The 72,089-nt window shown below is 38.9% G+C and overlaps 2 protein-coding genes across 6 annotated transcripts in view; both read left to right on the forward strand.

Moving 5' to 3' along the window:
• LOC114039028 (alpha-1-antiproteinase 2-like) overlaps positions 1-12,508 on the forward strand; it is a 17,212-nt gene extending 4,704 nt beyond the window's left edge. The window contains exons 2-5 of the mRNA XM_027856617.1: positions 1,900-2,532; positions 5,719-5,989; positions 9,961-10,108; positions 12,224-12,508. Coding sequence (XP_027712418.1) covers positions 1,902-2,532; positions 5,719-5,989; positions 9,961-10,108; positions 12,224-12,424 — 1,251 coding nt within the window. The 5' untranslated portion in view covers positions 1,900-1,901 and the 3' untranslated portion in view covers positions 12,425-12,508. The remainder of the gene's footprint in view (positions 1-1,899; positions 2,533-5,718; positions 5,990-9,960; positions 10,109-12,223) is intronic.
• Positions 12,509-21,742: 9,234 nt separating this feature from the next.
• Positions 21,743-53,113, forward strand: LOC114039026 (serpin A11-like). Of its 5 annotated transcripts, none has more exons than XM_027856614.1 (6): positions 21,743-21,799; positions 27,129-27,788; positions 36,920-37,190; positions 39,832-39,979; positions 42,644-42,852; positions 52,911-53,113. In XM_027856614.1, exons 2-5 carry the CDS (start codon positions 27,146-27,148, stop codon positions 42,845-42,847), a joined length of 1,266 nt encoding a protein of 421 aa, XP_027712415.1. In that variant the 5' UTR covers positions 21,743-21,799; positions 27,129-27,145; the 3' UTR covers positions 42,848-42,852; positions 52,911-53,113. The 5 variants fall into 5 exon arrangements, with proteins under 5 accessions (XP_027712415.1, XP_027712410.1, XP_027712411.1 ...); XM_027856610.1 differs by lacking the exon at positions 52,911-53,113 and adding an exon at positions 24,746-24,860 and having other exon boundaries at positions 21,753-21,799; positions 42,644-43,391; XM_027856612.1 differs by lacking the exons at positions 21,743-21,799; positions 52,911-53,113 and adding exons at positions 21,809-21,899; positions 24,746-24,860 and having other exon boundaries at positions 42,644-43,391.
• The last annotated feature ends 18,976 nt before the right edge of the window (positions 53,114-72,089 follow it).

Here is a 72,089-nt window from a genome sequence, read left to right on the forward strand (position 1 = left end):
GAGGATCAAATGAGACATTTGTCACACTTAACACTGTGCCTGGCATCTAGCAGGCACTATATAAATGTTTATTCCTTTCCCTTCCATCCCCATTCCAGTCCAGTCCTCTCTCTACCAGGGGCAGCTAGATGATATAGTGGATAAAGCACTGGGCCTGGAGTCAGGAAGATCTGAGTTCAAATTTGGCTTCAGGCCAAATGTGACCCTGGGCACGTCATTTAACCCCTATTTGATTCAGTTTCTTATCTGTAAAATGGGGACACACTAAAGAAGGCAATGGCAAACCAGGTTTCCCAAGAAAACCCCATGGGCAAGTCCATGGGGTCACAAAGAGTCAGACATAACTAAATGACTAAACAGCAGCCTCTGTCTGCCACAGGTTCTAGCCTACAGGAAAGTCTGAGAAGTTTGATAGCACAAAACTCTGAAGGAAATGAAGGTCCCTAGCATAAGTGAGGCAGAGGCTTCCAAAGAAAGATATGGCCTGAGACAGTGTCTCCCTTTCCCAGGCTTGCCTTCTTCTTGAATTGTTTCCCCTTTCCCCATATCCTCTCATGCTTCAAGGTGGCCCCTCCCCCTGCCTCCATAGGCTAATTGGATGAGGAGAGGGTTCTCCAGTTCAGTGTGGGTCCTTGAGCTGGTATGGATGTCAACAGTCCCTGGATTTGGAGTCCAAGGATGTAGTTTCAAATCCCAGCTTTATCACTTACTACTTACTGCCTATATGACCTTAGATAAGTTACTTCACTTGTGGCAGCCTCAGTTTTCTGAACTATATAATGAAGTGGTTGAACCCAATGACTGCTGAGATCCCTTCCTATGATCTCACTGAGCCATCATATCCTGCCTAGGCCTCTGTTTGGGGGCAGATAGGTGGCTCATTGGATAGAGTACCGAGCCTGGAGTTCAGGATAAGAACTGAGTTCAAATCTTATCTCAGATATTTAATAGCTATGTGACCCTGGGCAAATCACTTATCCCTGCTTGCCTCAGTTTCCTCATCTGTAAAATGAGCTGGAAAAGGAAATGGCAAACCATTCCAATATCTTCTCCAAGAAAACCCCAAAAAGGGGTCATAAAGAGTCCAACATGAGTGAAAATGACTGAACAACAAAAACAAAAGGCCTCTGTTTGTGCAGAGCTTGATTAAGAAATGTATTTCTATTGCACATGTATAGCCTATATCAGATTGCATACCATCTTGGGGAGGGGGGAGAGGAGGGAGAGAGGGAGAAAAAAGAACACAGAAGTGTCCTCCATATCTGCCTCCATTCTTCCCTGCCCCAACATTCACTATGGGTGATTCCGGTTCCCCGGGATTTGCTGGAGCTATCCCATATAGGCTTTCAATATGAGCATTTAATCCTTGGAAATTAGTAAATGCTACAAATCAGGAGTTGATTTATTATTTTGTTGACTGTCCAGACTTAAGAAATTGGTGGAGAAGATATTAACAACGCCATTTAAAATGTCATTTTTAAAGTGTGTCCTGCATACTTTTTTTTTCCTCACAGAGCTGGTTGTTAAATATTTACCAATACACACTCTCAAACCCCTCCTGAAGCCACTCCACCTCAATTCCCTGGGGGCATGAGATGGTAAGACATGACTCCAGACCATATCAGGAAGGAAGGACTGCCCCCTCAGAAACTGGTGCTGAGACAAAGCCCCAACCACTCCACCCTAAACACATCTCTGCCTCCATCTCTTCTCTTAAGAATTAACTATCCACTATTTCAGATGCAATTTCTCCTTTCTTTAGCACTCAGTCTTAGCCAGTAAATCCACAAAATGCAAAGCATTTACATTGCACAGAGTTTGGTCACAGACCTCCATGTTACATAAGCCAGACATTTTAACCAACACCATAATGTTATTATCTTTTTTAACTTATTTTAGAAATGTTTCTAAGGAAAATGCAGCTGCCCATCTACTTGCTCCTGCTAGTGGCTTGGATTCCAAAAGCTATTTTCTGCCAATCTGACACTACAGAGCAGAGTCCTCAGGCCAATCCCGGACTGGCCTATGACAAAATAAGGTCTGCAAATTCAGAATTCACTGGAAGATTGTTAAAGCTGTTGGTTTCTGAAAATCCTCACAAGAATGTCTTCTTCTCTCCTGTGAGCATTGCCACTGCCTTTGCCATGCTCTCCCTGGGGGCCAAAACGGCCACCCTAACTAACCTTTTGGAGGGGTTGGGTTTTAATCTCACAGAGCTTCAGGAAAGGGAGATCCACGAAGGTTTCCAAGATCTTGTCCATCTACTGAACAACACAGAAGGCAAAGTTCAGCTGGAAAGTGGCAATGGCCTCTTTATTAATGATCAGCTGGAACCACTCCAAAAATTCTTAGATGATGTCAAGAACTTATATGGAGCCGAAGTGTTTGCTGCAAACTTCAAAGATTCTGAAGGTGCTAAGAAGCAGATTAATGATTATGTAAATGAGAAAACACACGGAAAAATTCCAGAATTAATCAAGGATCTAGACCCCAGAACCTTAATGGTTCTCATAAACCACATTTTTTTTAAGGGTAAGACTTCTCATATGTATCTTGTATGCATCAGCATTTCCTTCATGTTCACAATTTCGAATATGCCTGTATCTCAATTTATTTAATGTAGCTCTGTTCTTGAAAACTGCATATAAATCAAATGATTATAAATGAAATTTTCCTGTTACTCTGTATTATCTTTGAGAGTTAATGTGTTTAATTTCAGATCAACTATTTGAATCATTTTTTAATTAAATTTTTTTCCAGATTGACTCTAATGGGCAAGGACACCTAATGCTTTAGCTTAAGTTTCTCTGTCTGTCTGATAACCTTTATTTTATTCAGGAACTACAGCATAATGTGGTTGAAATAGTCTGGAGTTTGGTTCAAATCCTGGCAATACCGCATACTTTCTGCAGTGACTATGGGCAAATCACTTTACTTTTATGGGACATAGTTTTCTCCTCTGGAAAATGAGGCCACATTTTCAAGGTCATTTACAGTTCTAAATCCTGTAATTCTACATTCTGGTGGATATATTCATGTTATATGGGTAAAGCTCACTGTTTAAAGGTAACTTAGAATGAATGCCTTTGTAAAGCTGAAAAAATCTCTTCCCAAAATGAATAATCACTAATCTTTGTGATTTGTTGGGGTTTGGGTGGGATTTTGTTTTTAACTATAACAAAGACTTGGCAGCCTACCTGTAACATGGATGTGTAGAGGTACATATAGAAATATCACATAACTCCAGGGAAACTGGAATTCTACCTTTGTAGGGTTTTGGAGGGTGACCATAGTTGAGTGATCACTCCCTCGATCTCCTATTGTCAAGAGGAACATTGGGTATAGATAGTTTTATCTATTTGTTATACATCAGCTATTTGAAGTAGAGAGGAAGGATTCTTTTGGAGGTTCAGGAGAAAAGCTACTTTCCCTGGTCAAACTAACATTTTTTTTTCTCTCATACATGCCTCTGCTACATGGGTAGGTACAAGAGGTGGCAGGAAAGAGAGAGACAAAGACAGAGAGAGACAGAGACACAGAGAGAGACAGAGATGGAGAGACAGAGATGGAGAGACAGAGACAGAGAAAGAGAGAGACAGAGAGAAGCTCCACTTCACACCTGGAGGGTAACTGTTAGTTTAATATCATCCAGCTGAGCCATACCACCATATAATTATTACACAAAAGACAATCCTGAGTACCAAGCAAACTTATTTATCAAAGCACATAAGTAAAATACTAATCAGGGAAGCCATATAGATGCATTTAGGCAGTAGAATACTCGAGTTAAGAGGCATTATGACCCATGAGTTAGATGAAACTGCAGCTGGGTAAGAACAATCTCACCCAGTGAGTCTATACTTACCAGTCTCTAGGGAGTGAAAGCTCTAGGAATCAAGAGAAATATTAAGGCACTGGCTTTTCCCCATATGAATGTGGCCTCTGAGGGTCTACTGTTCACCATTCAAAATCTGTACCTGACATCCTCTCCCTTTTCTCTTCTCTCTCAATAGTATCTCAGCCAACCAAGAGTCACATCTCTCTCCATGACTCCCTACAGTGTCATAAGATTATCCTTTATGGAGGCACCAAGCCTACATAGGATCTAGGCCCACATAAATACTTTATTTATCGAAGAAAAGCCTATTCTAATTTAATTTTATTTTCACAATCTTCAGTTCAATCCGGTGAACATGTATTAAGTATTACTACATGCAGGACACAGTATTAATTTCGAAAAACAGACCCTGTTCTCAAGGAGCTTATATTCTGATGGGGGGGGTATGACATGTAAACAAATATAAAATGAGCTATTTGAAGGAGAAAGCATTAAAGACTGAGGAAAAGTTCCAACAGGAGGTGGTACCTGAAGTGACCATTGGCAGAAGCTAAAATTCTAAGGAGTGAAGGTGACATGGGAATGAATTCTAGGCATGGGGCACGGAAGCAGACGTTGGAATATTGAGTTTGAGAAAAAGCTAGCAACTCACTTTGGTTAGAATGGAGCATATGAAGGGGAATAATATTAAATAATGCCTGAAAAGTGGGTAGGAAAAAGTTTACAGGGAGCATTATATTCCAAGGTAGAATACATTTTATACTAAAGGTTTCAGCACCAAGTGGCACTTAAAGCTATTCAGTGGGTCTCATACCCACCCTAGTGGTTTTGTGCATACCTAACAAGGAGGGAAGTACTAAGTCAATGCTGTGGGCTCTATGGTTATCAGAGAGTCATTGATTGACCTTGCCTCCCTCAGCTCTGCCTCTCTGTATAGGCAAGTACCACTTGTCACCTAGGAATATGTAGACTTGTATAGCTACCCAATAGAATAACCCACGTCCATTAGCTAAGCTCTTTTGAGACATAATATTTCATTATGTCACTGATCACATTACCTTAACATAGTAGCCTTGGTTCTTCCTCCAACCCCCTCCAAGCCACCATTCAAATGGTCATCCTCCTAGAATAAGGAACACTCCCTTAATTTGTCCCTACTTATAAACTTTAAATAAAATGTATTTCTTCAGGCCACCATGACTTACGGTAGGTTAATGAGATCTAAACTCAAAGTAATAGACACAGAGCAGACAAGCTACCACAACTGGTCAATCAGAAAGGGAAAAAGCCATTTGGCAAGAAAACACAAGTTGTCCCTAAGTCCTATTTCTTAAGGCAGCCCTTCCATTCTTGCTCCAGCCTGCCTTTATGACCTCATTTAGTTCTCTTCTCCTCTATCTCCTCTAAGCTCTAACCAAAATGAACCACTATACTTCATGCTTTTCTTTGCTCATTCCATCTTCTCAGTCTGGAAGGCCTCCTCCCACATGTCTATCCACAAAAATTCTATACCTCCTTTAAGATCCAGCTCAAATACTACCTCTTCCAGGGAGCTTTCTTCAATCCATACAGTATAAATTGACAGCCTCAGAGTATTTTAATGGCACTTTTTCTATGCTCTTATTGAGACATGTTTTACATGGAGCTACTTCTATGGTTAGGTAAGTCCTGTCTACTCTATTAGATTGTAATCTCCATGAGGTGTTTCATCTCCTCCAGGGCCTAACAAGGATTCTCTTTAGGCTGGTAGTCCAGTGAATGGTAGGCACTTAATAAAAATGTATTCTTTGAACTCAGTTGAATACTAACTATATACTCCAGCACTCAACATTCCCAATTTACAAGGGTATACAATGATTTGTTCTTTATTGTTTCTGCAGGAAACTGGGAGACCTCTTTTAATTCCACCCTTACTGAACTGCAGGACTTTTATGTGGATAAGAACACAACAGTACAAGTGCCAATGATGATGAAAAGTGAAAAATTGTACTACCACCGTGATGATGAGCTGTTCTCTTCAATGGTCGTCCTGCCCTATGAGGGGAATGCCTGCTTAATTTTAGCTCTACCAGATGAAGGCAAATTAGAGCAGGCACTGGATGCTATAATCACTAAGAAAGGAATATCACATTCTAGATTTCTGGAAAAAAGGTATGGTCATAGGACTGCTAATAGCTAACAGCTATGATCAAGCAAACAATTCACAAGCTAAATTGTTAAGTGTTTATTTCATGCCAAACACTATGATAAATACTAAATATACAAAAGAAGGCAAAAAAAACCACAGCCCCTGCCCTCACATTTTAATGGTAAAGACAACATAAAATCAACCATGTATATATGAGATATACACAGTATAAATGGGAGGTAAACCAAGAGAAAAAACACTAGCAGTTGGAAGCGAAGAGGGGACCAGGAAAGTGATCTTGCAGAAGATAAGATGTCAACTGAGTATTGGCAAAAGGGAAGCCAGGAGGTGGAGACAAGGAGGTAGAGCTTCCCAGACATGGGAGAGAGCCAGTGCAAAGGCAGTCAGGAGGACTGTCAAGAAGGTCAGTGTTTCTGGATTACAAAGTATATAAAGGGGAGTAAAGTGGAAGAAGACTGAAAAGGTAGGAAGGGGCTAGGTCGTGAAAGACTTTTAAAAGCAGAGAATTTTATATTTGATCCTGAAAGTAATAGGGAGCCATGGGAATTTATTGTGTGGCGAGCTAGGAATGGCATGATTCCTTCAGATTACATTGGCATTTGTGTGAAGAGTAAATTAGAGTAGTGAGAAACTTGAGGCAAGGAGACCAACCAACAGGCTACTGTAACAGTCCAGGTGTGAAGTGATATGAGCTTACACTAAGGTAGCAACTGTGTGAATGGAGATAAGGGGACAAGTAGAAGAGATGTGTTGAAGGAAAAGGGCAGCTAGGTGGCACAGTGGACAGAGCTCAGGACCTAGAGTCAGGAAGACCTGACTCAAATCCAGCCTCAGAAACTTACTACTTGTATGACCCTGGTCAAGTTACTTAATCCTTTTTACCTCAGTTTCCTCATCTGTAAAATGATCTCGAGGAGGAAATGGCAAACCACTCTAGTACCTTTGCCAAGAAAACCCCAAATGGAGTGACAAAGAGTTGGACGTGACTAAAATGAATGAACGACAACTTGAAGATAGAAACAATAAGACTTGGCAGCAGACTGATATGTGGAGTGAGTGTAAGAAAAGAATTAAGGATGACTCTGAGGTGATGAACCTGTATTACTGGAAGGATGGGGGTGCCCTTGACAGTAATAGAAAAGTTGGGAAAGGAGAGAGTACAAAGGGAAATATAATGAGTTTAGTTTAGGCATGTTGAGTGTGAAATGCATGTGGGACATCAAGTTCAAGATACGCAAGAACAGTTGGTAATGTAGAACCAGGAGAGACTGGCTATATAGATTTAATAATAGTCTACTTCGAGATGATAATTGAAGCCATGGGAGTGATGAGATCTCCAAATAAGATACTATAGAGGGGGAAAAGGAGAGGGTCTGTGACAAAGCCTTAGGGGACATTCACCCACCATTAGTGGGCATGCTCTGGATGAAGAACCAGGGAAGGACATTGACAAAGAATGACCAGACAGGTAGGAGGAGAACTAGGAGAGAGCAGTGTCACAAAAATCTAAAGAGAAGAGAGTATCCATAGGGAAAAGGTAATCATAGCGAAAGTTTTAGAAAGGCCAAAAAGGACGCTGAGAAAAGTTCGTTAGATTTGGCAATTAAGAAATCGTGGGTGACTTTGAAGAGAGCAGTTTCAGTTGAATGATGAAGTTGAAACCCAGACTGCAGAAAGTGAGAAGAGAGAATGTGTAGGCACAAATTGTGGAGGGCTTTCTCAGGGAGTTCAGTCTATAAGAGAAGGAGAACTATAGGGCAATAGCTAGCAGGAATGGTGGGGTTGAGTTATGTTTTTTTAAGTGAAGGAGACATGGGCATGCTTGGAGGCAGCAGGGAAGCAGCCAATAGATAGGAAGAGATTAGATTAGTGGAAAAGTGGAGATGATACAGGGAGTAATCTTCTGAAGAAGATGGAATGAAATCACTTCTGCAAATAAAAGGGTTTTCCTTGGCAAGCGGAAGGGCCACCTCTTCATGTGAAATAGAGGTGAAGGAGGAGATAACGGAAGAGGAGGGATGCAAGATGAGGAGGGGGAGGGAAAAAGAGGGAACCCTTGTCAAATGGCTTCAGTTTTCTTCAGTGAAGTATGAGATGAGGTCCTCACTTAGAGGGTTGGGGACAGGGTATTAGGGGAAGCTCAGAGGAAAGATGAAAAGGTTGGTATAGCCATGGTGGTGAAAAGAAGTATAAAAATATTGCCCTGCTGCAGCGAGGTCCCTGTTAAGATTATATAACATAAATGTGTAGTGGACCCAATCAGAAGGTAATTTTCTCTAATGTTATTCAACTCCTCAACACATGTTGAGGAATGAAAGTGGTAGACAGTGGGTGTAATCCAAAGTTAGGGTTTGGCAAGGTATGATCAATATAAGACAAGGATAAGGAATTAGAGTACAGAGGATAGTGTAGAGTGTAGTGAGGATTTCCAGCTTGTGATGTATTTTAGATACATTACCCACTTGATTCTCACAATAATCCTTTTAGATATGAAAGAGATAATGTCCCAGCAAAACTCTGAGAGGCGGGTTTGGGCTCAACTAGATATGTCCAAAAGGCTGCTCCAGGAGACAGTGCCCTCCTCCCCCACCACAGGAAATCTTCCAGGAGAAGCTATTAGGAGACCAAATAAATCCAGAATCTCAGAACTGGAAGGACCTCAAAGGCCATCTAGTTCAATTAAGCTTAGAATAGCAATTGGTACTACAATAACCCAGACAAGAGAACACCCTATAGAGCAGGGGTTCTTAACCCATTTGGGGGGGGGGAGTTTGTTTTTGTTTTGTTTTTTTGGGTTGGTTTTTTTTTGCAATTCCTGGACTCCTTTGGCCATCTGGTCAAGCCTATGGACCCTTTCTCAGAATAATGTTTTTAAATGCCTAAAATAAAGTACATTGGATTAGAAAGAAAACCAACTCTACTGAAATACAGTTTTCAAAATATATTTTAAACAAGGTTACCAATTTTACACACACACACACACACACACACACACACACACCAGTTAAGCCCTATAATAGTTCTAGCGCTTGTTGAGGATGACTTGTAAAGGGATTAGAGAGGATTTCAATCCAGGCACAGGTTGGATTAATATGACCTTAAGGTCCCTTTTAGTTCTGATATTCTGTAGTGCTTTGAGGGATGAGTAGAAAAGGCGGTCTCCATCTGCAAGGATCTTATAATCTTGAAGTTGTTGTTCAGTCATTTTTCAGTCACATCCAACTCTTTATGACCCCATTTGGGGTTTTCCTGGCAAAGATACTGGAGTGGTTTGCCATTTCCTTCTACAGCTCATTTTATGGATGGGGAAATTGAGGCAAACAGCATTAAGTGACTTGCCCAGGGTCACACAGCTAGAAAGTGTCTGAGACCAGATTTGAACTCAGATCTTCCTAATTCTAGTCCCAGTGCTTTATCCATTGTGTCACCTAGCTGCCCATAATCTTGGTACCCCAGGTTTATATGTTTCTTAGCTCTGCTCAGGTAGGCTTACAGATCTTTCCCTACCTTCCCTCAGGACTGAAGATAATATAGAATTTGACCATGATTGCTACAGGAAGGATTTTTGCTTTGTATGCCTTGTTTTCTGGGGCAGCAGTAGGCTATGGTTAAGCTGTTAGTAAAGTCATTGTATGGGCAGCTACGTGGCACAATGGCGAGATCACTGGGCTTGGAATCAGGAAGACTAATTTTGAGTTCAAATCCAGCCTCAGACACTTACTAGTTGTGTGACCCTGGGCAAGTCACTTAACACTGTTTGCTTCAGTTTCCTCAACTGTAAAATGATCTGGAAAAGGAAACGGCAAACACCTCCAGTATCTTTGCCAAGAAAACCCCAAATGGGGTCACAAAGAGTCAGTCAGAACAACAACCAAAAGGTCCATTGAGTCCATTGCTTTGGGAAGCTGAATCATTTAGCAATCAGCAAGTAAAGTGGCGCATTTCAGCTCCTCCTGGGTCTCTTTTCCAACAGGAAGGTGGACATTTATCTGCCCAGGATCTCAATCTCCACTAGTTATGAACTCGAAGACCTGCTTCCAAAAATTGGCATAACAGATGTATTCACTGGCAATGCAGACCTCACAGGCATCTCCACACAATTCAAACTACAAATTTCCAAGGTAAGGATGTCAACTCTGTGACTTTATTTCTGAGGGACACTCTAACCTTACTGAAATAAACCAACATTTTTAAAATAAAAAATGCATAAATAGAATTTATATGTATAATAGGACTGGGCAATGTGTTGGATGTGTGGCTATCACTCTGTCACAACGCCTTTAAATTCCTCTTTTGATGCCAGTTTGGGTTATATAGATAACTCTAAGTTCTTAAAGCTTATGTCAGGGGAACACAAACTCTGGCAGGTCCTACAAAGTTGGAAAATATCAAATATAGGTTTGGTAATGTCTGTCATTACCAAGACATACTTACATAAGTCTGTCATCTGAAAAGAACAGCTGGGTGACACAGCAGACAGAGTCAGGAAGACTCATCTTTGTGAGTTCAAATCTCACCTCACTTACTAGTTATGTGCCTTTGTATAAGTCACTTAACCCTGTTTGTCTCAGTTTCCTCATCTGTAAAATGAACTGGAGAAGGAAATGGTAAACCACTCCAGAATCTTGGCCAAGAAAAACCCAAAAGGGGGTCAGAAGAGTCAGATATGACTGAAATGACTACAAATAACAACAAAGGGAGTGTTAAATCAAGATGCGTGTGCAAGAGTAAAGGTTCAAATCTTCTAGATCAATAGCCACCTTTTTTGTATCATTTATATCTTGGTATCCCCTCTGGTGAAGCCTATGGACTCCTCAGAATAATGTTTTCAAATGCATAAAATAAAATGCATTGGATTGCAAAGGAAAGTAATTATATTGAAATAGAGTTAACAAAACATTTTTTAAAAACAAGTTTAAAGACTTTGGTTAGGAACCCCTGTAGAGACAGTTTCATAGCATGTGTGTATAGAGAGGGTTCAACTCTCAAACATAGCCTGAAGAAACCAAATGCTTGGGGCAGCTATATGGCACAGTGGATAGAGCTCTGGCCTTGGAGTCAGAAGGACTTGAGTTCAAATCCCCTCTCAGACCAGACACTTGACACTTACTAGCTATGTGACCCTGGGCAAGTCACTTAACCCCAATTAAGTTGCCCAAGAAAGAAAAAGAAAAGAAACCAAATGCTTTATACAGCCTCTACTTCTGGTTCATGGGGCAGGTTTTATCTCTCTGGCCCTAAGTATTCACACATGCAAAAGGAGAAAATTGAACTAGATGATCTCTAAACTTCATTATATTCTATCTTACTAAACTTCTACTCATTCTTTTCTATTCTATTTTAAAGTACAACCCCTTGCTTCTCTCTCTTTTTTTTTTTTACCACTTGTTTCTTGGAAATGATCTTTAGGACTAGACCTCCCCATACTATAAAATGAAAAAAAATGTTGTCTTTTGTGACCTTAGCTTTTCCATAACGGGCTTTTTTCCCTTCTCTGTGGTTCCTCCAGCATTCTTCAAATACTCAGGCCTCCAGTACTCTCTTTCCTCATCCCAATGCCTAGTAATTGCTTAAATCCACCTAGAATTAATTCCAAGAAGATTTACATTTTCAAACTGCATCTTCAATGGTGGAATGAATTTTGGTTGTTCAGTCGTTTCAGTTGTGTCTGACTCTTCATGATCCCATTATGGGTTTTTTTTGACAAAGATTTGGAGTGGTTTGCCATTTCCCTCTCCAGATCAATTTACAATGATAATGAAACTGAGGCAAACAGAGTTAAGTGACTTGCCCAGGGTCACAAAGCTAGTAAGTGTCTGAGGTCAGATTTGAATTCAGGAAGATGAGTCTTCCTGACTCCAGGCCCCACCCTCTATTCACTGCACCATCTAGCTGTTGAAAGAATGGTTTTATCCAAATACTGGCTCTGGTACTTCTTACCTGAGTGGCCTTATAAAAATGACATTTCCCTTCTGAGTTTCTGTGTCCACATTTGTACTGCCAGATGTGCTTTGGAGTCCCTTTGTGTCCCTTCTAGTTACACCTCCTATGAATTTCAAGTCTATGGGAACAAGTTGATGAGGAATTACCCCATGTTCTGGAAATCCCAAATAGACTTACTCCCTCCTATTCTGCCCTTGTGTAATGTTAACCCTGGTACTCTGTTAGAGGCTTGCTTTCAGCTATGTCAGGTTAATTGTTACCCAGAGTGACAATGTGTACCTTTCCTCTACTAGGTGTTACACAAGGCGGCACTTGAGGTGAGCGAAAATGGCACCGTGGCAGCTGCTGTCACAGACATTGAAATCCAGCGCAATATAGCGGCTCCCCCTGTCATCGTAAATTTCAACAGGCCCTTCTTTATGTCCCTTATGGATACAAACATTCACCAGGACTTATTTGTGGGAAAAATTGTAGACCCCACAGCCAAACATTGATGGACTGGGGTTATCTGCGACTCAGAAGCTACTATTGCAATAAATTTAAAAAAAAAATATATAAGCCAAGGTGAGTGTGCAGAGTTTAGCATTTGGAACAGTTTCCACAAAGGATCTTCAACCAATCAATCAAAAAGCATTTATTAAATATCTGTGTGTCAGGCACTGGAGAAGGAGGGGAGGAGAAATATTTTTTAACTCACATTCCTTTTTTTACTTTCAGTTTCAAATTCTCTCCCTCTCTCCACACCCTTTCTCTCCCATCCATTATGCACATGAAGTCATATAAAACACACTTCCACATTAGCCATGTTGCAAACAATTTTAAAAGCAAGAAAAATAAAGAAAGTAAAAAAAAATGCTTCAATCTATATTCAGAGTTCATCAGTTCTCTCTCTCAAGGTGGATAGCATTTTCCATCACGTGTCCTTTGAAATTGTCATGGATAATTGTATTAATCACAGGTAGCTAGGTGGCACAGGGGATAGAACTCTTCCTGAATTAAAATATGGCATCAGACACTTACTAGCTGTGAGACCCTGGCCAAGTCGCTTACCCCTGTTTGCCTCAGTTTCCTCCTCTGTAATAATCTAGAGAAGAAAATAGCAAAGCACTCCAGTATCTTTGCCAAGAAAGTCCCCAAATGGGGTCACAAAGAGTCAGACTGAAAAATGACTGAACAACAACACTGTTTTGATCAGAGTAGCTAAGTCTTTTACGGTTGATTATTATTATAATGAACAAACATTTATTAAGTGTGCACACATTGTGTCAAGAACTTTAGAAATATTTAATTTGTATCTGGAGATACAGACAAACATACACATACACACAAATAATCCTTTTCTCAAGGAACTTACATGCTACAGGAGATAGTATGTACACACTTAAATAGATGCAATATAAGTATATCAAAATATACAGAAAATAAACACAAGGCATTAGGGGATATACTAGTAGCTAAAAGGATCAAGAAAATCCAAGTGTAGGAGATGGCATTTAAGAAGCACCTTAAAGGAAATAAAGGCTCTTAAAGAGGCAAGGAGAGAGTACATTCTAGACATGGGGCGTAACATGGGGAAGTCAGGGACACAGGGGGAGAAGAGTCTACGTAGCAAAGACAAGAGATGGATATCTGTTAGATAGTGTTCCATAGGTATCCATTCAACGTCAAAAGGTCAAAAGGAATGCTGGATGCATGCCCCCGACCTAGTCTCCGAGGCAGATTTGTAGGACAGTATGGAAAAGAGTCAGACAGTAAAGACAAGCTGGTATGGATTGGTATCTGTACTACTGGGTTGGATATCCTTGTTACTGGGGTCAATGGTGTAGTATAAAAAGTCCTGGACTTAAAAAAACAGCAATGATAACGGGTTTAAGTCTGAGCTCTAACACATACTACTCATTTGCTATGAGGATAATAATATCTGTACTACCCATTTTGCAGAAAATCTATGGAAAAGATGTTACAGAAATGTGAACTATTTTTGTCATTGTTGGTTAAAAAAAAACCATTGGGCCTCTGAGCACCCATTGCAGGGAGATACAAACTCGAATGAATACCTCTACACATTTGAAATATGAGTTTGTATAAGGTTCTGGAAAACTGGTGAAGCAAAATGTTCTTACCCAATGCCAGCTCAGGAAGTGCCCCAAAGACCTTCTGAGAATTTGGAATAGACTGGGCCCCCATATGAAAAGATTAGAAATATTCCCGAGCAGGTAATAGAGAAAATATCCTTGCTCTCCAGACTTAAATGTGCCTTTTTTTCAAATCACTCATCTATACAAGAGAATTAAGGAGACTTAGGGCTTGAAAATAAGGGAATCTAAACCCCATAATTTTGGGGGAGGGGGGCTTGCAGTTTGGGACAAAGAACTATTATTTGGTTTATAGTTCAGGCTTTGGGAATTGAAAAGTGCAAGACATAAAGAATGCTCCCAGGAGTGGAGCCAAGATGGCAGAGAAAAGGCAGCGACCTGCCTGAGTTCTTCCCAAAACCCTTGAATAACTTTAAATAACAGTTCCTGGAGCAGTAGAATCCATAAAAGAACAGGGTGAAATAATTTCCAGCCAAAGACAACTTAGAAGGTCAGCAGGAAAGGTCTGTCACACCTGAGTGAGACTGGAACAGTTCAGTGCAGGCCACAGAAGCCCAGCCCCAGCCCCAGAAAATCAGGAGCAGGCCTTGGGAGTCAATGAATCAGCCAGCAGTGGGAGCAGCTGCTTCCAGGGTTCTCAGCTTACAGTCAGCTAGGGGGTTGAACACCGCATTAGAAGGAGACTACAGGGGTCTCTTTGCTAGCACTGAGGCAGGACTCTGCTGCTTTGCCCATACTTCGATCAGGGTCAGAGTCCTGGGTGTCAGTCCCAGGACGAGGAGGAGCACTAGCACAGCTTAGCTGGCGCCACGATGGAGCAGGGATCCTTCTCACAGTTCCAGGGCAGAAAAGAATGCTTGTGGTCGCTCACAGACCACAACACAGGTCAGAAGAGGAGTAAACACATCACTCCTTCGATCATACCACTTTGGAAGAACTGGAAAATGTATAGGTCCCTACAGTTTCTCTGAAAACAGCTGCACAAAACCCTTGAAGCTTGGGACAGTGTTCCCTCCACCATGGAAGCAGAGCCCTACTTTAATAAAGAGTTAAAAGTCAAGAAATAGGCTGGGAAAATGGACAAATAACAGAAAAAAAATTCTTACCATAGAAAGTTATTATAGTGACAAGGAAGAGCAAAAGACACACTCAAAGGAAGATAACAAAGTCAAAGCTCCTATATCCAAAACCTCCAAGAAAAATATGAATTGGTCTCAGGCCATTGAAGAATTCAAAAAGGATTATGAAAATCAAGTAAGAGAGGCAGAAGAAAAATTGGGAAGAGAAATGAGAATGATGCAAGAAAATCATGAAAAAAGAGTCAACAGCTTGATAAAGGAGATACACAAAAAAATAAATACTGAAAAAAATAACATCTTAAAAAACAGACTAGGCGAAATGGAAAAAGAGGAACAAAAAGCTAATGAGGAGAAGAATGCCTTAAAAAGCAGAATTGGCCAAATGGAAAAAAAGGCACAAAGATTTACTGAAGAAAAAACTCCTTAAAAAGTAAGAATTGGCTAAATGGAAAAGGAGGTACAAAAACTCACTGACAGAACAGGACAAGATGCGACAAGACAGCAGGATACTGTAGGTTGGGGGGCAGAAATTGGGGAAACTGTGCAGCACTCTACTAGGCCTGAGGGAAAGAATTCAGCATCCATCTGACACCATTCCTGTCCCCCTAAAAGTCACTTGGGGCAGAGACCTAAGCTGGTGAACTATTAATTACCCGGTGTGGGAGAAGGCTGAAGTGCTTTGACATTTAGCCACCAGGGAAACAACCATCAGAGAGAAGCAAATCAGAAAGTCAGAAAGTAAGGAAAAGGGTAAAGTAAGAGAGCTGGGGGGAGGGAACTAAAATTACCAAAGATCTCAGGAAGAAGAAAAAATCTCAAAGACCTTGAACATAAATAGATAAATCAACGGGGAAAATATTAACAGTAGATTATGGCCTCTAGATCTAGTAAAGTAGTTCAGGCATCTATGAATAAATATTGCAAAACAAAGGAAAACTATCTAATTGATTGAGAGGAGGGAAAGGAGGGAAACAGAGCACCCTGTGGAATTTGAGGAGAACATGCAACTGCAACATACTGTTCCTGAATGTTTTAAGAGAAAAATAAGAATCATGAAAGCAGAATTTATGATCTGAAAAGCAAAAATAATGTGCAGAATAGAGGAACCTGCAATAGAAAGTCTCACCAAAGAAACAAAAGAGAGAACAATAGACTGGGAATGCAAATATGCAGAAGTGAAGGACAATCTAGAAGAAAAGCAGAAAACAATAACATTGAAAGACAGTATGCTCATTATCCAAGTAAAACATTCTAATCTCAAAGACAGGGTGCATAGACAACTAAGGATTATAGATCTCCCAGAAGAAGACAAAAAACCCGGAATACAAAAAATGCAAAATAATAATAATTATAATAAAAGAGAACTATCCAGAACTTCTAAACACAGAATATGAATATCAATTGAAAGAATTCATAGACCACCAAAAGAAAAAAAATAAAATGAAATGAAACAAGGCTACAAAAAATGTAAAATGTCACAAATAGTTAATACATTCTTTATTGAACATAACACAGTAAAAACAGACATTAGTTCAAGGACTAAAAAAAAAAAAAGACACAAACTTAAATGGATACCTAACAGTGAAATCCTAAATAACAAATACGTTAAAGGACAAATCATAGACACAGTTAATTATTATGTGAGAGAAAAGAATAATTACAAAACAACCTACAAAAATTTCTGGGATTCAGGTAAAGCTGTCCTTGGGGGAAAAATCATATCCCTCTAAACATACATTAACAAAATAGAAAAGTAAAGGATAAATGAACTGAATATACATTTTAAAAATTAGAAGGTTAATAAATAAACCAAAAAGAAAAGCATAAAAGAGAATTTGTTTAAAAAGAGGAAAAATAAATGGAAAACAATAAAATCACAGAAATGATAAATAAAACTAAAAGCTAGTTCTTTGGAAAGACTAATAAAATCAGCAAACCTTTAGCTAATATGATTTAAAAGGAGAGAAAATCAAATCAAATATGGGAAGCAAACAAGACGAATTCACAACAAACCAGAACAAATGAAAATAATAATTAGAACACAATGTGTGCAGTTATATGCTAACAAAACTGAGAACACAAATGAAACAGAATACCTTCAAAAATATAAAATATCCAATCTATCAGAAAACCAGATACATTACCTGAAATAACCCAATCCAAAAAAAGGAAATTGACCTAGCTACAAAGAAATTACCATAGGAAAAAAATCTGATCTTGATGGATTCACAGGAGAATTCTATAAAATTCTAAAGAACAAATAGTATGCATACTTCACAAATTATTCAAAAATTTAAAAAGAGAGCACCCTCTCAGAATTCTTTTATCAAACAGATATAGTCCTAATATCTAAGCCAGGGAAAGATAAAATACAAGGGGAAAAACTACAGACCAATATGATTAATTAGTATTGACTCTTAAATTTTAAACAAAATCCTGTCAGACTACAGTGATTTATCCAAGACATTCATTATGACCAACTAGAATTTAAGCCAGGGATGCAAAGATGGTTCAACATTAGGAAAACAATCAACATAATAATATTAAAAGTCAAAATATCTAAAACCATATGATCATCTCAATAGATGCAGATAGGTCATGCAATAAACAAACTGGCAGAGAAGGGGGGATACTTTTCACAATTTGAGTTCTTTACCATACAAGAGACAGTAATGATCATAAAAGATAAAATGAACAATTTTAGTTGCATGAAGCTGAAAAGCTTTTCCACAAACAAAATAGATGCAGTCAGAATTAGAAAGAAAATAGTTAATAATAATATTAATAATAATGAAAAAATACTTGCATCAAATTCGTCTAATAAAAATCTGTTATCTAGAGTCTACTAATAAGAAGTGATCCAAATATGTAAGAACAAAAACTATTCCTTAATAGCTAACTGCTTAAAAAATATCAACAGGTATTTCTGAAAAGAAGATATACAACCCATCAAAAACTAGATTTTTTTAAAAATTATGCAAATCACTAATAAAAAGAGAAACACAAATTTCTCTGTAGTTCTGCCTAACACCCATGAGATTGACAAATTTTTTTTAAATAGTAATTATTGGAGGAGCTGTGGAAGGATTGTCACACTAATGTATTGGTGTAAGTATCATGCTTTTTTCCAACCATTCTGGAAAGAGTTTTGGAACTGTTTTAAACCAAAGAGATTAAAGACAGAGAGAAATTAGACCATGTGAACCAAGATATTTAAAATAACTTTTTGTCATAGCAAAGAACTAGAAACAGTTCATTATTAACTATTAATTGGGCAACATCTGAACAAATAGAGATATTTGAACATAATGAAGTATTATAGAGCAATATTAAATTATAGAAGGAACCAATTCAGAAAAATATAAGAATACATGTATGAATTTATGCAGAGTGAAGTTAGCAGAACATAGAGAATAATTTATATGACTATAATAATTTAAAGGAAAACAATTCTGAAAGACTTTAAAGCTCTGATAAAAGTGATGACCGATTATGACTTCAAAAGACTGACGCTAAAGCATATTTGCCACTTCTTGGCTTAGAAATGATAGACTAGAGGTACTGAATGATACCTACATTTTCCAGGCAAGATTAATGAGTGAATTTGTTTAGTTTGAATATTATTGTTATAAAGAAGAGCTTTTCGAAGGTGGAGGGATGTTATGGAGGTTAAAGTTTGTGATAGTGATATTGATACCCAAAAAGAGGGGGAAAAAAGATGAAAAGAAAGAAAAGCATCAATAAAACTATAGGAACAATAAATACAACAGACCATATTTAAAATCACATGATTATAACAATAGATACAGAAAAAGGTTACTTTCAGACACTCAGTCAAGTGCTTTATTAAGCACTTACTACGTTCAAGGCACTGTGCCAAGAAGGCAAAATACAGACCTTGCTCTCAAGAAACTCACAGTCCAATAGGAAATACAACATGAGAACAAGTATATACAAACAAGATATGGACAAGATAAATTAGTGAAAATAAGAGAAATAAGGCATTGGCATTAAAGGGGTTTGGAATAGGCTTCTTGTAGAAGGAGGGATTTTAGCTGGGTATTTAAGGAAGCCATTGTGTCAGGAGGGAGAGATGAGTCAAAAGAGAATTCCAGGTATGGGAAATGGCCAAAGAAAATGCCCAGAGTTGGGAAACGGAGTGTCTTATTTGAGGAACAGTCAGGAGGCCAATGTCACTTGACCACAGAGTTCATGGAAGTGTTGTTGTTGTTGTTGTTGTTGTTGTTTGTTTTTCATTCTCAAAGAGGACCGTGATATCATGGAGGTGATGCCATGACATGCAAGTGAACTGGATTTAAGTGAGGGAGGGCTGTAAGAGGTGAGTAAGGTGTTAAAAGACTTGAAAATATAAAGAAGTCAGGTTATGAAGTGTTTTGAATGCCTAATGGCATTATATTTGATTCTGGAGGTCATAGAGAGTCACTAGAATTTATTAAATAGGGAAACTTGCACTTTAAAAAGCTCAGTTTGACAGCTGAGTGAAGGATGGACTAGAGTGAGGAGAGAACTGGAACAGGGAGACCAGTCAGAAGGTCACTACAGTAGTCTAGGTATGAGGTGATGAAGGCCTATCCCAGGATGGAGGTAGAGATTGGTTTTGGGTGGGGGAGAAGGATGAGAAACAGTGACAAGTCAATAATTACACTTTGGTTGCAAGTCTGGCTAACTAGGAGAATGATGGTCTCAATAGAAATAAGGGAGTTTGGAATGGGGCCGGGGGGACTTGAGGGAAAACATAATGCATCTAGTTTTGGACATGTTTGGTTTAAGATGTCGTTGGAACTTCCAGTTCAAGATGTCCAATAAGTAGTTGCAGGTATTAGCTTGGAGATTAGAAAGAGGTTGAAGTTAGATAAGTAAATCTAAGAATCATCTGCATAGAGGTGGTAATTGAATCTATGGAAGCTGATGAGATCACTAAGCAAAACAGTACATTGGGAGAAGAGAAGAGGATCCAGGACAGAGCCTTAGGGAACACCCTCCATTAACGAGTATGACCAAAACAAAGTTCTAACAAAGGGAACTGAGAAGTTATGCTGAAAGAGAACCAAGATAAAGTGGTGTCACAAGAGTCTAGAAAGAAGAGAGTGTAAATGAGAAGAGAGTAAACAACAATGTCAAAGGCTGAAGAGAGGTCAGGAAGGATAAAGATTTTTAAAAGGCCATTAGAACTGGGAATTAAGAAATCATTAGTAATTTTGGTAAGACCAGTTTCAATTGAATGATGAGGTTAAAAGCCAAACTATAGAGAGTTAAGAAGAGAGTGATAGGAAAGGAAGTGTAGGCATTGATTAGAGACAGCCTTCTCAGGAAGTTTAGCCGCAAAAAGTAGGAGAGATAGTAGAGATTGAAGATAAGTGAGAGATTAAGGATAATTGAAAGGCAATATGCTAGAGAAGACAGGATGGAAAGGGATCAATTATTCATATAGAGGCATTTGTTTTGGCAAGAAGGACCACTCTTCATGCAAGATGGGGATGAAGGAGGAGATAGTGGGAGAAGGTATCTGAGTGATAAAAGATGAGGAGTAAGAGAGAAGATAAAGCTCTTATCTGAATGATTTCAATTTTTTCAGTGAAATATACGGCCAGATTCTCAACCACGAGGGTGGAGGAAGGGGAAGTCATTCAAGGTTTGAAGAAGAATGAAAAGTTTTGGAAAAGTCACTGTGGTGAATAGGATAGTGAGTCAATTTTTGTGGTTTGATTATTTTCAGTTGTATCTGACTCTTTGTGACTCTATTTGGGGTTTTCTTGACAAAGATAATAGAATGGTTCCCCATTTCCTTCTCCAGTTCATTTTACAGATGAGGAACCAAGGTAAACAGGGGTAAGTGACTTGCCCATGGTCACACAGCTAATAAGTGCCTGAGGCTGGATTTGAATTCAGGTCTTCCTGACTCCAGGCCTGGTGCTTTATCCACTTCGCCACCTACCCACTCCCACAAGTATAAACTCCACAGAAGTCAAAGACAAAGGGAAAGGGCCCAAATGAACAAAAATGTTAAAAACAGCACTTTTTGTTATGGCAAAGAACTACAATGTGAAGGCCTATCAATTGGGTTGTATGAGCAAATTATTGTATATGAATATTAAAAAATAGTATTGTGCCCTAAAAAAGGAACAGAATCAGAGAACCCTAGAAAGATTTAAATAAACTGATACAGAGTCTACAGAACCAGGAGAACAATTTATGCAATGACTAGAATCACGGAAGGAAAAAAAATTTTGAAATGTTTTCAGAACATTCTAGTGAACTAGTTCAAACTATAGCTGATCTGTTGAGCTTTCCAAAAGCACTGAACTAGAACAAACCTGGAATAACAATATTCTGTGAGCCAAATCTTAACAGGACCTATATTTCACTCCCTTGGAATGTTGCTGCCCATATGTTGCTACATAAAAGAATAGTAAAAAAAAAAAAAAGAGAAGAATTGTTCCTATTTTTTGTTCATTTGAATCTTTGTTTGCTTGGGGGTTGGAGGGAGGGGGTTGTTTTTTGGGTTTTTTTTTAAAGATTTCTCTGTTTGTTGTTAGCATTAGCTGAAAATTAGTTCCAGGAAATGACCTGGTAAATATTGACTGGGCTCACTCTGATTTCCAAATGCTGTTTTCTCAGTAAGTAGAAGAAAATGCAGACCTGAAGCCCTGGGTAGACTCCTTGGAATAGTCCTGTAAGTACAACTTTACCTTGGAAATCTTACATGAATATGTCTGGGTGATGTTATCTTGATTCCTCTTTCCCAGACAAGTTGAATTTGGAAGTCTCCTGAGGTAAGAATATAGTTTTTCCACATTCTGAAATGGGAAAATTTCTCACCATGGTCTATAGCTTTTAATACAGTATCTGAGAGGGTGGGAAGCAAAATTAACCCACTCCTTGCAGTTTAGGACTAAGGGCTGGAAAAGGGGGGGGGGGGAAGTGTGTTGTTCTGAAAAACAGTGTTGCATAAGGAATAGAAGGCTGGCCCCAATGCCACAAAAATCTGAGGTCAAGTCCTGCCTTAGCCACATAATGGTTGTGTGACCTTGGGCAAATCACTTAACCTCTCAGAGATCTAGAGGGCTCTCTAAGACTGTAAGTTGCAGAGAAAGTGCCAACTAGAATTAATAAGGAGACTTTCCCCATTTGGGAGTTCCCTATATCAGCGAAATCACAGATCCAGTTCTTATCACGCTCTTCTCAAGAAATTTGTCTTAAATATTTGGGCATGCCAAAGCATTCTTTAATGAATGGAGTTTTCCATTTTCTTTAGGTATTTTCCTAAGAAATTCCTTATCAATGAGCAGAAAATCAGATGAAATAAAACTTCAGCCCAAGAAAGATGAACCTTATGTTTACCACAGACTAGTTAGAAAAACCACTATTTTCTGAAGACATTTTGAGCCCTTTTCCAGCCTTTTTTTTCACTATTTTTCTTTTTTTTTCTGGACTGGTATTTTTGTCAACATTGACAGCTACTCAGCAAGGAAACTCTCTTTTCCCAATGCAGATCTGCAAACATTCTACAGCTTACTGTCTTAGATATTAAAAAGTTGAGCAACTCATTCAGGGTCACAAGACCAGTCTGTGCCAGAGGCATGACATAATCTCAAGTCATTCTGACTCTGAGATCAGCTTCTATCCACCACATTGTGCTGGCTCTCATTGCTCTTTATTATGATCTTTAAACCATGTGATCAAAAAACATGGACATCACAAGGTAGTGGCTTTAAGAATCTTCAAGCATGAGTCCAACTCCTTCGTTTTAGAAATAAAGAAATGGAGGACCAGACAAATGCAATGCCTTACCTAAAACCACACTGGTAGACAAGTAGCTGAGCCAGAAACAAAGAATCATAGATTCAGATTTTATAGGGACTTCAGATCCTATCCAATCCAACTCATATCTGACCAAGAATCCTCCTTCTGACCTTCCCAACAACTGGTAATCCAGTCTTCACTTGAAATCCCCAAAGGAGGACAACCAACTCCCTCCCAAGGCAGTGTATTCCAATTCATAACATCTATATCTCTTAGGAAAGTTCCCCTAACATTGAACCTAAATCTGCCCTCTCTGCAACTCCTCCCTATAACTCCTATTTCTGCCCTCTGGGACCAATAAACAAGTCTAATCTCCTGTCAATTTTGAAGTGCTTTGTAAACTTGAAGACAGCTATCACTTTTATCACTCCTCATTAATGCGTGCCAAAAATGAGTTTATTTTTGTTTGAACTGTCATTTTTAATTCAAACTAGCTAGTAGTCAAACATATAGAATCTATGTACACTTTCTTGGTAATATTTTCCTTGCAATCATATATTGCTTTTATTATTATTTGATATGTTTTACAAAAATATGAAAATAACTATGTACAAACAAGATATGTATAGGGTAAACTGAAGAAAATCTCAAAGAGAAGGCTTTGTGATTAAATAGGACTGGGAAAGGTAGAAGATGAGACTTTATTTGAGGCTTGAAGAAAGTCAGGAAAGCCAGGAGACAGAGCTGAGGAAGGAGACATTTCAAGGCATGAAGGACAGCCAGTAAAAATGCTTGGACTTGAGAGATGGAATGTGGTATGAGTACAGGGACACCGGAATGTAGAGTGTATGTGGAGGGAAGCAAAGTGATTGAAAAGGTAAGGAGGGGGCAGGTTATAAAGGACATTTAAAAGCCAAATGTAAAATTTTTTATGTAATCTTAGAGGAAATAAGGAGCCACTGGAGTTCAATAAATTGGAGGGGAGGGTGGGGAAGGTGGGTAGTGACATGGTCAGACTTGCACTTTAGGAAGATCAGTTTAACAGCTGAGTGGAGGACAGAGTAGAGTGGGGAGAGACTTGAGAAAGGAAAACCAACCAGAAGACTATTGCAATAGTAAAGGTGTGAAGTGATGAGGGCCTGTACTAGGGTGGTGGCATTATCAGAGGAGAAAAGAGGACATATATGAGAAATGCTGTAACAGTACAACCAACAATACTTGGCAATAGATTGGATATGGGGGGTAAAAGAGAGTAGGGGGTTGAGGATGGCATCTAGGTCAGAAGTGAGGTGACTGAAAGGAAGCAAGTCCCTTTGACAGTAATAGGAGAGTTTAGAAGAGGGGAGAGTTTGGGGGGAAAGATATTGAGTTTAGTTTTGTATGCAGGCATATCTCATTTTATTGGGCTTCACTTTATTGAGTTTTGCAGATATTACAGGGTTTTGGTTTTTTTTTTACAAATTGAAGATCTGTGGCAACCTTGCATCGAGCAAATCTATCTGCACTATGTTTGCAACAGCATGTGCTCACATCATGTCTCTATGTCACATTTTGGTAACTCATAATATTTCAAACTTTTTCATTATTATTATGTCTGTTATGGTAATCTGTGATTAGTGATCTTTGATGTTACTATTGTAATTGTTCAGGGTACCACAAACTGTGCCCATATAGGATGACAAACTTAATACATGTTGCATGTGTTCTGACTGCTTCACTGCTATTTCCATTTCTCCCTTTCCTTGGGTGTCTCTATTCTCTGAAATACAATAATACTAAAATTAGACCAATTAATAACCCTATAATAGCTTCTAAGTGTTCAAGTGAAAGGAAAAGTCAATCAATGTGGCAAACTTTATTGTTGTCTTATTTTAAGAAATTGCCAGTTACCCCAACTTTCAGCAAGCACCACCCTAATCAGTCAGCAGCCATCAACATTGAGGCAAGACCCTGCACCAGCAAAAAAAGATCATGACTCCCTAAAGACTCAGGTGATGATTAGCATTTTTTATCAATAAAGTATTTTTAAATTAAAGTACATACATCGTTCTTTTAAGATGTAATACTATTGCGTACTTAATAGGATATAATATAGTGTAAACATAACTTTTATATGCATTGGGAAACCAAAAACTTAGTGTGACTTACTTTATTGTAATGGCCTGGAATGAAGCCCGCAAAAAATCTGAGGTATGCCTATATGTTGAGTTTGAGGTATCTATAGAAAATCCAGTTTAAGATGTCCAATAAGCAGTTGGAAATGTGAGACTGAAGGTCAAGAGAAAAGTTAAGGCTAGATAAATGGATCTGAAAATCTTCTGCACAGAGATTGGATCATGATGATTGATGAAATCACCAAAAGACAGTATAGATGGAGAAAAAGGCCCAGGACAGACCTTAGCAGACACTCAAAGTTAGTGGGCATGGCCTGGACGAATATCCATCAAAGGAGACTGAGAAGGAGCAGTGTGCAGAGGAAGTTGTTTGTTACTTAATATAGGTTGGTCCTACAGGGTGATCTTAATGGAAACTGTGATTCTGGGCCTAGAGATTATGGAGGACTTTGAATGTCAGGCTAAACTCTACACAATAGGGAACCATTAAAGCTTTTTGAAAAGGCTATCTCAGGGCAGCGAGGTGGCACAGTGGACAGAGCACCAGCCCTGGATTCAGGAGGACCTGAGTTCAAATATGGTCTCAGACACATAACACACATCCAGCTGTGTGACCCTGGGCAAGTCACTTAACCCCAATTGCCCAACAAAACAAAAAAAAAAAAGAAAAGGGTATCTCTAACCAATAGTACCTGGATGGACACCTGTCTTCTTCACTTAATTTATTGACTATTGGTCATTTTTAAGAAATACTTCACAGTACATCAAATAGGCTGGAAAATTGATAAACTTTGCCATTGTTTATGCCTTTATTCTCAAGGCTGATGGTAATTTTGGACATATTTTGGTGACTTAAAACACACTTATTAAAATAGTTAAATATATCATTATGGTAAAAACAGAAGGATTATCACAAATAGTATCTTCTCATTAGTTTATTTAGTGGATATTAGAAGTTAGTGGATATTAGACATGATATGTATATTTATAGATTCTAACCCAATACTTGGGGACAGAGATAAACAAATGACAGGAATAAAAGTTTCACATGTCTGAATGAAACCTCTTGTATTACAATCTAAGAAGAAAACTCTGGAGGAAAGACTGATTAGCCAGAGCAGCTGGAAATGAAATTAAGTTTCAAACATGGCTGCAGAAACAACCACTGGGGCATCAAGGATGGGTACAGCACCAATAGGCTGGTTTTGCGACAGCTGCTAGGATGGTGGCTACATCACAATGGTTATGGGAAAGAGAGAGAGAAGCCTCTAAGCCTTTAATAGGCATTTCATGTTGTCAGTTCTGAGACTCGAGTCTGAGCAGCTCGGGTATAAGCTAACAGGCGAGCCTCCACTCTATAAAATAGGGAACTTGGTGGAAGGAAGGAGGAAAGTGGGGTCACAAAGAGTCAGACACAACTGAAATGACTGAACAGCAACAATAAAATCTCTACTTTCAAGGAGTTTGTATTCTAAGAGGAGAAGACAACACATAAAGGAAAGCTGAAAAGCACTAGTATGGGCTGGGGGAAGAAAGAGTATGCATTTATAGATGAGGAAACTGAAGCTGAACAAAGAGGTGACATGATTTGCCAAAGGTTACATGGACCCTGAAAGGTGCCGTGTCTTCATGCTCTCTCCTAATAGGAGAGATAACATGTATTTACACGGTTGCAATAGAAAGCAACATATGACAAGTAAGTACTATTTGAGCAGTATGAACAAAAGCTGTAAGAGTTCAGTTAGCTTTGGCTATAGTGAGAGAGCATTTCTGGATAGCGTGATCATAGAGGGCTTTGTGAGGCAAGTAGGACTAGAGATGGGCTTTGAAGGATAGGAAGGCTTTCTTTAGATAGAAGGAGGGAAGGCAGGAGAGCATTTCAGATAGGAAAAACAGTATGAGCAAAGCCTCAAGAATGGGGAAACATGCAAGGTATGTTGAGGGGAATGAATATATGAGTTTGGCAAGATCAAACTAAGATCACACTAAGGAAAATACAGAAAGTAAGGATGGAAAGTTGGGTGAGGCCTGACTGTGGAGGGCCTTATATATTAGAAGTTTGGATTTCATTGTATAGGCAAAGGGGAGTCACTGAAAGTTTTAGAAGGCGGTATTATTGACTTGAACACTCGCCATTGTTTTCAGAGCTACAACCCTTGGATATGGAGCCTACTTGTATGTGGATGCTGGTGGCTGGGATTCTGGCTGTTGTCCACTGTCAGCCTCTTCCTGACTGTAAGGGAAATAATAAGACAGAGATCTACTTACAGGATGAAACTCACTCAGAAACATCCCTACTATGCCATAAAATCTCCACTGGCAATACCATTTTTGCCCTACGCTTATACAAGGAACTAACTTCGGCAGCCCCCAGGGACAACATTTTCTTCTCCCCCGTGAGCATCTCCATGGCTCTGGCCATGTTGTCCCTTGGGACACAAGCTACAGTTCAAACTCAGATCCTAGAGGCATTGGGCTTCAACCTCACAGAGACACCTGAGTCTGAGATCTACAAGAGTTTCCAGCATCTCATCCATAAGCTAAACCTGAGTAGCAAAAAACATGAACTGAAGATAGGAAGTTTCATGACCCTGGATAAGCAGTTAAAACCACTTCATGAATGGCATAGCATCAAGGAGTTGTATGAAGCCAAAACACTTTCCATCAACTTCACTAATTTTTTCTCGACTAGGAGACAGATTAACAAATACATAGAGAACCAAACCTATGGGAAAATTAGAGAATTTCTTCAAGATTTCAATCAGGACACTGTAATGGTGCTTGTGAATTCTATATTTTTTAAAGGTGTGTATTTTTATTTAAATAGATCCCTGATCCATAGAGTCACAGGATCTCAGCTTTGGAAAGATCTAAGAGAACATCCAGTGAAACCTCTGCTTGATGGGTGAATCTGTTTCTATCTCCTTCCAGGTGATGCCCATCTTGGTCTTGTTTCCCATGAACCCCATTGCCATCAGAGGAGAGAGGGGAAATAGCTTATATAAGTAGGCAGCTGTGATAATGGAATGGAAAGAGTGCTAGATTTGGAGTTGGAAAAACTGGGTTTGAATCCTATTTCCAACACTTCCTCATGTGTTAGTTATTCATGTTCTCTAAAGGAAGCAAAGATGTTCCTTTGGGCCAAAATGAACCCAATTACTTGATGGGAACTTGGAGCCACATCTAAGGTTTTGAGACCTTTATTCATTGACTTAAAGACAATGTCTCTTTCAAAACTTGCAAATGTCTTGGGCTCACTTCAGTTCACATAGAATAATAAAGTTCCAGAGTTGTTTAGGACCTCAGAGATTCATCTCAACAAGATCAACCACAACTGAACAAATATGAAGAAGAGACCTTTCCCCCTCACCTTTTGTGGTGACCTTTTGCTGTAGTTCCAGCATTGCTTGAGTGGGATTTATGCAAATAGGCAGAAATCTTAGTCATTTCCCCTATTTAAAAAACCACAGTTATGGAATGTTTTAAATAGTATGGTTTAAAGCTAGAAGAGACTTTAGAAATCATCAAGTACAAGCTTCTCATTGTACAGATGGGGAAGCTGGGACGTGGAGCATGGCATGGTGGAAAGGACCTTGGATTTTGAGCCAGAGAGGCCTGGGTTCAAATTCATTCTTTGCTAATTACTAGCTGAGTGACTATGGCCAAGTCATTTAACTTCTCTGGACTATAATTTCCTTATCAATAAAATGAGGATATTGGATGAGTTTATCACTAAAGTTTCTAAAGTTAATCATCATTATGATGTTTTTCTAATTAGCTCCTGAAATTAAGATGGCCAACAATTTATGAAAGGGAGTAAATTCATTTCCTGAGAATACTGGGAAGATAGAAAGGGGACAAGTTGCAAAGGGTTTTGAAAGCCAAATAAGATTTTATGTTTGATACTAGAGGTAATAGGAAACCACTGAACTTTACTTAGGAGAGGAGTCCCTTTCTGGTCAGGTGGGAACTTTTGGAAAATCACTTTGGTAGCTGAGTGGAGGCTGGATTGGAGTAGGGAGAGACTTGAGGTAAGGCAACCAACCAGAAGCTTTTGCAATAGACCAGGTGTGAGGTGATGAGGACCTATAGAAGTGTGGCCACTGTGTGAATTGTGATAAAGGGACATATGGAGAGATGTTGTGAAGATAGGGGGTTGAAGAGAAGCCATTCCACCCAACAAAGGTCTCCTGACCTGCCCTCTTCCCTCTTGCAGGGGTCAGAGGGACTCCATTCCATTGGGTACCAGTCTCTTCCCACTTGCAAGGGAACCCAGTTTCTTTTTAATCATCCCTTCCTGCAAACACAGGACAAAGAGACACCATTCTTTCCTGATTCCTCCAGCTATCTCCAGGCTTGGCCTGCCTGCAAGTATAGGAGACAAACACTATTCCATCAGCTCTCACCACTGGTCTCACCTGAGCTGCCTAACATCTTGAGAGGACACCGTCCTGAGGCCAAACCCCTAGTGATGCTGATAATCCTCCTGAACGTATTTCTCAATGATTAACAGATTTCCACCTTGTCATGCATTGCCCGCTCCAGTGATCCTAATCCTTCAGCTGTCATTATACAAACTCCATTCTCCATCTTCCACTGCTTGCCCTCTTATTTCTATCTTCCTCATCCCAAACCCCACAATGTCCCCCTATAAATCTACCCACTCCTTCCACTGTGCTCTCTGAAATACACACCCAGTAGCTAATATACTTGTTTCAATCTTAAATCTTTTCCTTTCCCAATCCCTTAATCTTCTGGCTGTCCCTGAGACCTAACTTCCTCTTGATGACACAGCTTCCCCGGCCACCCTTTCCAACACTGGTTGCATTTTCACTCATTTCCTTATCTCATTGGTCAAGCATGGTAAGGTCACCTTACTCACCCCTAGGCACTCCTTGCTCACCATTGCAATTTCCAGGCTCTCTACCTCCTTTACTCAGTAATCTCTCCTCTTTTGAAGTTGACTCAATCCATGTCTTCCATTCAATCAAAATTCTAGTAGCTGTTGTCTACCAACCTCCAAAACACATTGCTTCTTTCCTAAGTGAGTTCAGTATCTAACTCACAGTCTTTCTCTCCTTCTGAAATCCTGCCCTCATGCTAGGGGATTTCAATATAATTACATATTGATACTCCTTCAAGTGTCATAACCTCCCAGTTCCTCAACTTGCTCATTTCTCATGACATACTCTTATATGCCATCACAACTACACACGAAGATGGTCAGAGCTTTGATCTTGCCATCACTCATAAATATTCCACCTCCATGTTGATAAACTCTGAAATTCCTTTATATGATCACAATCTTTTGTCACTCCACTTCTCTCTGTGCCTTACGACCACAAACCATGTGCTTCATCTTCACTGTGACCTCCAATCCTTCAATCCCTCAGTTCTTTCCCAGGCCATCACTCCTGCATTGGCTACACTCTCTTCCTTTCCCAATTGTCCCCTTAGTAAAGCAGTTCAATTCTCCATTGCCTTCTCTTGAATTTCTTGCCCCCTTAACCCATCACCAATCTTGCCCTGCCAACTCTCAGCTCTGGATCACCCCTACCATCAGCTGCCTTCATTCCTCTTCCAGCTTCTGATCTTATAATTCAACCCACACTTCTCTCCCCAAAGGTACCAGTGATCTCTTAATTACCCAATCTAATGGTCTTTTCCCAATCTTCGTTTTCTTGACTTCTATTCAGCTTTTGGCACTGTCACCCTCCTCCTTGATTTTTATCCTCTCTGATTTTTCATGATACTACTCTCCTGGTATTCCTCCATCTTATCTGACCATTCATTCTCAGTCTCCTTTGCTGAATCTTTGTCCAAGTCATACCTGTTAACCATGAGTGCCCTTCAGTGGTCACTTGGTAATCTCTTCAGCTCCCACAGATCCAGTTATTATCTCTCTAATGATGATTCTCAATCTACTTATCCACCCCTAACCTCTCTGCTGACCTCCAAACTCACAACTCCAACTGCCTTATAGACATCTCACATTGGATGTCCCATATCTTAAACTCAACATGTCCAAAACTGAACTCAATATCTTTTCCCCAGAACCCTCCCTTCTTCTGAACTTCCCTATCACTGTCAAGGTTACTGCCATCCTCCCAGTCACTGAGGCTCACAACCTAGATATCATCCTTGACTCCTTGCTATCTCTCACCCCTCCCCATATCTACTCTGTTGCCAAGCCCTGACAATTATACCTTTATAACATCTCTTATATATGACCCCTCCTCTTTTCTGACACTTCCACCAGCCTGATGCAGACCCGCATCACCTTACAAATGGAATATTGCTGTAGCTCTCTAATTGGTCCAGTTCATCCTCCACTCAGCTGTCAAAGTGATCTTTCAAAAGCCCAGGTCTGACCATGCCTTTCTCCTGCTCAGTAGGTGACTCCATAACACTCCCAAGATCAAATAAAAAATCCTCTGTTTGGTATTCAAAGTCCTTCATAAATTGTCCCCCTCCCACGTCTCTAGTTTTCTTACACTTACCCCCAGGTACTTTTTGATTCAGTGACACTAACCTCCTTGCTGTTCTACAAACAAGCTGTTCTAACTCTGGGCATTTTCTCTGCCCATCCCCCTTGCATCTTGTACTTTTTCCTATTCTCCTCCTGGCCCCCTCTTTACAAAGACAAAGGTTGAGGGGGAAAAAGAAATGTGTTCAATAATGGCAATCTCTATTCATCCCTTTATAATTAATCCCTCTAAAGTTGCTTGTGACTGTTCCCTTCCCAAGTCTATTCTCTCTCTTTCACTCTCCTCCCCTTTCCATTTCCCTGCCAGTTTCCCCATTAACAGTAATAGGTTTCTATACCAAACTCTGTGTGTGTACGCATCTGTGCGTGTGTGTGTGTATGTTCATTCCTCCTCTATCTGGTCCAGATAAAAGTGAAAGTCATGTAATGGTCACTCCTTCTATGCCTTCTTTCATATTTACATATTCTTTCTCTTTCATCTCATTTACTCATTTAGAGTAAGTACCCTTTATTCCTCCTTTCTTGCCCTAGAATGTTTCTTTTTTTCTCCTTTTTTTCTCTCTTATAACCAACAATATAAAGTAAACCTACATCATGTTCATCTTATTTCTCTCTGTGACCCATAAAGACATTAGAATTATCAAGGTACACTTCCTTTCTCCCATATTAGAATATAAGCACTTTATCATCATTTAGTCCACTCCAATTGCTCAAATATATTTACCTTTCTAGACTTCTCTTGCATTCCCAGCTGTAGTATTTTCATCAGTAATGCTTAAAAATCCTTTGTGCTATGAAAAATCCATTTTCCCCTGTAAAATTATACTTAGTTTTTCACAGTAAGTTATTCTTGGTCGTAAGTTTTTGTCTTTTGAAAAATCATGTTGTAGGATCTATTCTCTTCCACTTTAGTAGCTGACAGATCTTGTGCAATACCAACTATGTATAGTTCCTTGTTACTTAGATTAATTCTTTCTAGCTTCCTCTAGTACTTTTTCTTTGATGTGGAAATCGCATATTTGGGATATAACATTACTGAAAGTTTGCATTTGATAGTTTCTATTGAATTATTTCTATTTTGACTTTTGCCTTTTGGTTTTAATAGATCTGGGCAGTATCTTTTTATGATTTCTTGAAATATAGTGCCCATTTTTTTTGTTTAGCCATTGTATTCAGGAACTCTGATGATTCCTAAATTATCTATCCTCAATGTTTTTCAAATCAGTTTTTTCACTAATATGTACTTTTTTTTCAATCTTTTGATTTTGTTCTAAAGTGTCTTAATGTCTCATGGAGTCATTGAGTTCTGTTCTATTCAGTTTTTAAGGGGTCCACTCTTTGGCCAATATTACACTTTCAGTTTCATTCTTCTTCTAGTTTTCTTTTTTCTCTAGAGCTCTAATTTCATGGATAGTTTCTTTTTAGTTTCTTATTTTATTTCTTCCAGCCATTCTTGTAGTCTTCATGGCCAAACTTTTTTTTTATAGTTGTTATGAAGTTATTCTCTTCTTCTGAATTTACCTTTTGGGCCTATTTTACCCCATAATCATTATCTTTGGTATCTTCTTTTTATGAGTAAACTTTATTTATATTTTCAAGTTCAGTTGCGTTGGGATTTTATATCCTGTACCTATTCACCTAACATGGAGGTCTCTGGATCCCCTACCACAGACATGGGTGTAGCCTCCTTTGATTGGTTGTCTGTATCTTTAAAACTGGCAAGACTAAGTCAGTCCCTCTCTTCTGACTGCTCTTTTTTTAGCCACTCTCATCTGCTATGTCTAGAGAGTGAAGATCCCAGTTCACCCACACAGTAAGTGCAATGAACTGAACTGAAAGGAAGACTTCCTTCCCCTTCTTCCTCTTTTACTCCAGCTCCAAGAAATGGGCCTGGGAATGTTTATTGCTGCTCTGTATTGTTTGTCCTACTTAGTTTCAGGTGCTGGAGGTGATCCGCAAGGGACCCAGGACTTTGAGCTATGGTGACCTTGAAGCCTGTCGTCTCAGGGTCCCTAGGACTAAAGCCTGAGGGAGCATTTTGGATTCAAAACTGGGAATGGGCTCTTTAGGATCTGAGCTACATTATGAATGTAATCCCTTCCCCTCCCCAGAGACTGAGGTGGTGCAAATAGGGTCAGGAGGATTAGATTTCTGATGTGTTAGGAAAACAAGTATTTTTTTTGTTATTATACCTTTTGAAGTAAATATTTCTATGTAAAAGCTAATTTATCAGTGGCTAAATGGAACTGGGTCACAAGGGACCTACACCCCTACACTTGGGGGAATACCATTAGTGGGGAATGAAGCAATTTTCAGAGAGCCTAGACACTCTTTGATACTTTAAGAATACCAGAAAACCCCACAGGAGGAGTAAAAATCTAACCTGCCTGACCCTCCAAGCAATGGGGACCACCATACCAGTGTTTTGTGTGGGGGCCCAAGTTTAGTCCTAGTTCCAAGTCCAAACCCCCACCTCAGGTTCCAGTCCCAAGCACCCTGGCTGCTCAGGGCTTCCATTCTGGGCTGGCTGGCTGCACCATTCTGCCTGCAATCCTGGTTGCAAGGTCACCATGGCTCAAAATCCCAACTCCTACAAGGATCACCTCTAGCACCTGAAGCTAAGGAGGACAAACAACATAGAACAGAAATAGGCACACTCCAGGCCGGTTTCTTAGATCCAAGATAAAACAAGGAGCAAGGGAAGAAAGTCCTTCCCTTCCTACCTATTCAGTTCATGACACCCACTTTGTGGTTGAACTGGAATCTTCACCCTTTGGATACAACAAATAAGAGTGGCCAAAAAGAGAGTAGTTGAAAGAGTTACCAATTCAGTCTCACTAGTTTTAAAGACACAAGACATCAATTAAAGGAGGTTACCCATACACCACTGGTAGGGGACCCAGAAGTCTCTATGTTAGGCAATCTAGATATGCTCCAAAAGCCCCCCAGACAAGCCCAGGTTACAGTTGTTACATAGCGTTCTCATGTTCTTACTGTTTTGTTATCTTTTGATTGTGTTTAATTAATTTTCCTTCTGCATCTACCATTTTGTTCTCCCATTCTGTCTTTCTTTGTTTCAGAGAATTTGCTTTTATGGATAGCGTCTGTCTTTTATTCTAAATTCTCTGCCCTCTTGTTAGACTTACTGATTTCTTCCTTAAGAGCCTCTTTTATAATTTTACTTAATTCTTTGCTCCAGGTATTCTTTAGGTTTCTTGAGTTGTTCCTGTGTCATTTCCAGGTGCTTTGTACAACTCTGTAATATCTTCACCTTCCTCAAATGATATTAACTCAATTTCCTTTGTTGTGAAATATTTGAGAAGTCTTTTAGAAAGGTTTGTTCATTTCTTTCTCATATAACAATTATCTGTTTGATTTCTTGATGCTGAAAGTTCTAAAATTTTTTGGTCTCAGAACCCCTTTATACTCTTAAAAATTACTGAGAACTCCCCTAAAGATCTTTTGTTTACATGGGTTATCTTTATCAATATTTATTGTATTAGAAATTTAAATATCTCAGTATTATTATGAAAACAGTTTTGACATCTAGGACCCCTTGAAAGTGTCTTGGGGATCTCTAGGGGACCCCAGATCACATTCTGAGAAAGACTACCTTATGCTCTCCTAAATGTAAATGTTCTTCTTGCCTTCAATCCTTTTATTTCTATAGCTCCATCACTATTCTCTCCCCAGGCTCATGCTGTCTGACTGCTATAAGGAGACTGAGATGTCACTGTAGTTGAACTTACTCTCTGCCTTTCTCTGTCCAACTTGTGTCTAGCCTACCTTTGCAGGTTGGTGGATAAAAAGTTGGTAATGGTCCCTAGGACTCTGCTAGGAGAAAACTGAAAAGCCTTTGCAAACATGTCTTCTCCCTACCTTTTATTCCTCCTGCTGACTGCCTGCTTCCTTCTATGTAACACTGTCCTACACTTCCAAGCTCTTCTCTCCTTCATAATCTCTGACCCCTCCTACCAGGATCTACATTCCGCTAGAGAAGGTTCTTTACTTTCCTCTCAATCATTAGGGCTGGTGTGAATAATGCGCCTTATTATCCAAGGATCACAATCCCCTGGGATACTTTAAAGTGGTTAGCTGCAAATGTCTCCCTAAAATTGAGATCTTAAAGATGATTTTGGGCTGTCCTGGGCCAGTGCCACCATGAGTCATGGAAAGTGCCAGGGGCAATGGTGATTTTTTTTTCTGTAAGAATTACCTTGCAATGGGTTCTTTCAATTTTCTCTCATTCTCACTGTCAAATTTGCTCCCTTTGAGGTTGCTCCATTATGGCTTACTTGAGAGGAGAGGGAGGGAACTTTACCTTAGGTAAAAGGTAAAGTTGTCACTTTCCCATCTTCCCAGGATCCTCTGATACTTCAACTGAAAGAAATTCACTTACAACTTTTTAGAATCACATCCTATTGCCTTAAAGTATAATACATCCATATGGTACTTTCTATCCCCTTCAAGTAAAAGATAAATTGTCTTCTGTATCATGAGAGGTTAAACTAAAGAAAGTAGCATATGAAGAAGTACATAATGTCTAACAGACATAGAAATTAAGCAATATTCTACTTTCATAGAATTTGGTGATGGAAGAAACCTTAGAGATATTCTAATCCCAATCTCCTCAGTTTACAGATGAGGAAACTAAGGTTGACCAAGAAGGTAATTGATCCCAGGTTGGAAAGTAAATAGAAAGAGCCAAGATTCAAATTCAGGTCCTTCCCCAGATCCAGTGCTCTTCCCAATATGCTACCAGGATTCCCAATTTAAAACATCACAACGGGGAGCTGTAGAAACTACCTAACAGATCCAGATCACAGAAATAGATAGAGAGGGAAAGGAATAAGCATTTATTAATTGCCTACTATATTCCAGGCACTGTGTTAAGTGCTTTTCAAATACTATTTCATTTGATCCTCACAACAACCCTGGGAAGTAGGTATGCTATTATTATCTCCATTTTACAGTTGAGGAAAATGAGGCACACAGATCATAAATGACTTGTCACACAGCTAGTAAACTATAAATAAGGTGCATAAAAAGGAGAAATGATTTTCAAGCTTGAGACACCATCCAAGATGTCCACGGGAGCAGCCTAGACATAGAGCATTTTTGCTGTCCTTTTCTGTCTGAAAGCTAAATTGTTCCCCCAAAATCATAGATTTGGAATTGGAAGAGACTTGATGGTTCATCTATTTGACATCTCATTTTATAGTGAAGGACACTGAAATTCAATAAGGTTAGAAGACATGATCAAGGTCTCAAAGGTAGTCAATGGTGGAGCCAAGGTTTGAACCCAGCTACTCTGACCTTGCCCCTTCTAACAATAGAGAAGACAAAAGGAAAACAGTGATGAATACATGAATGCCAGGTAAAGAACTGTCTTTGAATGTGGCAGCTTGAGTTTTACTTACTTACAGTTTCCTTATTTCTGTGTCACAAGCCAAATGGATGCACCCTTTCAAACACTATTGGATTAAGAAGCCTCAGAGTTCTTCTGTAGGTGAGAAGATCATTAGGCCCTCTATGATGCACCAGAAGGCACAGCACCGGTTTTTGTATGATAAGGAGTTGGCCTGCATTGTACTCCAAATGGAATACATTGAAGACGTCCTCATCCTTCTCATTCTGCCGGATGAAGGGAAAACGAGACAAGTGGAAGATTCTCTGAAGCCAGAGACCCTGAAGAAATGGAACAAATTACTATTGCCCAGGTAAATGGGGTATCTGGATTTGGAAGGGCCTATTGAGGTATCTTTTTTTCATTAATTTATCTATTTTTAGTTTTCAACATTCATTTCCACAAGATTTTGAGTTTTTGAATTCCAAATTTTCCCCCCATCTTGTCCCTCCCCCCACACCAAGATGGCATGTATTCTGAATACTCCTTCCCCTAATCTGCCCTCCCTTCTATCTCTCCCCCCGCTTCTCTTATCCTCTTCCCCTTCAATTTTCCTGTAGGGCAGGATAGATTTCTATGCCCATTTCCTGCATATCTTATTTCCCAGTTGCATGTGAAAACAATTTTTTTAACATTTGTGTTTAAAACTTTGGGTTCCAAATTTTCTCCCTTCCTCCCTCCCCACCCACCCTCATTGAGAAGGCAAGCACCTCAATATAGATTATACATGTGTCATCATGCAAAACACTTCCATAGTAGTCATGTTGTGAAAAACTAAGTATATTTCCCTTAATCCTATCCTGCCCCCCATTTATTCTATTCTCTCTTTTGACCCTGTCCCTCCTTAGAAGTGTTTGCTTCTGATTACTCCCTCTCCCACCTATTGAGGTATATTAGCTGGTAGCTAAGGATACAGGGCATATGGGAAAGTTTGTTTCCCTACTGATTGTAACTTTCCCCAGTTACACAGTCTATTGAAAGAGGAAATAGCAGTTCTGTTTTGTTCTTGTTCACTTATATCTGACTCTTTGTAACCCTGTGGATCATAGTCTCCATGGTGTTTTCTTGGCAAAGATATTGGGGTGGTTTGCCATTTCCTCCTCTAGTGGACTAAGGCAAACAGGTTAAGTGATTTGTCCAGGGTCACACAGCTAGTAAGTGTCTGAGGCTGCACTTGGACTCAGGTCTTCCTGCTCCAGGCCCAGTACTCTATCCACTGTGTCATCTAGCTGCAGCTCTGTTAGCCAGTCATTTAAGCAAAGGAAAACTATCTCTGGTAAATCACTTTCACAGGCAGATATCCAACCACCACTGAAGTTCTCTTTGTTTAATTACACTTTCTGAAATTATGAATTAAAAGACTGACACTAAGCAAAGCACAACTTTCCAAATAAAAGTACAAATAAAATAAGATTGTCTCACCTGCTCCCTCCTTTCTCTCTGCCTGGGAATTTCAGCCTTCCCTTTCAATCTTATGCAAAAACTGGTCAAGTCAACATCTTCTCTGATACTTATCTCCTCTCCTCTCAATTTAGCATCTACAATTCACAGAACCACAGAATTTTAGAGAGGGGAATGACCTCAGAGATCTGGTATTTACAGAGCTCTTGGGGGTTTACAAAGTGGTTTATGATCCCTCCAAGAGCTCTGTGAAGTATTGCTGTTATTCTCCCCATTTTATAGAGGAAAAAACTGAATCTTGGAGAGTTTCAGTGACTTGGCCATGTCTGGAATAGGATTTGAACACGTCTTCTGACGCCAAGTCCAACATTCAAACCACTATACCACCTCCCTGTCTCAGTAAAGAAATTTTAGAAATCATTCTTTGGCCCTGGACAAATGTGTGAAGTTGGACCCTTGAGTTCCCCAGACAGAGGTGAAATTAGCTCAGAAAGGCAAGATAGGCAGCTGCCTAGGGTAGAACATGGTGGGGCACAGGAGCATCAGAAGGGAGCATCATGATTAAATATGCCTTTTAAAAAAATATATGGATGTTGCTGCTGCCAGAAAAAATCTCATTGTATGGTACTTAGAGTATTTTATGGTACCTTAGGTATTTTATTTTCAGGTGTTACATCACAACTATTCTAGTGAAGACTTGGATCCCCTAGTGGACAATGACACGTAAAAAGAGTCATTTTCAAACCTTTTCTATAGATCTCAAAGCCTTAACTGGGGCCCATTCTCAGCCTTTTTCTGGCCTATTTTTCCTAAGTAGGGGCCCTTCTCCACAGCACAGGTGTCGGGTTCACATACATACTATGACAAGGCAGTGAAGTAAGGTTTTGTGGAGGAAAGGGATAAAGAAGAAATCCCTGTTAATTTCACCTGAGTGTCTGTTCTGGGCAGCTAGGTGGCACAGGGGATAGAGGTCTGGGTCTAGGATCAGGAAGACCTGAGTTCAAATTTGACCTCAGACACTTATTAGCTGTGTGACCCTGGGCAAGTCATTTAACCTCTGATTGCCTCAGTTTCCTCAACTGTAAAACTAGGATAATAATACCACCTAATTTACAGAGTTGTTCTAAGGATCAAATGATTTGTGAAAAAGTGCTCTTGGCACAGTGCCTGACATGTAGTAAAATTGTATAAATTGTATTGTAGAAATCATATAAATGCTCACTACCTTCCTTTCCCTTCCCTTCCCCTATTCTAAAAGGCTCAGTTATAGGATTCTGAGGGAGGCTTATGTTATTTCAAGAAGGGATATGTAGGTTGTAGAAGGTTCCTGGCTAGTTACTCCCTTTTGGCTGGACCCCACCCTCAATTGGATGGCACCCCTCTTTCCCAACGCTTCACTAAAAGTGTCACTTTCAAAAATCATCTCCCTTAGCTCAAGAGAGGAAGGGGGAAGGGTGGGAGGAAATGGAGAAGAAAGGGAAGAACAGGACTGGAACAATATGACTAATCAAACAGGACTTGTTTCTTTGTCTTTCTCCTTTTTATTTATGAAGTCTACTAAATTTACATCTGCCAAAGTTTTCAATTTCTGGGGCATACAGCCTGGAAAAAATACTTCCCAAAATGGGTTTTTCCAGCATATTCACTCCAGAAGTCAATCTATCCAACATCACTGAACAACCACACATGGCAATCTCAAAGGTAAGGTAGTAAATGTGAGTAGTCTCTTCTTTCCTTTAATCTTTGAAATGAAAGACTGGCTCTCCTCTATCATATTCTCCTAATTGGACTCTGTGCCCTCATACTATAGCCATGGTGGTTCCCATTGTTCTTCTCAACAACACTAAATAAAATACTATCTACAAGTTCCGTCACTTTTGTTTCTTGAATTCTCTCCTCTTGCGGAATCCCAAAACCACTTACTTTTGTTGTAATATCCTGGAGGAGACCAACAGGAATTTCTAATCTTCACTTTGGATTTGGTGTTTAGATAACAAAACTTTGTTCCAAAATTTACTTTCTGCCCATATGGCCTTAGGAAAGTCACTTCTGTTCTCTGGACCTCAGTTTCCCCAACTGTAAAATAAAAGGATAAGATCTTTAAGGTCTCTTTCAGCTCTGAGGTCTATGACCTATGCCATTAATTCAGCTATTCTCTAGTCATTCATAGAATCATAACCCTTTCAGAAGGGAAGTAATCTTAGAAAGCAAGATAATACAACACCTTCATTTTACAGATGAGGAAACTGAGGTTAAGAACATTTGCCCAGTTCACATTGCTATTAAATGTCAGAACTGAGATTTGGCCCCATAACTTCAAACTCCAAGTCTAGTCCTCTTTTCATCAGGCCATGCTGCCTCATTTATTTGTGCTTTATTCCTTCTAGAAAGGTTGAGTAGTCTATAGCAATTAAAATTTTAAATGTAATTCAAGAATTCAGTTCAACCAACATTTGTTGATCATCTTTTATTTTATTTTTTAAACTCATTTTGTTTTATTTTCAATTCTAAATTCTCCCTCTCTCCCTTCCCCCTCCCTCACTCATTGAGAAGATAAGAAACATAAAACCCATTACAAACATGTATAGACACATTGAACATCCATGAAATCACAGTGGTCTTTTCTAGGGCCAAGGGAAGAGACAGTTTCCAATTTACCCTCTAAAAACTATGTTGAGAAATTATCTTGTCAGAGAAGTTGGATTTTAGTTCTAATCAAGTTAATTTTTTTTAGTGAAAGAGACCTTTGAGGTCATCCAGTCCAACTCCCTAATTATAGAGATGAAGAAATTAGTTTACACATAGAAGTGAGGTGACTTGCCCAAGGTAACCCAGCTAGTGTCAGAGGTAAGGTTCAAACCTAAAGCCCAGACCAGGGGTGGAGAACCTGTGGCCTGGAGACCACATGTGGCCCTCTAGGTCCTCAAATGTGGCCCTTTGCCTGAATCCAAACTTCACAGAACAAATCCCCTTAATAAAAGGAGTGGTTCTATAAAACTTGGACTCAGTCAAAAGACTGCACCCAAGGACCTACGCCACATGTGGCCTTGAGGCCATAGGTTCCCACCCTTGGCCCAGACCATTTTCCGCTCCATCCTGACTGATCCAGGGCTATTAACTCTAAACTATGCTATCTCAAGAATCTGTCTTTGAACATTGAGCTTTAGATACAGAATTCTTGGGGAATATTCCTCGACATAACTAAAGAATTGTAGACCTGGGAAGAATCTCAAAGTTGTCTAACACAAACACCATCCAAAAACATGAACCCTGATTACAATATCCTCAAACCAATGATTTCTGAGGGCTCTGCTCAGAAACCTCCTAGGTCAAGGAAGACTGAATAAATGGGCAGAGCTCCAGTATTAATTTATATCTAGGATTGGTTACGTGCAAGAGGTCAATGACAGCTTAGCTACTTAATGACAAGTGACCCTGTCCCATAGAACAAAGCAGGTGTAACAGTACAGTAGAGGATAGAAAGGCAGACACTAGAGATAATTCTCAGTTGGACCTGGTCTGAAAACTGGTTCTCTTCCTTTATGAATTATAGGACGTAAAGCTGAGAAGGAACTTTGATTATTATCTTCTCACTTTAAAAATAAGGAGACCAAGGCTCATTGGTTAAATGACTTACCCAAGGACACACTTCCCAAGTAGTATGCAGCAGAATTAGGGTTCGTAACCAGGTCCTCTAACTCTAAATATAATCTTCTTTCTCCTATAACATCCTGCTTCGAGGACTTGGAAAAACAAAATCAGACTTCCCTGCTATATTTCCAAAAATAAAAAATAGCCAGGCTGCTCCTAGAATAATAAAAAAAAAAAGATGTCAATATCACTCTCATTTAATGAAGACCCATAGACGTCAAGTATCCATTTCTTTCCTTGTCTGTATGTACTATATCCATAATGAAATCCGTGCCCTACTGAGATAATTAGGACATTGTGTCTATCTGAGATCCACCCAATTCTTCTGACACTGCTTTTATCTACCTTCTCAACTATTATTTCCCTGAAGTCCAGGACAATCTAAACCTTGTATCTCCCATGGCCGTTGGCAAGGTTTTACGGACACAGTAGGCACTTGATGAATGTTTCTTCTTATCGCGATCCTAATATTTGCAGGACAATGTAATATAAAGACAGTTGGACTGGAAGATAGGAAACTTCTAAGTCCAAGTCCTCATTTGGGCCTTGGTTTCCTCATCCATAAAATGAGAAAATTGGACTAAAAAAATCTCCAAAGAATCTTCCAGCTCTAAGTCCTCCTATCATTTTAGTCCTCCTATCATGACTTTATATCATTCCACAGGCCAAGAATTTAATTTTTTTCTCCTATATCCCATTTCCTCCAACCTGTAGTTGCTACATCAAGTTACAGTGGACATGAATGAGAAAGGCACCAAGGCTGCAGCCACCTCCACCTTCCTATCCCAGCCCGAGACCCTGAGCCAAGCATCCCCACTGACTGTTCATTTTGACAGGCCCTTCCTGCTGCTGATTTGGGAAGTGTCTGCCCAGAGTTTGCTTTTCCTTGGAAAAATTATAACCCCAACTGCAAGTTAACTTTGGTAAGAGAATGGGAGCCATTTTCAGAAAAGTTGCTGGGTTTTTTGTTTTGGTTTTTTTTTTTCATCTCTGGTTTTCTTGCATGATGGAGGCAGCAGTGAAATATCTCAATAGTGAATAGTATCAACAACAGTAGTAATAAAAATTATTTGGATGTTTTATGGACATAAAGTATATCTTCTTGTGGTCTGATGGCCATGTACACTGTTTATGCCCCTTCCTCTGCCCATCCTAGAACCACTCACTTTATAATTTCTCATTCATTCATTCCTCCATGCTCCTACAACAGTGACTGCCTTGTAATTCTTGTTGATTGATTGATCAGCCATTATTATAAGATCATAAATATAAAACTAAAAGATGCCTTAAAACCACCTAGTGATGGAATCATAGCTTTTGAGAGTTGGAACGGACCTCCATGGCCATCTATTCCAACCCACACCCAAAAAGGAATGCCCACTATAAAATCTTCCTCTTTGCAAATTCCATTCACTGTTTCTGATTTTGCCCCAGGGGGCCAAACAAAAAGAAATAAAATCTTTCCTCTACATGACAGCCATTCAAATACTTGGAGACAGCTATCATATCCTCCCTCCCAGTCTTCTCTTCTACAGACTTTTTCTACATGCCCAGATCCTTCAATACAGTTAGTCAGCTAATCAAAAAGCATTTATTAAGCTCCTAATATGTGCCAGCATTGTGCTAAGCACTGGTGATACAAACAAAGGCAAAATAAATTCTCTGTTCTTGATGAGTTTACATGCAAACAACTATGTATATGCAAGATAGTTTGGAGATAATCAAGAAGGCATTAGCATTAAGGAGGATCAGGAAAGGCTTCAGGTACAAGGTGTGGGTTTTAGTTGGGTGTAGAGAGAAGCCACAGAAGCCAAGAGGCAAAGATGAGGAAGGAGAGAATTCCAGGAATGGGGGACAGCTCACAAAAATGCACAGAGTTGGAAGATGTGCTATCTTCTTCAAGGAACAGTACGGAGGCTAGTGTCATTGGACTGCTGAGTATATGGGCATGAGTCAAGCGTAAGAAGATTGGAAAGGTGGGGGGAGAGCAAAACAAGTTATGAAGAACTTTCAGTGCCAAACAGAGGGTTTTATATTTGATCCTAGGAGTGATAGGGATTACCTGAAGCTTATTAATGGGAGGAAGGAACGTGATCAGACCTGCTTTTTTGGAAGATCAATTTAACAGCTAAGTAGAGGATAGACTGGAATATGAAGAGACTTGAAACAAGGAGACCAGACAGAGGACTATTATTATAGTCAGGCATGAGGTGACGAGGGCTTGCATGAGTGTGATGGCAGGGTCAAAGGAGAGAAAGAAAACACGTAGGAAAGACGTTTTGAATGCAAAATTGACAAGACTGGGCAAACATTCCAGAAAGCACAGTAGAAAAGGTTGGTAGCTATAGAGTGGCACACAGGGGAGATCTTGAAGAAAATGGGAATAAGGAAGTTGGCAGTGGTGGACAGAGAATAAGTTCAATACTAACAGCTAGACATTAGAGTCACTGGGATGGGGAGGTTATAACCGGTTGAGAGTTTGTTAATCATTGAGGAATAAGCTCAAATAGGTTATGTCAATAGACTCAAGGTCCTCCACTGTCCTGGTTGCTCTCTTCTGGGTACTCTCTAATTTGTCAATGCCCTTCTTAAACTGTGGTGCCCAGAGCTGAATAGAGTCAGCATAGAGCGCAATGGGACTATAACCTCCCTATTCCTGGAAGATAGAGCAGCTAGGTGTTGCCATAGTGCACAGAGCACCAGGCCTAGAGTCAGGAAGATTCATCTTCCTAAGTTCAAATCTGGCTTCAGACACTTACTAGCTGTGTGACCCTGGGTAAGTCATTTGACCCTGTTTGTCTGTTTCCTCAATCTATAAAATGAGCTGAAGAAAGAAATGGCAAACCACTTTGCCAAGAAAACCCTAAATGGGGTCATGAAGAGTTGGATACATCTGAAAAATGACTGAACAACCAACAAAATTTCCTGGAAACTATGCCCCACTTAATGAAGCGCAAGGTCAAATTAGTTGTGTTGGCAGCCACATCATGCTTCTGACTCATTGAGTTTGCAGTCCACTAAAACTTCCAGATATTTTCCAGAATAACTACCATATAACCATGACTTCCCCTAATAATTGTGAAATTGATTTTTTTATACCTCAACTTCATCTTTATATTTATCTCTGCAGAATTTCATCTTATTAAATTAAGCCCAATGTTCTACCTTCTCAAGACCCTTTTTGTGGGCAGAAACTATTTTTATCTTTCTTTGTATCCAGGACACTTAGGCCACACCTGGTGCTTGGTAGACACTTAATAATTGTGTTTTAATTGATTTGTGGATTGATTGAGATCATGACTCTGCCATCCACTATGTTAAATCTCCCTCCTATATTTGTGGCATCTATAAATATTATAAACACCCATATATCTATAAATACCATCTATACCTTTATTCAATTCAATGATAAAAAATGTTAAATAGCACAAAGCTAAGCACAAATTCCCAGGTCTAGCTCCCTCATTTTACAGGTGAGGAAACTGAAGTTCATAGAGGTTAGGTAACTTGCCCATAATTACACAGGTAGTAAGTGGCAAAAGCCAGGATACTCATGAGAACCCAAACACTTTGAATCCAAATGCAACCCTTTCCACAGCTACCTTATCTGTCTACCCAGTCTTAGAGAGATCTTCACTAAAGTCCTTCTCCTTTGCTTTCCTCATATCATGGAAGGGGATCCTGGAATCTTGGAAATGGTACCAACTGGAGTGCAATATTTTAACCCAAATGAGAAGATTAAAAGTATAAGCCAGTTATAGACTGTCTGCCTATAAGGACCAGTCAATAGATCAAAAATATTTATTAAGTGTCTACTACCTCCAGGCACTATGTTTAGAAATCAGGATACAAATACAAATAATGAAACAATCCTGGGGCAGCACCAGCCCTGGAGTCAGGAGGACCTGAGTTCAAATCCAGCCTCAGACACATAACACTCACTAGCTGTGTGACCCTGGGCAAGTCACTTAACCCTGATTGCCTTGCAAGAAAGAAAGAAAAAAACAAACAACTCTACATTCAAAGATAATTGCATTCTATCAGGGGATAAAACATATACATATTTAAGTATATACTGAATAAATACAAAAAGAACAAGTACTAAATAAATTGTTGTTGTCCAGTCATATCTGACTCTTCATGACCCCATTTGGGGTTTTCTTGGAGTGGTTTGCCATTTCCTTCTCCAACTCATTTTATGGATGAGGAAACTGAAGCAAACATGATTAAGTGACTTGCCTAGAGTCACACAGCCATTAAGTATCTGAGGCTGGATTTGAACTCAAGTCTTCCTAACTCCAGGCTCAGCACTATAACCACTGAGCCACCTCACTGCCTTCACAAAAATAAATGTAAGCAGTCAAAAATGAGGTTGTTCAGGAAGGAAGGAATCAGAGGCAGGGGGTTGAGGAAAGGCTTCATGCAGAAGATGGTGCTTAAGCTGAATCTTAAAGGGAGACAGGGAGTCTATGAGGCTTAAGGGAGGAAGGAGTACATTCTAGGAGTGAGGAATGGGCAGTGAAAAGGTACAGAGAAAAGAGATAGAGGAACAGAGAAAAGATAAGCTTGGCTGGATTGTAAAGTGTGGGAAAAGTATTTTATTTTGAGTCCAGGAAGAGAAGCTGGGGCCAGGTTGTGAAGGGCTTTTAAAGCTAAACAGATGAGATTTTCTGGTTTACCAATGGCTTTTTCTACTACAAGAGAAGCACATGCAACTGGACTTTGTTCGTTGCTGTTGTTCGCTCGTTTTTTCAGTCATGTCCAACTTTTTATGACCCCATTTGAGGATTTCTTGGAAAAGATACTAGAGTGGTTTGTAGTGGTGAAAGAGCCCTGGGGGATGGGGGGTTGGAGAGAGATGATCTTTATCTTCATTGATTCCTGAGAAGTCTTTCCTGGGTCTTTGCTCAGTGACTTAAACCATGGAGAAAAGTAGGCTACACAGTCAAAGGCTCTCCCTTTGGGGGCAAGTCCAATGGAAGAACTTTTCCTGTGCCTCCCACCATATACAGCTGTTTCTGGGGCATGTTAGCACCCACCAGAGGTATCATACACCTTTGGCCAAATTTAGTAACTAAATTGATGGCCTTACAAGAATGGCTTAGATTGGGGAGTGGCTCCATCAACACTCTGGACACAAGGGCCATGATGCCATTTGGTTCTGGATGTAGAAGCATATGTTCTCCCTAAGCACAAGGCAGCTATGATGTTCCTCATAGCAGTCAAAGCACTGACCTCTGAAGGACTAGTGAGGCACGCTTGCATGCTGTACCTGACCTACCCCTGGCAAATTTATTATATTGCTCTTTTCCCTCACCTCATGGCAAGAGGTTTACCCTTGATGCAGTTGACAGCTATGGGGGAATGACGCCGCTGCACCAGTCAAGTCTGCCAGCGTGGTAGCCACTATCAAAGCTCTCACAGAGGAAATCCTCCTTCCTTAAGGACCCATCTTTCATCATTGCCCCTGATCAGATCATCTTGCCTACATTATGAGGAAGGTCCGAGATTGGATTTACCACCAACAAATCTGCTTATTTCTTTCACTTCATATACCATACTCTGACAGCTAGCCTTGTTGAACACCATAACAGGTTCCTAAAATAACAGCGTTGTCAGCATGTTTGGCTGTCCTACCTCCTAGAAACTGTGCCTTCAACAAATTAATACCTAGCAACAGAAAAGATTCTCCATTCCAATGATTTCTCAGTTCCAGCTTGTAGGAAGATCTACCTAATAAGAATGGACCACTTGTAAACATAGTTCCAGTTGAGTTTTTTTAGGTCCTTAATTGTTCCATTGCCTGCATGGAGTCACCTGGGTGTCAAGATTTCTGCTCCTTCAGGTGGTTTCATGTACCCTTAGGAAATAGTTCAGTTACTCTCCAATTGATAGGTCTCATTTCCCATAAGATAGTTTAGACAACTACTTCCCACAGAGAATTCGGGGGCTCCCTTGAAAGAGTAGGTTTTGGTGAGCAGGACAAGGAATACTGAGTGAATGGGGAGAGTTTCAGTATCAAACTTATATCTAGGACTGGGTTATATAAAAGAGGCTAACGACAGCCTTACCTAATTTATGACAAGTGACCCTGTTCCATAGAACAAAGCAGGGTATAACAGCACAGCAGAGGATAGGAAGGTAGACCCTAGAGATAATTCTCAGTATGACCACACTTGAAAGCTGGTCCTCTTCCCTGATGCTTCTGGTGCTGCTCCTGCTCATTATCTTCACCTAACACCAGGTGACCCACTGCAAAATGCAAAGATTTAGTATCATTCACAAGATTGTTGAGATCTGGGACTATGTCCTTTGGAAAGGGCAAGGCAAACCCTACAATTTCTAGTCTTCACTGTTTTCTACTTTGGGTAACTCTTTCAGGGAGGCATTAAACATTTTGCTTTTGTTTTGTTTTTGCTATATTTGAAGTTTATGGATTTTTTCCTCCTTTTTCCTCCAGCACTGCCTATGCCAGGCTCCTTGCATCTCTAAGATTAGGGTTATGCAATAACAATCCGATAGCCATTTATATGGTAGAAGGTCTTCCAAAACAGTGGAATCAAACTCAAGTAGAAACAAATACCCATGGGCCACATATTGACTTAGAAAACCACAAATTAACATTACATTGTATTTTTTATTTTTTTAAACATTTCCCAATTACATTTTAATCTGGTTTGGGCTGTACACAGGAGTTCCATAACATGCTTACGGTCCGTGGGCTGAGTTATGCACTTCTGTCCTTAAAGACCTTTAGGACCTTACTACCAAAGGGTGAGATGTGACAAGAACAATATTTACTAGCATTCCACCTCCACCCTCAAACTACATCAGGTATTTTTTAAGATATTTCTTTCCCTAAAAGGCAAGGAAGCTATCTTGAGGGTTTAATTGGCCCAGGGAGCTAAGATTCAAGTTTTCAAAGCCTTATGAGATAATTGGGAGAGAACTGGGAGTTCCTGGTGAATAGCTTCAATTTCTTCAGTAAAGTAAGAATTGAAGTCCTCAGGTACGGGCAAAGGGAGGGGGAGATGTGAAAAGCTTAAGGGGAAAAGATAAGGCTTAGAATAGCTTCTGTGGAGAGTTAGATAGGAAATCAATTATGGGAAGAAAGAAGGATTACATGTCTGCAGTAAAGGCCCAGTTGAAGTTGGAGTGTATAAATTTGTAGTGTATCCATTCAGCATTGTTGTGTGACTTCCATCAACTCCATTCGGAAGTATATGAGTTAGGAGTAGAGGACGCAAATGGTGCTAGTGATTCAGGACCAGAATTTATCAAGGGAAAGGGAGCTAAGAGATTTGAGAGCAGAAGACACTTTGGAGTTCAACTGGTTAACTTCAATATCTAAATTTGGGAGGAAAGTCAAAGCAGCTGTAACTACCAAAGGAAGTACTGAGAGGTGGAGCAAGTGGAGGTCACAATGAGGGTGAGAACAGGTTAGGAAGGGTGAAGCCCAGGGAGAGATGAAATGATGAAAGATTCTAGTCACACAGATGAGTATCAGATTTTCTTATTAAGCGTGATAGATGATTAATTGGACCCCTATTTTAGTCTATTTGATCAGTTTGATATGATTCTATAGGGATAGTGATTATAAGTTCTGTATATTTGGCCCCAGTGCTATGAATTTGCTTAATCATAGGAAGCTAACTAATGGACCTCCACCTTTGTTTTTCTTTGTTATGGTGACCAAGCCCAGTGTGGTGCGGTGACTCAATTACCTGGAAAGTCCTCCAGCTATATTTATTGCCTCTCTGTCCCTTGTCATCTCTCTATTGTCCAACATGGGGAGATGATCATGAGAGCTTGGCCAATGAGTGACCCTGGTTGTTAGCCTGCAGTCTGCCTTTCTACCAGCCCATCAGCCCAGGTAGATGGTTTGACATCTGTTTATCAGTGCAGCTCATGAGTGTGCTCATGGGCTTGGTAGGACCTCCTGAAAGGTCAAGATAGGTCTGTTAAGGTCTTCTCACTAGCCTGTTTGTCAACCAATGGGATTCTGTATTTTGTATAAACTTTTCTAGAAGGTCAAAGGCAAGTTCTATTCACCAATAAGACTAAATTTTTGGTCTGCTTCACCCGTACTGTCCAGATATCAAGTACTATAAAACTAAGGCCCTAGAGGATGGGGGCTTCTCAGATCATGAGGAAGATCTGAGGTCCACTTCATTAGAAGGGGGCCATGGACCTTTTAATAAAGTGCCATTGGCTCTTTTTGTGGTGGCAAAGAAGTGGAAATTGAGGGGATGCCCATCAATTGGGGAATGGCTGAACAAGTTGTGGTGTATGAATGTAATGGAATATTATCGTGCTATAAGAAATGATGAGCAAGTAGACCTCAGAAAAACCTGGACAGACTTATATGAACTTATGCTGAGTGACGTGAGCAGAACCAGAACATTGTACACAGTAACAGCCACATTATGTGATGACTAACTCTGATAGACATATCTCTTCTTAGCAATGCAAGGATCTAAGACAACTCTGAAAGACTCATGATGGAAAACGCTGTCCACATCCAGAAAAAGGGCTATGGAGTCTGAATACAGACTGAAGCATGTTATTTGCTCTCTCTGTTTTGTTTGTTTGTTTGTTTGTTTGTTTCTTCTTTCTTGTGGTTTCTTCCATTGGTTCTAATCTTCTTTACAACATGACTAATGTGAAAATAGGTTCAATATAAACGTATATCAAATTGCATGCCATCTTGGAGTGGGGGAGGGGAGAGACAGGAGAAAATTTGGAACTCAAAATCTTAAGGAAGTGAATATTGGAAACTAAAAATAAATAAATATTTTTTAAATAGAAAAAAAGAAAGTAAAAGAAAATCCCATGCATATAGTTCGGTCTCTCATTAATTCATCGACTCAGACCTGTTTTACTTAACCCTGTCATTAGCAAGGAAGAAAAAAAGACTTAAATAGATGTAAGGGGCAACAAAATAAGATTTCGTTTATCCACAACGTCCATGTATGGCAGTGGTTACAGTGTCCTTAAACCTGGCCACCTATCCGAACCACAATGATGAGTATAGAGCCAAGACAAGAGCTGTTAATTTTCTTCAGCCTGCCCAAGGGAATGTCTAGAAAAGACTCCAAAAAGCAAATCACACTGTATAACCTTTTTTCCTGCCGTGATGGGAATTAAAGGTATAAAATGGAAAAATAGAATCTAATTCCCCTGGAGGTACAGGATATTGGTACCTCTTTGTCTATGGGTATAGAGAATGTCTTACTACTTGATTCACCTCCTTGTTGTTCCCATTATTCATATCTTAATTAAATGTTCTTACTATTGAAAAAAAATAAAGTGCCATTGGCTCAGAGCTCTGCAACAGTGGTTTTTCTTGCAGATTGAACAATTCAAAATCCCCATGTAAGAAAATTAAATATGTGTAATGGTATGATCAAGGGTGTGACCATCCCTATGTGTTTTTGAAATGTAGGAGTAAGCCAAGAGGTTTGAGTAGATTAAGGAATTGAGAGGGTAGAGAGTTTGAGGGACCATCAACACAAATGATTACATACCCCAGTATAAAGACAGATGTTTGACAGGAAGGGAAAACAGTAAGCCAGGTGCCAAACTCCTTGAAAAAGGAGGCAGACTAACCTTGGGGACTGGTACACAATTGCCACCATATGCATAAGTGCAATTATTAATAGGGTGAACTTCAAAGGCGAAGAGAAGCAAATAAAAAGTCTAGAAATGGCAGTAAGGAGCAAGGAACATTCAGACCTCCTCTCCAGGAACACCACGTTTGGGGATGTGAATAAAGGGGCAACTGGTGCTGGACAGAATGGCCAAAAATGTAATGTCATCTGGAGGAAACCAGATCTCAGTAAGAGAAAGTAGATAGAAGGAGTATGAATGGAAGATATACAAAATGAAAGAAATTTTATTCACTGTGGAATAGGAATTCCAGAGGCAGCAGTGTGCTGGCAAATATTTAACATCAAGCTCTCTGGTGGGGGGGGATGGAGAGGGAATATACTCATAATAAACTTTTATAATCTTTTTAAAGTTCTTGTAAACTTTTTATAATCTACATTATTGGCATCTTCTCCATCACTTTCTTGAGTTTAAACAAGCAACAAAACAATATCAATCACTGATTTTTAGTGTTTGCAAATTTATAAGGTTTGAATGCTCACATGAAAATTTAACAATCTGCTAGCCAGTTTGAGCTGGCTCCGGTGCACCCCTGAAGGCACAGCAGAAGAGGTGGACAGAATTAGAAAATAAAATAGATGGGTTAAGATTGAGAAGAATGAGGATGAACAGATGAAATGTAGGGGATTGGAGTTAGTTTGTTCCTAGACAGCTGGTGATTAAGTAATACAATAATAAGGAAAGTACCAGACAGTGAGAGTTTACTAGCCATGGGATAGTAATGGGTGGCAGGTGAAATATAAGGCTCATATTCTTGAGGGTGTGTTATTGCAGGTTAAGGGTGAAGGGCACAGGGCCTTAGTCATCTTGCCTGTTCTTCCAGGTTGGGTAGGTAGAATCAAGGTAGATGGCTTTGCAACTTGGTCTTCTAGCAGAGGACCCTGGGCAGGACCAACCCTGCTAAGTTCTGAGAAGCTCATCACCAGAGGATTCATCCCATGGAAGCAGATGCAAAGCACTGAGTTACAGGAGGCTACAAGACAAACAAAAGAAATTAGCTATAATTGAATTTTCATAATTTTATGGAGCCCATCAATTCACAGCTAGTTAAGGATAGGAATACAATTCAATTCAACAAACATTTATTAAATGCCTACAATGTAAGAGCTTTGTACTACATGCCGAGAGTCCCTGCTGAAATCAATACAAGGCCCAAGATCATAGTTGGAACTTTTAACCTAAAATGACACATACACAATAGGTTATAATTGTCAAGATATTAGGAGACACCCTGCTTTCCAGAACTAAGGCCCAACAAGCAAGCCGTGCCCGGAGCTCGCCATAACAACAATCCTTTGTGCTCACCCTGTAGAACTGATGGTCCCTGAGCTCGGGCAAGCACCAGGAGGCCCAGACATGAAGCCCTGCAATGAATGGACTTTTGTCACTAAACAACCTTGACTCACTGTTGCTGTTGTGCCTCACATCTGTTACTACACGACACTGTTTGACTCCATACCTAATGATCCATACCTGATAACTCTAAAATGATTTTAAATAGCCAAAGGTAATAAGATTAATGATTTTTATATGCAACAATTTGGAAATTCAATCAGCTGAATGGATGTCATCTGAAGTTTTGTTTCACATTTTACATACATAATGTTGTTTGTGTCATTATTGTATTTCTAAATTCTCTAATATTGTGAAACTTAAGAGACCATTGTAATAGAAATCTGTTAGATGAAACAACTTTTTAATCCAGATGATGTTACACATGAATTGGGACTTTAAAAAAAAAAAGTATGTGATTAAAAAATAGATATTTGAAAATTGTTAAATATTTAATGAGGTATATTTTGTTATAAAACAGATAATAATAATAAATAATAGCAAATTGTCATTTGGAAATTTTTGGCCATTATGAAAGTGTATATGGTGGTTTAAAGGTGTAGTTTCAACATATTAATGATGAGTCAGCTATCAAGTATTTGTTGTATGTCTGAAGTCCCAGAATATAGGTAGTTTTAATTTATAAGTAAAAGATAAATGAAATGTTAACTGTTAGGGAAACATCAGGAAAGATTTCAAATCCTAAGTTGTGGTTAGTGAAATTTTGCTATTTAAGGTAAAAATTCCTGGCATTGTAATTTACTATCATTTTGAGCTTTGATTACAGAGATAGTTGTCTGAATTGTCATGAAGCCAATAGTAGAAAATGGCATGTGCTGCAGTCTGGGAACCATTAAAGGTGGATATCTATGCCTGGGAAAATTTTGGGAATGACCTTGCATGGCCTAGGTAGAATCCCCATGACTCTATTTCCCCATTGTGTTATTTCCTTTATGAAAAGGAAAATTGCCACCTAGTTAATCCTGAGCCTTGCTTTGCTTTTAATACCCTGTGACTACATGATTGTCTGTCAGATATGACTCATTCCTGGAATCAAATAGAGCTAAGAGTTTTCCCCTCTGTTAGGGTACATGACATTGTTATAAAACTATGTCCCTCTTTTTCCTTTATAGCAAATTTTTATAATCAAGAAGTTTTGTAAGTACAAAACTAAATCTATTAAATAATATTGATAGTGAAACATCTCTGAGTTACTATAACAGGATACAAGTATGAACATTTTACAATTTTAACTTGTGGTCAAATTATAATATAAGGATGATATCTTCCTAAGGGGGAAACGATTAGACAAATTAATAAGACAAAGATGTAATGTAAAAGTTTTCTAAATAAATGGAATAGTAAATTTTGAGAAAGCAGAAGGTTTATATGATTAGCTTCCAAATTTACCTATCATGGAAACTCAGGCTTTGAATATGGTTTACTAATAAGTTCTCAAAATTGGATTAAGATTTTACACATAAATTGTGCTGCTAATAACAAAGAAAGTGAAATTATTTTCCCATTTTTAAGGTATATGTCTAATAATCTTAAAAGGCAGAAGAGTTCATTTTACAGTTGGACCCTCGTAAATCTTTCAAAGATTCAGAATTATCCAGGAACCTCTAGATTTAGAACCAGAGAAGCAGAACCTGTCTTTTAAGATTATCTTTTGCATTTATACTTTACATTTATTTGACTAGTCTATTGTGAGCCTTTTAAGCACTTTGATCTGTGCCTGACTTAATGTAATTATGCAACTATGGGAATTGTGAGAAAACTTGATTGTATTGTTTGAACCTAGCTCTGTGTGGCTAGGAAACTGGACCATCTCTATGTGCTTATTAGAGTTCCGTGACCAAGTACCTATGTTATGCTGACCAGAAACTCAGATCCAAAGATTGATGCAAGTTTTCTCACAATTCTACATTTCAAACTAAGGGCCCCTACCAGGTCCTTCCGACTACTCCCATAGCTGCCAAACTCATGGGTGTGGATTCCTGGATCATCTGAAGAAAGCCCCTGCTCCTGAGTGAACAGTAGAACCCTCCAGGGACCTCAAGGTTTGCCTAGTACAGACCCAGAAGCAGCCAACATCCAAATGAGACAGCTGTCCCAAGATTCTGGACAAGAACTGACTGTACTGTCATAGTTTTTTTTCTCCTCTTTCCTTTTGTTACATGCCCCACCACCAAGGCCCTGATTCAAGAGTATGTTGGCATTTTCTCCCTCCACATTCTTGGCCCCTTTTCTCTTTCCTGTTTGCAAGCAAACAATGGCTAGCAATGATACCTAGGAAACACTTCCCTATAGGTTTCCTCAAGGAACTAAACCCCTGGTCAACATCTTGTCCTGGCCCAAATGGCCTTTCACGGTGTCTTGGGTTATACCTGCCTCTCTTTTATTGGCCACAAAGATAGGAGTTCTTTCAGACCTCCTCCCTTTGGACAAAAGGGGGAAATGTCAAGATACTATTAGGAAACACCCTGTTTTTCAGAGCTAAAGCCCAGCAAGCAAGCTGTGCCCCAAGCTTGGCATAACAAAATTCTTTGTGTTCATGTTCTGCAACTGATGGCCTCTGAACTCAGGCAAGCATCAACAGGCCCAGACATGAAGCCCTGATATGAATGGACTTCTTGTCACCACACAACCTTGCCTCACTGTTGCTGTTGTGCCTCACATCTGTTGCTATACTACACTGTTTGACGCTTTGTCTAGCCACAAGTAGATAAATCAAGGTTCAGCCACAATAAAAAGGGTCCCCCCACTAGGGGTGGGGCCCTGGCACATGTACCTTGTTCCCTCCTTGCTTGCACGCCATTTCTCTCACTTTGAAATTAAACTTCTGTTTGATTCCTGACTCTCCTGTCTCTAGGCTACTCTGTTCAGCTCTGGCCATCCGTAGTTAGAGGCTGGTTCAATTCAGTTAACCTATGTCATAAGTTCCTAATAACTATTATGCTAATAGAATACAATAAAAGTATTAAAGAAGTGCACAATTACTATGCAAGGTCTGAGGGAGAAAAGATTGGTTTTGACCAGAGGCAATATAACATAATAGATAAGGAACTGGACTGAGAGTCAGGAAGACTTGAATTCAAATCTCACTTAGATACTTACTAGCAATGTAACCTTGGGAAAGTCACTTCAACTTCTGTGTTCTAGTTTCCTCATCTATAAAGTCACTTAAGTATTGTCTGCCTCAGTTTCCTCATCTGTAAAATGAGGATGAGTAGCACCTACTTTCTCATGATCAAATAAATTAATACTTATAAAGTATTTAACATAATGCCTGGCACATAGTAGGTTATTTAATAAATGCTTTTTTTTCTTTATACATATACACAGATATATAAGATATGATATATATAAAATAATAGATAACAGAGTTCCTGAACTCAGATTTACTGGCTCCAAATTTATTCTACTTTCTACTGGAGGAAGCATCATATCTTTAAACCAGCACAACTTCTGAGTAACTGGTGAATCACTGGAGGAACCACACAGAAAAAATGGAGATAACTCCTAATGGACCCTATTGCTTTATTGAGTATTTCATACTGCAGTAAGAGGACATCACTTCAGCTTAACTCAGTTAACATTTTTTAAAGAAAGGAGGGAAATAATTAATAAAAGCTAATATTTAAATAGCACTTCAATGTTTGCAAAGCACTTCATAAATATTATCTCATTTGACCTTCATAACAACCCTGGGAGCTGTATTTGAACTCAGGTTTCCTGACTTCAGGTCCAATACTCTATGCACCCTGCCCTCAGTGGCCTCATAATAGAAAGCTCTCAACTGGCTATATACAGAAAGACAATGGCTATTTTCCTGATTTCATTATCTCCAGAGACTCATCATTCTGTAAGATGAAATCAATTTGGAAACTCAAATCTCCTTAGATCATTTCCCACCCCACCAGGTAACCTACCCCCACCCCAATTAGGTTGTGGGTTCCTTGAGGGCAAGCACTGTTTTATGCCTTTCTCTGTATCCCTAGCATTTAACACAGTGCCTGGCATGTAGTCAGTGTTTAATAAATGTTTACTCACTCTGACTCTAGCACTAATGCATACTCAGGGATAAAACAATTCAATTCATCAGTTTACTAAACTACTTACTCTGGGCAGAACCACTGCCCTTAGTATTTAATCCATAAATCCACCAAATTAGAATGGTAGCTGTACACAGGACCCCCTCCAGGTCCAAGATCAATACTGGCCTTTGGGCAATGGACAGCCCTAATCTGTTTTTATAGCAAATTCACTGGTCTGTTTGCAGAAATTCAAGTTCAAGGGTCTACTTACTGTTTTCATAGGACTGTTCACTAGTCTGTTTGCAGAAGTTCAAGTTCAAGGGTCTACTTACTCTTCCCACACAGTGACATCAACTCATACACATACACACACGCACGTATACCCACTCACAAATACTCCCCATTTGCCATTAATTATGCTCAGATCCAAATTCTGGTTCTATTGGCTTCTTCCCAAGCATTGTGCTTTCCCATGTAGTTTCCAAAGGGCTCAGAACTATGTTAATAAAATATCTTTACCTACATCTTCTAACTGCTCTCCAAATATTGATATTATCAGAACCCTAAGGAATCAGCAGAACATGCACATCGATGCCAAACACATTAGTACTCTTTTTGTTAGTACTCAAAATCCTAGCAGGTCCACAAGTAACTCAAACACGAGTCCAAAATGGATTTTGTCATCATGCCCCTAAACCCACCCCTCCTCCAAACTTCCTTATTTCTATTGAGGTCCCAGTCACTCAGGTTCAAAATTCTGGCCTCATGGCTGACTTTTCCTTTGCCTTTATCATCCATATCCAATCAGCTGTCAAACGCTGGTGATCCTGTATTTCCACATGAGTTTCACACCCATGGCCTTCTTTCTACTCGCAAGGCCACCACTTTAGCTGATATTTTCATTACTCTTAGACTTTTGTCATAACCTTCTAATGACATAAATTTTAAAATTCTTAAATGATCTAAATTTTAAATTTAAAAATACTCTTCATATGTCTGACCACTTCATATTTCCTCTATGAAAAGGGTTCTTAGTCATTATTAATTGTATCATGGATCTCTTTGACAATCTGGTGAAGCCTATAAACCTCTCCTCAGAATAATGATTTTAAATGTATAAAATGAAATACATAGAATTATGAAGGAAATGAAATATATTGAAATGTGGTAATCATATTTAAAAAAAAAAAAACCAAGTTCATGGTCTCCACATTAACAATCCCTCCATAGGATATCTCTGACCGATTCTTTTCATTGGTTCATCATTCATACCATGCCCCCTAACTGTAAGTGTACCCAAAACTCTTCCTTAGAGCCCCTTTCTGTTCCTTCTCTCCTTTTTCCTCTCCCTTAAGAAGATCTCTAAAGATTCTCACTCATTCCCTGGACTTACCCTATCAAAGTATCCTCTATGCCTGAATAATTCACAAAAATCTTTGTAAGTCTGTCCAGAAAGGTGCTACATCTTTCTTTTTTGTTGTTGTTTGCAAATATTTATCTTGTTCCAGTTGATAATAGCCCTGACAACTTTAATATCCTCTCAACTTGTCCCCCTTTCCATGGATTTCCTGATCCTATCAATGATTCCTCAGTTCTCTTACTCTACTTGCATAACATTTTGGGAGAAAGCCCCCTCAATAAGATCCTTAAGAAAGTTTGGAATGTAGAAAATCCCCAGGAAAAATTTAGTTGCCCCTACTTCACCAGATTATGGGAAGGGGTGAGTGGATGTCAAGATGAAGAGGTGAGAAGAAAGAGCATTTCAGACGTGAGAGATAGCTAGTGAAAAGGCAAGGAGACACAAAAATCATTATCATGAGTAAGAAATGACACATAGACTAGTATCACTGAATTATGGAGTGTTTGGAAGGACAGAAAGTATGAGAAGCCTAGAAAGGTAGGAAGGCAGCAGGTTGTCCAGAACCTTAAATGCCAAACAGAGCAATTTATACTTGATCCTGGAGGCAATAAAGAGCTACTGGAATTAATTGGCAGGGGGATGACATGATCAGACCTATGTTTTGGGAAAATCATTTTGGCCACTGTGTGAAGGTTGGATTAGAATGAAGAGAGATATGAGGTAGGGAAACTAATTGGAAGATTTGTGTTTTGTTTTGGTTTTTTGCAATAGTCCAGGTGAGAAATAATGAGGACCTGAACCACAGTAGTGGCTGTGTGAATGGAAAGAAGAGGACATATATGAGAAATATTGTGAATAACAAGATTTGGTAACTACTTAGATATGTAGGATGAGTGGGAGTGATGAGTTGAGGAGGACACCAAGTTTGCAAAACTGGGAAATTGTTTGTTTCTTCAACAATAATAGGAGGGGCTGAGGCAGCTAGGTGGTGCAATGGATAGAGCACCGGCCCTGAAGTCAGGAGGATCTGAGTTCAAATCTGGCCTCAGATCAAACACTTGACACTTACTAGCTGTGTGACCCTGGGCAAGTCACTTAAACCCAATTGCCTCACAAAAAAAAAAATAATAGGAGGGGCTCAAAAGAGCAAAGATTTTTGGGGAAAAGATAATGAGTTCTATTTTGGACAGGTTCATTTTGAGATAGTGGTAAGACATCCAGTTCAAAATGTCCAATAGGCAGATAGAGATGTGAGAGTGGAACTCAGAAAAGAAATTAGGGTTAGATACCATCTTCACAGAATTGGAATCATCTGCATAGAAATTATAATTGACCTAAATGGGATATGATAAGATCACCAAGGGATATAGTATAGATAGCAAAGAGAAGAAGGACCAGGAAAGAAGCCTGAGGGATTGCCACAGTTGAAGGGTATGACAAGGATGAAGAACTAGCAAAGGAAATTGAGAAGGTAGGGAAAGACAGGTAGGAGGAGAACCAAGTGAGAACAGTATCATAAGAACTCAAAGAGGAGAGTATCTAGCAGGTGAAGATGATCCCAATACCAAACACTACAAAGAGATCAAGAAGTATGAGGCTTGAGAACACGCCATTAAATTTGACAATTAAGAAATCACTGGTAACTTTGGAAAGGGTAGGTTCACTTGAGTAATGATATCAGAAGCCAGATTACAGTTTTAAAAAAGAGTGAGATGAGAGGAAACAGAGACAGGGCAAAGGTGTTCATGTTTTGAGGTCTTCCAGGAAGCCTTAAGTTAACACATAAACTTTGACATCTGGTCAGGGGCATAAGGGGAGAAAGACAACTTGCAGTTGGTGGCTGTACATGGTAAGAGAAGGAGATGGAAATGGAAGTGGAGATGGAGATGGAGATGGAGATGGAACCAGAGCCAGGGTGGAGGTTAAGCCAATCCAAACCCCCTATTCAAGGCCAGAGTTGCCAGTGAGGACAGGAGGAGGGACCACGACCTAGTCACCCCATTAAGAATTGTGTCAGGATCATGGCAGCAACATATAGTCTGCAAAGGGGAAAGAACTAAGGTCTAGCCACATCATCCAGCATGATGGAATTAAGAAACAAATCAATACAATGGATTAGGTAAACAAAACCCAGAAGCAATCAAACAGATCCGAAGACACCAGCTACTGGGGTAAAAACACTAACAGATAGAAAGAGCTCTTGACCAAAAAGGGATAGAGATGATCATAAAATATATAATGAACAATTTTAATAGTATAAAATTGAACAATTTTTTCATAAATAAAATCAATAGTTAGAATTAGAAAGTAGATAGTTAACTGTGGAACAAATCCTTGCAGCAAACTTCTCTAGTAAAAGCCTACAGTTGAAGATATATAAGAAACTGCTACAAATATATAAGAACAAGAGTATTAATATTAATAGTATGCAGTAATTAATTAATATTTATATATAACTATATATGATATATTTATATACTATATATTATATGACTGTATATTATATTATATTTATGTATTATATAGCAATATATAATATTATGATATATTATATACTTCTATACTATATAATTTATTTTATGTTATATAATTAATATTATGCAATATTAATGGTCAAAATATGAATGAGCAGTTTTCAAAAGAAGAAATGTGAGCTACCAACAACTATGTGAAAAATGTTTCAAATCACTAATAATAAGAAAAATGTACATTAAAATAACTGTGAGGTTCAACTTCACACCTGTTAAATTGGCAAATATGATAAAAGAGGAAAATTTTAATTGTTGGAGGACAAACACATAAATATACTGTTGGTAGAACTATGGATTGATCCAACAAGCATTCTAGGAAAAAAATTTGGAACTTTGTCCAAAAATTGCATCATCTTTGACCCAGTAATACCATCACTGTGTATATTCCTTCAAAGAGGTCAAGGAAAAATGGAAAGGATGCATATATACATAAGCTTTCATAGCAGCACTTTAGCAAAAAACTGGAACCAAAATAAGTATCCATCAATTGGGTCATGGCTGAACAATTATAGCATATAAATGTAATGGAATAATATTTTACCAAAAGATTATGAGCTCCTTGAGAGCAGGGATTATATTTTGCCTTTCTTTGAATCCCTACTACTTAGCATAGTGCCCAGCATATGGCAGGAACTTAATAAAGGCTACTTGATTGACTGACTGACTGACCGACAAAAGAGCTGATTTCAGAGAATTCTAAGAAGACTTATATGAACTGATGAAGAGTGAAATGAGTAGGACCCAGAAAAACAATTTATATAGTATGACTACAATAATTTAAAAGAAAGTTGCTTTAAAAGACCTTAAAATTCTGATCAGCGACAATCACCTCAGAAGACTCAATGATGCAGCACTCTTCCAAACTCTTAGTGGATAGTTTTGCAAACTGTAGTAGCAAAATGAGACACATTTTCAGACACAGCCACTGCTTTGCTTGACTATAATTATCTATTACAAGGGAGGGCTTTTATTGAAAGAGTTGTGGTTGTTTTTTTGGGGGGGCAGAAGGGGAATTGGTGGGTAATGATATTGACACCAAACAAAAAACCTCAATGAAACATTAGAAATTCACAGAAGTGAACACGCAAGTAAATTCAGAAGGGGATACAGACAGACAGGAAAACTTTGTTGCTATTGGATTAAATTATATACAAGGTTTGTTGTTGTTATTGTTTTTTAGAAAAAACTACAGGTAATAGAAGCTTACAGTTTAATATACAATCCTCTTTTTTATTCTTAGTATATCAAAATGCTTGTGTTTGCTGATATTTGTTATGTTCATAATTTTTTTAAAAAAGAAAATACATAAAATTTACCTTCATTCATAAAAATAAAGTAAAGGAAAGTTGTGTCTATATTTATCAGTTCTAGTAAATTCCATATTGAATTTGTGGAAGCATGTTAAAAACTCCCTTTTTTATTTTCTTTAGAAATATTGAGAAAAAACATTTTCTTCTAACACCTTTTCTATATTCCTTGGTTAAAGCCCCTTGGAAAGGTGAACTATAAAATGAAGACAAAAAGGCTATTCATTAGGTGAATGGATTGAAAGGCAATCTCTTCTGTCTTCTGAAGGAATTAGACTAGGAGTCTACCACCATGAGAAGTGCCCTCTTACACACAAAAGGAGAGTTTCTCACTGCCCAATTTAAAATTTTGATACAGATTTATGGAAGTGAACCCACTGACACCTCAAGGGAAGTGTTCTAGGAGTAATGGAATAGTGACCTGATTGTTTGATTCTGTAATGCTCAGAGAATGTATTTTAAGATATCTTTCCCTTGTTTGAGATTACTATAAATGTTACCTGAAATCTTCTTAGGACATAGTTATGTTGGGAGGCATAAGAAACTATATCAGTTTGAATATCTCTCTTTCCAAGCTCAAAATGGCTTGGGTATAGATTAACATTAAATTAAATAAAAATGTTTCTGATGGGCTGGTACAGGGGTGGGGAATCTGCGGCCTCGAGGCCACATGTGGTCTTCAAGTGCAGACCTTTGACTAAATCCAAACTTCACAGAACTGATTCAGTCAAAAGTCATACTTGAGGACCTGGAGGGCCACATGTAGCCTTAAGGCCACAGGTTTTCCACCCCTGGACTTGTACCTAAACATAAAGTACACTAGTAGTATTCATATCTTTTTTCTTCTACAAGTTATATCATCTCGCTATAATCCTGTGTAGTTCTATCATGTGTGTATCGGTGTAGTTTATGTGTGCACAATGCTGATAAGTAGATTGAGAAATTCACTCTTGTGTTTTCTGCTACTATTATAATAAAGAGTTTTACAAAGAGATATGTTATATTTTTAAAATGGAAATCAGAAATACCTTATAGAAACTGGGAGGTGCTAATAAAAATATTTCTTTTCTAAAATACGGCAATTTAAAAATTGGATTTCTAGTCTAGCTTCAGATTTTAAATTAAAGGACTGGGGGCAGCTAGATGGCACAGTGGATAGAGCACTGGCCCTGGATTCAGGAGGACCTGAGTTCAAATGAGGCCTCAGACACATAACACTTACTAGCTGTGTGACCCTGGGCAAGTCACTTAACCCCGATTGCCTAGTCAAAAATAAATAAATAAATTAAAGGGCCATGTGGACCTTACAAATTTGAGTAAGAGCCTCCATAAATAATTTCCATGTATATGGCAAGGTTAAGATACCTGAACCCCCTCCCTTCTCACAAGAGTGATCATTTAAAGACCAACTTGAAAACCACAGCTCACAAAACATGAGAATATATGGAACATAATTAAATTGTGTGAAGGTTGCTTATGTATGATATAAGTGATCCTTCTTATGGCACAACTCTGTAAGTTCCACATTGCCCTTAAAAATGCCACTAACAAACTCTTGTTTCCTGATCCATCCTGCCAGAGAAACAATGTTGGGTCACTCTGGACAGGTCATGTAGTCATCCATCTTCCCCATTCAAAATGGTGACTTTGTGCTTACTTTTCAACCTCAGACAAAGTCATTGTTATTGCTGATTGCTATTATGCCTTCAGAACTGTGCAGACAACTGTGGGAACAGAAAATCCACCTCATTTTAAGAGAAACCCAAACTCAAACTACCATTGATGTAGCTTTATTATTAGATGCTTTGTGGATGGATGCTCTGTAAAATTGCTTTTGTAAATTGTACCCATGAAATAAGAGAAGGAACAGGTTGTAAGCATGAGAGCTGCTCCTCTCTCTGCTGGTTTGCACTCCACTCACTCTCATGCACTGATGCCTGCCAAAAAGCCACGCCCCCCCACCTCTACAAGGAAACAAGGTACAGTGGTTGCAGTCAGACCTCTTCCATCTCATAGATCCAGCCCACTACGTATGTTGAAAATATCTGGAAAGACAGTGCATAAAACTCCCTGCTGTTCCTCGGCTGAGAAACATGCAGCAGCTCAGGAGGAAGCTATGAATGTTGTGCTGCTTAAATTGGAAAAGAAGCTATAAGCTGAATTTTGAGCAGAAAATATATGAGCACCTGATGGTGCTTTTTTTTTATTTATGGAATAAAACAAGCATTTCCATGTCATAGTACAACAAAAAAGATGATTGCCCATGAAATTGCAAATTCACTATGTACAACTTCCTATTCCTTTTAAATACACAACAAAATTATCATGTAAATTTCTTTTTTATTTTTCCCTTCTTTTTTCTTCCCCTCCCCCCCACCTCAGAGATGGCTACCATTAGACACAAATAGGTATTTGTATACAAAATACTTATCAGACTTGTAGATAGCCAGCAATTTATGACTAAACAAGATAGAGAGAGCAAAGTTAGGTATAAAATGGATAACACTGAAATGGCTTTATACAAATAAAACAAATGTAGCCAAGATCAGAAGAAAAGCAGAAAATTGGGGGAAAATTTTTATAAACAGTTTCTCTGATGGTACTTTAAACAATTTTTAACACTGAAGATCCTCAGTATGTCTTCATATGAGGCATGAAGCATAAGAAGCTTTAATGAGATTGAGAAAAATATGAAGAAAGTAGGGAAAGGAGCAGGTTGCTTTTAAATGAGTAACTCATGCTGAAAGCAAGCCAGCAACAGGCATTTCCTTCGGAGGTTTGTCCGAAGGCATTCTCATTTATCTGAGAATGTCATAAAAACAATCCATTTATAGTTTTATTTCTTAAATTAAAAAAACAAGGATATTTTGAATTTGGAGAATTTATTTCTTTGAGAGATATTTCAGCATTTTCGCCAAGTTTGTTGTTCAATATACCCCAGGGTTCTCTTTCACAAATCCACTAGACTGAAAGCACTAAGAATCAAAATCCAGAAATTTACCAGTATTGTTTGTGCAAAACAAATTCGAAGCTCAAAGTGTGTTGGTAAATGCAAAAATCTGCCATGAGAAAACTGATTATGATTGTGAATGATGTTACATAGACTTCTACAAATGTAAATTAAATGTCTTCACCTTGTAGAGAAGTTTCAGTTCAAAACACAACAGAATTTGGAGTACCTCTGCTAATATGGCAATAGAATGTGTTGTAACATACTTTGATATGGTGTATACATCTAAAAGACCAGTGATTTCCAATTTTGCTATAAATCATCTGAATTTTTAAAAAAGAACACTATATCTTACCCAACATTGATATTTGAGACATCATCTCTGCACTAACTACGAAACAATAATTGTTATCAAACTATTCAAATAGAAAGTAAATAGTGTACTAGAGTGGACTGGCGTATATTTTTTTATGTAATTCGTTGGAAGAGAATTGATCATCTTCAGGAAATGTTGTCGTTCAGTCATTTTCCAGTCATGTTTGACTCTTTGTGACTCCATTTGGGATTTTCTTGGCAAATATACTGGAGTGGTTTGCCATTTCCTTCTCCAGCTCATTTTATAGATGAGGAAACCAAGGCAAACAGGGTTAAGTGAATTGCCCAGGATCACATAGCTAGCGTCTGAGGCCAGATTTGAACTTAAGAAGATAAGTCTTCCCGATTCTAAGCCCAGCACTCTATCCACTGCATGTCCTAACTGCTTCTAGGCCTAACATGCATTATATCTGTTCTATGCTCTGACCCAAAGCCATGATGTCATATCTAGCTACCCAATCACCTCTTCTCAACATTTGTCCTTCTCCCTCTTAAAAATGTTGTGAGCTACAATGCCATTTTGATACAGTTCTGCCTTTTATACTGACCAGGAGCTCAGGCCCAAGACTGGAATGGCTTGAGAGAGAGTATTATTTGGAAATAAACAAAAGGAAGTTTAATTAGCCATTGAATGGATAGAAGACTCAACAAGATAGAGCACTTGACTAGTATAGGTGCTATCCACTTCATCTCTGCACATATGCCTCCTCAGTAGGGTAAGCTTTGGTAACTCATAAAGCCATAGGAGAGCTATCAAGTCTGAAGAGCTCTGACCACAAATCATGTACTCAGCGGTAAGCTGGTGAGTATTTTACAAGCAGCTCTCTGGAGGGGAGGGAGGACTACACAAAAGACTCTCAGGGAGTAAGGCAGGCTGGATTGTTTTCAACAAACTACAAACCTCTTTTCATTACCTCAAGCTTTTCTATAACACAAAGCACAGTCTTTTTAATGCCATGATCCTACCAATGTTGTTATATAGCCGTAAGACATGGAACACAACAGCCTCTGAAAATTGAAAATGTTTATCACACAGAGGTCAATGGAGAGGTGCATGATAGATTTGAGTAGACTGCAACATACATGTGAAAAATAGAAGTAAAAGATACCATGAAGTAAAATGAACAATAGGAAAAGAAAGTGAGATGGTTATGTAGAAATGGTAAAAGATGACAGGTAAACAGATTGAGTGTTCCACTGTTCTCACAAGGTCAGGAGAAAATGAGGAATGTCTTCAGTTGAGTGGAACCCTTGTGAAAAACATGAACATCATTGGAATTCATGGTTTTGGTTTTTTGTTTTTCAAAACAATTGTGCTTTGCTTCTCTAATGTCAAATTTTCCACCACTTTCATTGGGTTTTATATTGAGTTCCAAATCTATCATTCTCTTTTTCAGAGCCTCTATTGCTCTGGAGAGAGTCTCTATTGTGTTTTTTAACAAGTCAATTCTGTTGTTTTTTCTTATTTATTTCTTCTTTGAAGTTTCTTCTTTGAAATTTTCTGAATAGGGTTTTCCAAGAAGTTGTCTGAAAAGCTTCCAGAGGCTTTGGGGATTATTGTCCTATCACCATATTTTCATTTACATAAAAGATCTTCTTTTCTGTGTTAATGCTTAAGACACTGTAAATTTTTCTAATCCACTGAATCCTGTTAGGACCAACATTAACATAATTCTATTAGAAACTGGAAAAGCAAGTAATTACTTCAGGACAGTGCCCAAACAGAAATAAACCATATATTTAGATGTCAGAGTTTTTTCCCATACAATTCACAAATACGAAAGCACCAAATATAGATATATATTACATATGTGTGTATATATGTGTGCACATATGCACATGCACGTGTGCACACACACACAAAAGCAAAGGTGGACTCATCACTGCCAAAATAATCTTTATGCATAGATCTGATCATATTACTCTTCTACTATTAAAAACACACAACTTTATTGTCTCCTTGAAGTTCAAAGTTCTTTGTCTTTACAATGTTACATGATCCTACTTTTCCAAATTTATTTCATATTACTCCGTTCACAAATTTTCTGCTCCAATTGCAATGAACAATTGTCTGTCCCCTGAACTGGCCCTTGCATTTCTCTACCTTCATACCTTTGCTCATTCATGTTATTCCCTGTACCTGGAATGTTCTCTCTCTGTCTCTGCCTTTCTCTCTGTTTCTATCTGTGTGTCTCTGTCTCCTCTCTCTCTCTGTGTCTCTCTCTGTCTCTCGCTGTCTGTCTCTCCCTGTGTCAGTGACTCTCTCTCTCTGTCTCTCTCTGTCTCTCTCTTTCCCTCTCTCTCTCCCTTCCCCTTTTTCAATTCCTACCCCACTCAAATGCTACTTCCTCCAGGAAGTTTATCCTGATTTTTCCCTCATGCTCATCAGTAACAAGCATCTCTCTCAAATCTTATTTTGTTCCGCACTTTTCTGATGACCAAATTCTGTAGTATTGTATATTACTGTTATCTGTGATTATGTCTTACATACGTAAGAAACTGTAAGCTTCATGAGGTCAGAGTTTGTACCTTCCTCAGCCTAGCACTGTACTCTACACATGGTGTTTAATAAATTTTGGTGAATTTCATTAATTGAATCTTAAAAAAGAAAACAGAATCCTGCCTGACATTTCTATATTGTTTAATGAAAAACTTTCCTCACAACAATATGTTGAGGAAATTAGTGTATTATTATTCTTATTTTATGGATGAGAAATCTGAGGTTCAGAGAGTGTAAGTAACTTGCCCAGGTTTACACAGGGCAGCTAGGTGGTACAGTGGATAGAGCTGCTGGGCCTGAATGTAGGAAGACTCATCTTCCTAAGTTCAAATCCGGCCTCAGACATTTCCTAGCTGTATGACTCTGGGCAAGTCATTTAATCTTGCTTGCCTCGGTGTCCTCATCTATAATATGTGCTGGAGAACAAAATGGCAAACCACTCCAGTATCTTTGCCAAGAAAATCCTAAATGGGATCATGGAGAGTCGGACACAATTGAACAACAACAGCTAGTAATTATTGCAGTCAGTATATCAACCCGTGTTTTCTGACCACTAGACCATTTTTCTTTCTTCTTTTTATACTAGGCTGCCTCTTTAGCTCAGAAGGTTACCATGAGGATCAAATGGATATGAAATCTCTTTGTAAAATTACAAACAAAATATGCTTACCCAGCAAGATTTGTGGATGGGGGAATCAGAAAATTAAACTTCTCAACTGTTTGTTCTATATCAGTCTTCACCATGCAACCCAAGGTTGATCAGGTTAATATTCACTCTACTTTTCCAATAATTTTTTAATATCAACAGCAAACCAACGGATGTGGAAGTCACCACAGAAAGAAAGGGAGCAGACAAATATAATTCTACCTTGGCACTTTCTCTACCTGAGGAGAGGAGAGTAGCTACCTACTGGACCCAACTTTCTGCTTTCCCTTCCTAGCAAGAATCAAAGTTTCACTAGGAGAAAGGTGGGGGGAAGACACACAAGAGATAGAAAGAGCCATAGAAAGAGCTATAAATGATCAATTTTTAGACTTTCCTTTTTTTCATATATTCCCAATCTTTTTGTCTGCAGGCAATATAATTCTATTTTAAGGAATGGGGATGTAGTAATATTGAGAAACAATGCTAATTTCTTCTGGGAATCAAAGGATGAAGTATGGAGAGGCATCATGGTGTAATGAATAAAAGGACCAATGGACTAAAAACACTGTCCTGATCCTAGGTTTTTCACTAGCTGTATGACCTTAAGTAAGTCACATTCACTCTCAGGATCTCAATTTGCTTCTTTATAAAATGAAGGAACTGAATTAAAATTATGTTCTAGCATCCTATGTTTCAGAAAAACATTTGACAAAGTCTCTCAGGATTTCTTCATTTATGTGGTAGATGCAGGCTAAATTTAGTCAGGTAGGCTTAGAGCTGATTGACTAAACAGACCCAGAAAGTACTGAATTGACCAATTGAACCAAATGAACCATCCAGCCTAAAGGAAGATGTCTAGTGAATATCCACATGTCTGGACCCTTAACCTTATGCTAGTCAGCATTTTTATCAGCAACTTATGTTAAGTTATAAGTGTGCAGCCCTTAGTTCTAAGGGCCAATTGTATAGAATATTCTCCTTATTAGTGAAGATTGATCACTCAATGCCCTATGCCTGGATGAAGGGTAGGGCAGAACGGAAAGGTAGGTGAGAACAGAAAAGAGAGATTCTAGGCTCTTATAACCTCCAGTTTTGAGAGAGAAGATGCACCATTCTAATTTCTCTTCAAGTTGATGAAGGTAGAGAAGGACTCTGGGAAGAAGTTGATATGTAGAGAAGTTGTCAATGTCCCTATCTCCAGCTTAATATAATAGATACTCTGGGAATTTTCCCTTGGGTGAGATCCAGGACTTTATCTCTCATGGCTAACTACCTCCCTCGAAGGGAGAGTCTATTCAATCTGTATGGTCTGGTCAGTGTGCACACTTTCTCTTATTTCTGTTTTGCTATTAACTTGGATATTTCCTTGCTCTTTGCAAAGTATGTTCATTGTGGAGTTGGTATCTGGTAGGAAGGGATTCAAGTCTTGGATATAGAGCTTAAGGCCCTTCTTCCCCCTTAAGGAACAGCAACCAGGAGTTTTGGTTGTACCCAAAAATTACTTCACCTAGACTAATAATATTTAAGGGAGCAGACAAATATAATTCTACCTTGGCAAACTATCTGAGGAGAGCAGAGTAGCCAGCTACTGGCCCCAATTTTCAGCCTTTCCTTCCTGGCAAGAATCAAAGTTTCACTTGGAGAAAAGTGGGGGGAGGACACACAAGAGAAGTATATTCTTCCATCCCTTTGAGCCACCTCTAGACAGAGCCATATAGACATAACTTACACAATCAAAAAATATATATAGCACCATGATCCACACCCTTACAGATGGCATACTTATCAAATTTAAGGATGATATATAACTAGAAGGGAAAACTAATGCATTGGATGACAGAATCAGGATCCAAAAATACCTCCACTTACTAAAACCTTCAAGGTCTCATCATCTCTTGCCTAGGTGGCCTCCTAATTGATCTTACTTCTTCCAGTCTTTCATTTCTCTAATCAGTTTCTAAAGAGCTACCGAAATAACCTTATAAAGATACAGATCTTACTATGTCACTCTCTTACTCAAAAAACTTCACTAGCTCCCTATTGCCTCTTCAATAAGATCAAAGTTCCTCAGATTGACATTTAAGTCACTCCAGCTTACCTTCTAGCCTAATTTCATGTCATTCCCCTTCATGTATTCTACATTCAAGCCAAAATAGCCAGCTAGCCATTCTCCAAACTTGACTTTCCATTCCCTGCCACAATGTACTCTCACAAGGCAATCCTCCCTCCCTCCTCAGATAAGGGAATTTCTGAAACCTTCTCTTCCTTCAAGACTCAGCTCAAATGCCACTTCCTCAGTGATATCTTCCCTAACTTCCCTAATCATTAGTGCCCTCATCACAACCCTCCATTCAGATTTCCCACATGCTTGTATTTTCCCAGAAGTTCCTTATTCTTGTTGTTTTTATCTTTGTATCACCAATGCCCTTGCAACTAGTTTGTGGTTAAAAAATGTTTACTGAATTAATTCAAATTGAATTGAGTGTGGGGCTGAAACTAATAAGACAAAATGTATTAGGGATAAATGAAAACTGCTTCCAAAAAAATCATTAAAGAAGTACAGAATGGAAGAGAGATGGATAGAAACAGTTCATGTGAAAAATCATCTGGGTGTTCCAGGGAAACACAAAATCAATATGAGTAAAGCTACCAAATGTAGATATTGAAACAGCAAAAGGATCTTAGACTCTATTATCACAGCACCCGGAACACGCAAGATATACTTGTCATGGTCAGATGTAGCTAAAATATTGTGTTCAGTCCAAGGCACTACTTTTCTGGAAAAACACTGACAAGTGGGAATTTACCCATAAAAGAGAGTGATTAATGTGGACTCAAAATCATGTCATGTAAGGACCAGTTAGAGGAAGTAGGGATGGGAAAGAAAGAAAGAAAGAAGGAAGGAAGGAAGAAAGAAAGAAAGAAAGAAAGAAAGAGAAAAAAGGAAGGAAGAAGGAAGGAAAGAAGGAAGAGAGAGAAAGAGAAAGGAAGAAAGAAAGAGAGAAGGAAAAGAAATCCTGTATCAGAGATACAGGAGAGCTGTTTCTATTTTTAGATTTTTTTAAATGCAAGAGAGTTTAGATTTGTTCTGTTAAGTTCTTAAACCAAATCTAGAAGCATGGAAAGAAGTTATTAGGAGGCAGCTTTCTGTTTGATACAAGGAACGCTGTCATAATAATTGAAGCTATCAAAAAATCAATGGCAATGATTTCATAATGTAGTGAGTTACCTATCACTGCATGTCTTGAAGCACAGAATGGGTACTTACGAGGGATATTGTAAATGGGATTTAAGCTTTAAGCAAAGGTTAGACTTAATTATCTCTAAGGTACTGAGATAGGAACAACATCTGACACTAATCTCATTGGGATTCATGGCAGTAGGCTCCATTGTGCAGCCAGAACTACACCACATATGGCCTAAGAAGGCTGGAAGTTTCCTGCCACGCTG

This window comes from Vombatus ursinus, unplaced genomic scaffold (genome assembly GCF_900497805.2).
Source record: "Vombatus ursinus unplaced genomic scaffold, bare-nosed wombat genome assembly UNPS02011572.1, whole genome shotgun sequence".
Taxonomy (NCBI): domain Eukaryota; kingdom Metazoa; phylum Chordata; class Mammalia; order Diprotodontia; family Vombatidae; genus Vombatus; species Vombatus ursinus.

Bases quoted from the DNA above. Each gene is read 5' to 3' on its own strand.
- LOC114039026 (XM_027856614.1), top strand. From the start codon at position 27,146: ATGGAGCCTACTTGTATGTGGATGCTGGTGGCTGGGATTCTGGCTGTT. The intron at 37,191-39,831 runs GTAAATGGGGTA...TTATTTATGAAG, and splicing joins AACAAATTACTATTGCCCAG to TCTACTAAATTTACATCTGC. The intron at 39,980-42,643 runs GTAAGGTAGTAA...TCCAACCTGTAG, and splicing joins CACACATGGCAATCTCAAAG to TTGCTACATCAAGTTACAGT.